The 72,089-nt window shown below is 34.3% G+C and overlaps 1 protein-coding gene across 1 annotated transcript; it reads left to right on the top strand.

Annotated features, from left to right (window-relative positions):
* Nucleotides 1-24,567: 24,567 nt before the first annotated feature.
* LOC149546091 (uncharacterized) lies at nucleotides 24,568-30,627 on the top strand. The gene is made up of 2 exons (XM_089790998.1): nucleotides 24,568-27,199; nucleotides 27,336-30,627. The coding sequence occupies exons 1-2, from the start codon at nucleotides 24,740-24,742 to the stop codon at nucleotides 30,159-30,161; spliced, it is 5,286 nt and encodes a 1,761-aa protein (XP_089647124.1). The 5' UTR covers nucleotides 24,568-24,739; the 3' UTR covers nucleotides 30,162-30,627.
* Nucleotides 30,628-72,089: the final 41,462 nt, after the last annotated feature.

Raw genomic sequence — 72,089 nt, forward strand, 5'->3', positions numbered from 1 at the left:
TTGGGCCTCCACCCCTCTCCTGCAAATCCAAAATAATCCATCCTTAATAATCTTAGCCCCTTTCTTAAGAGTATCCCAAATCATAGATCCCTTCCCCCTAAGTGGATACCTAGAAATATTGAGATGAGGGATCCCTGGGAGATACTTCTAAGAAAGAACCATCACCTAGCACTTATCCTTCTCATTACACCATCGCCAGTAAAGTTTAGCAGCCAATGCCTCCCCAGTCAAAGCTGACTGCCTCAAGCCTAGTCCCCCATATTGTTTCAAACTGCACACCACTTCCCATCAAACCAAACTCCATTTGGAGGTCTCCAAGCAATCAACTCATAAAAATTGGCACACCATAGAATCTAGATCCTTAAGAAAACTTGTAGGAGCAACCTGGAGCATGCATCTATAAATGGGCAAAGCCTGGACAATTGACTTAATCAACTGGACATGACCAGCAAAGGATAACCAATGATGATTCTAGTGATTAAATTTCACCCAAAATTTGTCCAAAATAATGTTCCAAGACTCCCTAGGAAGCCTACTTACCAAGATGGGAATGCCAAGATATGTCAATGGAAGATTCCCGATCTAAAATCTCAAAGTGTGAGCAATTCTTTGTTGAATAGGGCCAAGAGTATTGAAGAAGTAGATGGAAGATTTTCCCTCATTAATCTACTATCCTAAAGCAACTAGGTACACATCCAAGACCCTTTGAATATTAGATGCCTCCCTCATTATATCCATCCCCACCAAAGTAGTATCATCGATAAATTGCAAGTGAGTCTGCGAGGGTAAGGTTCCACCCCACCTCCAGCCTTGAATAAAACTAGACTCCACATTCTGTTTAATCCATCTCCCCAAGCCTTCAACTAAAAAAATAAACAAATAAGGGGAGAGAGGGTCTCCCTAAAAATCCTCCTTGAAGCACCAAAAATCTCAGAATGACTCCCATTAATAAGCACCGAGAAAGAAACTGAAGTAACACAACTCCAAACCCATTGAATCCATTCTTCTGCAAAGCCAAAAGTACTAAGAACCCTCCAAAGGAAGGACCACCTAGCTCTATCATAAGCCTTGGCCATGTCCAATTTGATAATCATCACTTTTTCTTTTGATCTAGCCATAGAATGGATGACCTCAGTTGAAATGACAATCCCATCTAGAATTTGCCTACTAGATACAAAACCATTTTGCTCCTTGGAGATCAAATCTACAAGCCCCTTCTTCAACCTATTTGCAATAAGTTTAGAAATAATTTTTTAGATAACATTTCTTAAAGAGATGGGCCAAAATTGGCTCAACCTATCAGCCCCCTCATTACTGGGGATAAGAGCAAGAAAAGTAGCATTTAGAGCCCTTAACTCTGTTTATTGTGTTGAGACTCATGAACCACAGCCAGGAGATCAAATTTGATGATATACCAAAAATCCCTTCCCTTTCTTCATATTAAAAGTAACCCCTTCAAGCTCCTCAAGCAAGATATCCCTCATGAGCTACAGATTCATATCTTCAATCATAAGAGAGGGGATACATGAGAGAATTTGCACTTCCTCAAGGGACCCCCCTTGCGAGTCCTCTCGAAAGAGAGATTCAAAGTATTGCACTACCTCCCTAAACATTTTTGGAAAGGAAGAAAGATGCTCTCCCCTATCATTCACCAACCCAGAGATAGACTTACCATGTCTCCTGGCTTTCACATAGTTGAAGAAAAAAGCTGTATTTTTGTCCCCTTCCTAAAGCCATTCAATTTGTGCCTTCTATTTCCAATACATTTCCTCTTGTAATTCCCATTCTTCTAGCAATTCCATAGCCTGATTCTCATCCTAAAGCAATTCATCTGTTGCCCCTCCTCCCTTATCCTTCTTGTGATATCATCCAGATCTGCCTAGGCCCCTTCCTTTTCATGGAAGACATTCCCATAGTGCAAATGATTCCATCATTTGAGCTCAAATTTAACATATTGAAGAAGCTTAGAAAAGATATACATTGAGGTGTCATAGCTTGGTCTACCTTTCTTCCACCAATCGGAGACCAAATCATACAAAGATGAGTCCCGAAGCCACATAAGTTGGAACCTAAAAGAAGGCTTCTAAAGCACCCAAGTTGACTCTATAGAAAGTTTAATAGGCTAATGGTCTGATCCTCTCCAATCCAAGATCTTAGAGCAAGATGACCACATCCCTTCAATCTAGTAACAAGAAACCAGAAACTGATCTAACCTTTCTGCAATACAAAACTCTCCACTCCGACGGTTGTTCCAAGTGAACTAACCATTGCTAGGTTTAATATCCACTAGATTCAAGGTATTGATATTGTCTTGAAGTAGTAGTGCAAAAGGCTCCAATCTTCTAGTACCACCCCGCTTCTCAACCAACTCACAAATAGAATTGAAATCTCTAGCCAAGATCCAAGGATGAAAAGGCAACATGCTACAAATCAACCTGATGTGGGACCATAAAGCTTGTTTACCTTGGAAATTAGTAGGAGCATAAATATTGAAAAATAATATGACATCCCCTATCTCTAGGCTAGTAGCAATCATGGACATAGAGGATTTAGAGGAAATCCACCAAAGAGGCTAGATTTTTTGAGGATTCCATAAACAAGCCAAACCCTCGGAAGCACCATGAGCCCTAATGCATTGGCACTACCCACTTCTCCCCAACCTAGGCTTTAGACCTTGCATACTCTCAATAGATAACTTAGTTTCTTGTAAAAAGACAACATCAAGACCTTTCCTTCTGACTAACTCATAAATCGCTTTTTGTCTAGGGCTATCGTTCAAGCCCCGTACATTCCATGAAAGAATAATCATTTCAAGGAGCATGAAAAAATAAAATCTAGAGGCTTAACTGTGCCCGACTCCACTAAATTTTCACTAGCTAATTTAATCTTTTCCACATCCTTTTTCTAGCCAGGTTTAATTGATTTCTCTGCCTCACCCTTATTGATATCTTTCTACAGAATGCCCAGTTTGGGAGGAGGCTTAATCTTCACTACCAAGCTTGAACCAATGTGTTGTCCAATAGACGAAGAATCCACACCTACTTTTCTAACAATGGCCAAGGGTTCCTACACCTTAGAAATCCCCCTTTGCTAATCTACATCCAATTATCAACACTCATCCCCTAGTGGATCCATAAAAGAATCAATAACATGATCCTCTTGAGCTAATCCCACAAGCCCATGATTTAAATTGATCAAACCCGAGTTCACCTCCTGTTGGATAAGCTCATCCAAAACCTCAAATCTATTAAAGGTATCATCATGCCTTTCTTTAAAAGGCCTCTTTTGACCCCTTTTCCAATTTTGAGCCCTGATCGGAGAAAAGCCATCAAAAGCACCTACCTCATCAAGAGAAATGTTCTTCCCTTTATTTGTCTCAGGAGGATTGCTCACATGCTATTAAGGTTGGGATTCCTTGGGCATCTACGCTGCAAATGACCATATTCTTGACAAAGATGACAACAAAAAGGAAGAGTTTCATAGTCCAATTGTTGCACCCAAGAATAAGAATCTACACAAATATTTATTGCATTTGGTAAAGCTCTACTTAGATCAATTTCAACACAAATGTGTGCAAAAGCCATTACCTTTTTACCTAAGGTCTACGATGAAGTCCCTACAAGTTTTCCAAGCACTAAGGCCAAAAGATGCAACACATCCTCTCAACAGCATTCCACCGAGAACCTTGATAAATGAACCCATATTGGGATGCAATTTGGTAACTCCTCTAAGGGGTTGAAGCCATCATGCCATGGCTTGATAAACAACCCAGCCTTATTTTGGAGATAAGGACCTCCCTCAAACACCCGATTGCGATCAACAATGTAATTAAAAGTAACCATGAAATAATTGTTTACCAGCAACATTATCTCCATTTCCCCCTCCAGCTCCCAAGTCCTCTAGGCCCAAACCTCCAAAAATTGTGAGGAAACCCTCATACCCAAAAACATACAATATAAGGAATCATGCGAATAATATTCAACATCATCCACAATCATCTCAACTAGAATAACCAGTTTTGGCCTCTCCTTGCACCTCTTGAGACATCCATTGGTCTTCATAATCCTTGAGCCATTAGATAACCCCAAATCAATAGTCTAAAAGTTTGGAGCAAACAGATTGTTGTCAAACATCTTCATCCCTTGATTTGAAAACTTACGGCCTAATGCTACCTAAAAATCCAAGCGAGGGCTCCTCACTGTTCTCTCACCCTTAGCATTAGCCATTTTCAAAAACCAAAGAATGGGAAAGGGAAACCTCCCCCCACCCTTAATCTAATCCCCTCCCAACTTCAAACCTACACCTTCGCTCCCCCCATCCTCCACAAAAGAGAGCAGACCAAGGTTGCAGGCTATAAAATCCACCAACAATAGTAGCCACTTCCCATGCTAAATGCAGATATACAGGATGCACGAATAGTTACCCGCGCATGGCACAAATTTTGTCCTCTAGATGCATGGTCCAGTCCACAACCTAGCAAGAAGAGCCCCCTAATCTGCAACCTTGCAACCACTGATCTCCCACTATTGTAGCGCTTAGAAAAACTAGACAAAGCTAAGGCATGAGTGCCCTAGCTCGAGAAGGAGAAGATGATGGAGCAGGAGCATATGTAAAGGTGCACTTCACCAACATGAACTTTCAAGTATAATATGTTATGTACTAATCAAATTTGATGTATATGACCATCTGCTAGATAATTATTTTATATTTTATTAAAACTCATACAATTTTCTTTCCTATGCAGATGCAAAGATAGAGAAAGCAAATCATGTTGTTGAATGGTGCAAATCTCATTTTTCTCCTCATGATACAACATATAATAAACACTTTTTGGGGAAGTGAAAGGTAACCTTTCCATTTTTCTTTGATATGATTACTTTAATATTTTGATTATTGACATAGATACTTGCCAATTTAATGTGTTGCAGATATTGATTGATCAAATCCTTACAATTGTCAACCCTTTGTTAGAATTAGAAGATTGCATCAACTAATGACTACCGTAATACACAAACCTCTAGTAATTCAAGTAAGAGAAAAATCATATTTTTGTGATGTCTACATTCAAAATAATGCAATGGGTCAATGGGAGAATATTGTGAATGGGTATGTCTCTGAATGGACATGGACAAACATAATCAAAAGTACCCCTTATGAAGGAGATGAAAATGACATAGACATTCATAATCCTATGTATTTAGCTGATTGTGAATGTGTTTCTACTTTAGTTGTTCCAAGTGAGTTTCTACAAACATGTTTCATTTTTATATTTAATTGTCTTCATATTTATTTATTTACAAGTTTCATTATTTTTGTACATTTGTAGGTGACATCTTCATTGTGTATGTGGATCCTCAAAATATGGAAGGTGTAGATTATTATTTACTTAGATGCACACAAGTGAAAATCAAGTTGATTGAACCCTATAGAGATGATGATAACTAGTCATATCTAACTAGTTCAATTGTTGTAGAAGGTATAGATTATCCCCATATGAGATCTATACAAGTAATTAGATAGTGAGAGATTAATTGTAAAAAATTGTTTATTTTGTATATTATTAAGAATACTCAATGAAGTACAAATCTTATTTTGTAGGCACCTATTATCAGCAAAATAAAATTGACCACAATGGTGTTCAATTTGTTGAATACATGTCTGGCCAAAATGTTTTGCATTATAACCACTTGGTTTTAGCCACAAAGATTCAATTTGACATTGTGCCAAAAAGAGGACATAGCAAACCAAAGTGGAGGTTAGATATTGAAGAGCATGAAAATTTGTTGGAGATTATTAAAGATAGAGAGGATCTTGACCATATGTATCAGCAATTTTCTGATTGATAGAGAGGTTTAATGATTCAGAAAAATATTTCAAATTTATATATACATGAATTGTTTTTTTGTTTACATTTCTTTAAGTATTTTTTCAATATTTATACTTGTTTTTTTTTTTACATTGCTTTAAGTGTCTAAATAAAAATAATGCAATTATTTCTATTTACGTTTACATTTACATTTTTTATACACTTTTACAGCACACCTGGAAAATTATGTAAGACGTATTTTCATTAATTTATAGAACATGTAAATTTCTTAAGTATTAACAATTATCTAAAAAATAATGTATAGAGATTTCAAAAACATGTTTCCACATTTACGTAAAAGATATTCTATAAATGTAGATATCAAATATATCAACTACCTATACACATGGTCACATAACTCGTGAAAATATCATATATGTCAACTATAAATGTAAATGGTCATATAACTCATGAAAATATCAAATATGTCAACTATAAATGTAAATCATCACATAACTCATGACAATAGCATATATGTCTACTATAAATGCAAATGGTTAGATAATTCATACAAATATGAAATATATCAAATATGAGTGTGGTGTAAATGTAAAATGTCCCATAGCTATAAATCTAAATGATATCATCATAAATCAATATCAAACATCTAAAATATATGAGCTAAACTCATGTATATGACATATATGAATATCAAACATGATCATGTCACACTCCACGATGTGATCAACTCACTCAAGATCTCAAACTCTATGTCCAATATAAGAACAAATTTATCATGACCATGTGCATAAATTAAATAAATAATAACATATGTACAATTAAATTTACCCGTGACTCAGGATGACTAGGATTGATAGCTATCTCTCCATGTCCACCCTCAAGAGCTGCAGATGCAATCTATATGTAATAGAAGAAACAAATATATCACAAGTTACACTTTACTAAATTAAATTTAATATTATATTTAAAATAAATAGAATATCTATAGACAATTAAATAGACATGTTTGTAAAGTTTTACCTATATCTCCTACTGCACAAGATGTGTAGGTGTCTGCGAGTCCCCTTATGACATTGTCATCACAAACATATGTCTACCAATCTCACTAAGGTTTGTATCATTAAAGGCCATATCTCTGATGTCAAGCATAGGATCCATGAGCATATCTATGAATAATGAACATCATTGTGGGTAAGAACCTACCTCAGTAGGGGGGTTGCATCCTCCTCAATTGTAGTCTATTGTGGAGCTATAGTTGTAACATGTATGTCCTCCTACCCCTGACCACCTTGTGCCTCTGATGTACCTCTAATGATACCACTCACATATGATGGCACTGCACTAAGTGTTTGTCTGATTGACAACTAAATAACTCGATAGGCTAAAAGTAGATTAGTAGAAAAACATGTACTGATTTCCCTCAAATGGTCTACTGAACACTCCACGGAGATGTCTACTAGAGATGGGATGTCAACCTCATGATACATATCATCAACTAAAGATGATGCAATGGTGTGACCACCTGCAGATGTAGATCTTGAGTGTGTCATGTATCTATGGACTCGATCAGAAGAAATCTCATGCACCTAGGTAGCAATAGTGGCAATCCTCTTGTACACATCTCTACGTGTATCATCTATCACTCTATTTCAAACTGCAACTAACTCCAAATGTTTTGGCATCACAAAAAGGTTTGGACCAATCAATGTCCATTTATTAACTGGCACAAGAGCATCTAGGTGTTTGAATTTATCTAAGAACCTACCTTGACCCTGCCCAACATGCCTAGGGATATCAGAGTAATAAAAATCTCAATGTAGATAAAATTCTGCAAACATTTGTTTGTAGAAATATAAGGGGGACTCATCCTTTTGGGGCCACATGTGATGTGTAGCTAACCAACAAGGATATATGAAAGGTGTCACCAATGGATCACTACACCTCATATCACAATACCCTCTAACCTTTTTGAAAGGCTGATAATATGGGAACATGCTCTTCACACTCTCTACTAACACCATCTCATCTATCTCCCTCCACCTCAAACCACCACTGGCACTATGGGATAGAGCACTATAAAATGTGTCCAGACTGACACTATCATAAGGGCTAAAACCGTCGATAGTGTGCATCATATTGATTGACTCATCACTAATCCCAGTCAGCTTATCCCTATGTTGTAGGGTAGGTGAAGCATGTAAGCTCTTATTAATAGCATCAAGTGCACTCTATAAGTGTTGAATACTCTCAGTGAACAATATATGCCTATCATGGGTACTAGTAGTGGATTTGCATGATGAACTAGTGTGAGGATGGCCATGTACACTAGCCTCTCTAGAATCACAAACCCAAGATGCCATAATGATGGAATATATAAACAAACAAAACAAGATAGCTGATAATAGAGGGAGAGGTTTAGGGATTATGGGGTTAGAGAGCAGTTTAGGGTTTAGAGAGATGGGGTTTAGGAGTTAGACAGAGATAGAGGGTTAAAATTTTGATATCTAGAGAGAGAGGTTTAGGGATTATGGGGTTAGAGAGCAGTTTAGGGTTTAGAGAGATGGGTTTTGGGAGTTAGAGAGACATAGGGTTAAAATTTTGAGATCTAGAGAGAGAGAGAGAGGGGGGGGGTTAGGGTTGGTAGAGATGAAGTTATGAGCGTGAGTGAGTGTGTGTGTGTGTGTGTGTGTGTGTGTGTGTGTGTGTGTGTGTGTGTGTGTGTGTGTGTGTGTGTGTGTGTGTGTGTGTGTGTGAGAGAGAGAGAGAGGGGGGGGGGAGGGTTTAGGGTTTATGGGGTTAGAGAGTGGTTTAGAGTTTAGAGAGATGGGGTTTAGGAGTTAGACAGAGACATAGGGTTAAAAGTTTGAGATCTAGAGAGAGAGTTGAGGTTAGGGTTGGGAGAGATGAAGTCATGAGAGAGAGAGAGAGATTATGGGGTTAGAGAGTAGTTTAGGGTTTAGAGAGATGGGGTTTAGGAGTTAGAGAGATAGAGGTTTAAAAGTTTGAGATCTAGAGAGAGAGGAGGTTACAGTTGAGAGAGATAAAGTTATGTAAGTTAGAGAGAGAGAGAGAGAGAGAGAGAGAGAGAGATTATAGAAGTTTAGGGATTATGGGGTTAGAGTTAAAGAGTGATTTCTAAGTTATTTAGGAGTTAGAGAGAGATAGAGGGTTAAAGTTAGAGATCTAGAGAGACAAATGAGATTAGGATTGGGAGAGATGAAGTTTTTCAAGTTAGAGAAAGAGTGAGAGAGAAACAAGTTTAGGGATTATGGGGTTAGAGAGAGGTTTAGGGTTTAGAGAGATGGGGTTTAGGAGTTGGAGAGAGACAACTACGGTTAAACATTTAGGGTTTAGGTCAGCATATTTGGAATTAAGGTTCAATATAGGAGTTAGAGTCTAATTTGGTTCAATGTGAGAGTTTTAGTTAGAGTCTGATTAGGTTTAATGTTGTGGTTTGATTACATTCAATGTTAAGCTCTGCTTCTACCTATAATTTATAAAGCTTAGTGTTAAGGTTTTAATTAGAATTTAATTGGGTTCATGGTAAGAGGTAGAGTCTGATTTAGTTCAATCTAATGGTTTTAGTTACCAATTTCATTTGCTTCAATGATAAAGTTTTACTTATACTAGAAAAACACTTGTACTATTTTCTAAAAAATTTAATTTTTATCAAACATTTCAAACAATAGTTTCTAAACTTTTACCTTTAGAATAATTTATAATGATTTCTAATAAAAACAAAATAAAAATATTTAGATTCTCTAATATTATACCTAACTAATTTTCTATATTTAATAAAAAAATTCTATTTTTTTGTAAAGTTTCAAAAGTTTGTAACTGTTCTAATATTTGTATCACCTAATCTAGTAGTGTAATATTGAATACTAACTATTATTGAAAGTATTAACAATACTAAATAAGTTAACACTTAAGATAGGATGAGGTTATCACCAAAAGGAAGGCAAACCAAGAATGCTAAGCTCCCTAGGTGTAACCTATGATGACGTAGATATGTCCCTGATGGATAGGGGATGTATGCTCACTCTATGCTCAAGCTTCCAATGGGTAGGTGTTTTATCAAGTATGACGGTGGATGGAAGATTCAAAATGGAGGTAAGGATGAATTTTAGTATGGTTATGGTGTGAAATTACTGTGATATAGTGGTGAGTGGAGCATTATAAGTTTTCATAAAAATGGATCGTATTTGTGAGAGGGAAGGGCTTTATTTATAGGCCAAGGGGTAGAGAGATGGATGGTCAAGATGTGAGGATGGAGAAAGGATGAGGGAGGGCTAGGATGCTTTGAAAGGGGAGCACATGGATTATGCTTGTTTGGAACCAATCAGGGAGTGACACTTGTCACAAGGAGGATGAGTGTGAGGGGATGGGAAGGAAGAGTGTGGAAGAGGGATGTAAGAGGCATTTAATGGCATGTAAGAGCCATAAATGCTCTTGGATAAGGATAGAAGAGGATAAGGGAGACTTTTTGACTTTGGCTTGGGTTAACAAATCTTAACCCTTGCTTAAAGTTGTGCACATGTTTAGGAGGGGGATTAGACTTGGTTTAGAAAGGGGGTTAGGGGGCAAGTGGCTTAGCTTTGATGGGGTGGGTTAATTAGGTGGCTAAGTGATGTTAGTATGGGTGAATGGGTTGGATTAGGGGTAAAGGTTAGGTTTAGGGATGTTTTTAGAGGTTATGAATGATTTATTAAATGATTTATTTAAATAAAATGGGGGATATGGGATTAAATTAAATAGATTTGAGGATTTATTTAATTTAATAGAGGAATAGGGTTTTAATTGATAATTTGATTTTGGGTTATCATTTGATTTTATCAATTGGACTATAGTTAATTTAATTAATTAATTAAACTAGGGGATGACGATTAATTAATTAAGTAATAAATATTTAATCACTAATGCCCTAGGAGATGACTAAATAAGATTACCTAGTGATGTAATCAGATTTAGGTGTCTACATTTTTCCCCTCTTTGACATAGTGTTAGGGCAACACTATTTCAAAGAAGTTTGAATATAAATAATGCGAAGAAGATTTTGAAAGCAACATAGTTGTTTGAGTCTTGAATAAAAGAGGAGAGAATGGATTGCATGATGCCCCCTCAAGAAGGTGGTGGGCAGAGAAGGTGAGGCCCGACAGTTCCTTGAAAAGTACAAGAATTTGGGGCGGGTAGGAGGACTGAGAGTGAATAAGAGAGGGGGTTTAAGAAAGCACGTACTCTCACAATAGGAGAATGATATGTTAAAAACACTAGTTATAAGAGGGAGGGGTGATTGGTTTTTTACATTGGACCCAGGGAAGTAATTTGGAAGATGGGAGGTTTGGGGAGATTATGATTCTAGGATTTATGATTGGTGATGACTAAGATTATGATTGATGTAGGAGTTATGATTATCGTTGATGCAAGAGCTATGATTATGATTGATATAGGATTGGATACTATGAGATTGATGCAAGAGATATTATTATGATATGGATAAAACTAGTGGATCATGATTGTAGGACTGATTGGATGTGATGCTTGGATAGGATGGGATGTTTGGATAGGATGGGATGCTTGGATAGGATGGAATGTTTGGATAGGATGGAAGTGTGAAGTAATCTATTGAAGCTTAAGCATGGGGGTGTCTCAAAGGGGAGCACCACCATATAGTTGAGCACTTATTTGGATATAGGAATATTGGAGATATGCCAAGGTTACTATGAACATCAAGGCCTTTGCACCAATATTACATAGGACTGACGTGAAACAAACATGCGAGGATTGCCCCAGCATCACACATGAATCCCAGAAGAATCAAAGTGGAAATGATACTGGGTAACCCACGAGAAAATGACATTTTCCAAGTGCACCATGTAACCACAAGTGATCACATGTTTTTAATATGCAAGGGTCATATCTAACTAACTCACAAGTAGAAAAAGAAGATGAAAGAGACTTGATCATAACCTTGCCCTCGAATTTTCCCATTCATAGCACACCATGATATTAAAGATTATGGCGACTTTAAGGAGGGAACAACCCAAATCACTTGAAAGAGATGCTTTAAGAACCAAGCATAAAATCCTATAAAGAAAATAAATTGAAAGGAAATGTAAGTCCATAAAAAAGTTAACCTTTTTCCAAAGAGATTGATAGGATTGGATATTGATAGACCAAGATTAGATGAGAGGAAGGATGCATCCTACAAGTATCTATCGATAATATCGAGGACTGGGATGAGTGAAGTATTCAAAACTTTTTAGGACAACATTTTGATGACAAGGGATCTCATACGAGGATTCACTAAAGCACCTAACCAAGATAATTGCAATTTGTGATCAAACATGAATTGACATGAAGATATGAGAGATATACACCGGTACCAAGCTAAGGACTCGTGCACAAGGAATATACAGTCGACAGACCAAAGTATTTACAAGGGATTATTATACAAAAGCTTAGCATGATAGGGTAGTGGCAGGAAAGATGAAGATGAGAAGATAGTGGATGAAAGATTTGGGATGAGAAGATTAGCAAATAAAAAGCTCGGGATGAGGAGATAGTAGATAAAAAAATCTTGGGATGAGGAGATAAAGGAAAACCTTGGAATGAGTAGATAAAGGGTATGAAAAGCTTAGGATGGGAAGATAGCAGATGAAAAAGTTTTAAGATGAGGTGATAGTGGATGAAAGCTCAGGATAAGGAGATAGTGGGTGTAAAAATCTCAAGATGAGGAGATAGTGAATGAAAAGCTTGGGATGAGGAGATAGCAGATGAAAAGCTTGGGATGAGGAGATAGTGGATGAAAAGCTCAAGATGAGGAGATAGTGGATGAAAAGCTCTGGCTGAGGAGATAGTGAATGTAAAAAGCTTAGGATGAGGAGATAGCGGGAGTAAAAAGCTCAGGATGAGGAGATAGCAGGGGTAAAAAGCTCAGGATGAGGAGATAGTGGGTGTTGAGGGTGGACAAGGTGATGTGGATAGGGGAATGATGTACCTAAAGACAAGGAGTGGAAAGGATGCATCCCAATGATGATGATTGGGGTGAGACCAAAGATTGCAACAAGGTTGGGCAAAAGATTAAGAATATGATTGGATGAGTCAAAAGATGTGCAATGGGATGATAGATTTCGAGGAGTAATAGGATATGAATGGATGACATTGGGGGATATGGGGATAGCCTAGAGTTAGATACCAATGATAAGCGATGTACGAGGTGATGGAAAGATGGAGAGATGGTGATAAGTGCAAGGATAGAAGAAAAGGGGACGACTAGTTTTGGGGATGACAAGATGAAAATAGGGCTAGAATGGGGGGGATGGAAAGATGGACACGACACAATCTCCAAGGAATATAGTGCCCCTTGTTATCATATGTAATTCAAGAGGAGGTTTTATAAGGGGAGAAAGGGATGTGGCATTAAATTAAATAGATTTGAGGATTTATTTAATTTAATAAAGGAATAGGGTTTTAATTGATAATTTAATTTTGGGTTATCATTTGATTTTATCAATTGGACTATAGTTAATTTAATTAATTAATTAAACTAGGGGATGATGATTAATTAATTAAGTAATAAATATTTAATCAATAATGTCTTAGGAGATGACTAAATAAGATTACCTAGTGATGTAATCAAATTTAGGTGTCTATAATATTTTCTAATATTTTTAATATAATTTTCTACTATTTTCTATAAATAACATTTTACAATTAATCTAATTTTTCTAATAATGTCTAAACTTTACTAAATTTCAATACTTTTTCTAAACTTTATCTAATATTACATTACTTAAAAACATAAACATATAATAATAATAATTGAACCCAAGGAAACATTAAACATTAAAAATACACATTAAAAACCATATTTTTACCTAAGGAAACATAAAATAAAACTTGAAACATATTAAAAATTTGGAAAATTTTGTTGACATGCCTGATCTGGCTGAATGACTCATGTAGCCCTTCCCGCTCTACAACTCCAACAAGCTCGTTTCATGCAAATGAGTGGCACATTTGATATTTTGCATATTATATAATTTTTTTGGTTCCGATCGAATCCTGTCAAATCCCTACAAAGGTCTACATGCCATGTGGCGTCTACTTAGTGCTACGTGGGTTCGGCCAAATTCAATCTTGCTGAAAGCTGGCTGGCTAGATGTGGTCCCACCAAATCAATAAAGTTAGCCTCAAAGGTGACACATATCCATGCTTTGACACTCAAATGTTAGAAACATGAGAAATTTTTTTAATACATAGCTACGAAAGTATGACTAATATGAGAAATGTTAAAATTAAACGTTAGTCTCCTCTTTATAAGGTAGGGACTGGTAAAATGATTTTGAAGCAAATAAAATTATTGCAATTGATATCTTGCAATTTCTTGAGATTGATGTACTTTATGGATAATTACACTAATAATTTAGTCCATAGTTTATTTATGGAAATGTTGATAAATAAAAAAGTATTTTTGTACTTGAAAATTTTCAACATTCCACTCTACATATATTTTTTTGTTTTATGATCATACTTTTAGATTAAATACTTTGTTCTCATCTACTTAATTTTTCCTTTCTTTTTGGTCATTATCTCCATCTCTCATTTATTTTTCCTTATTTAAAACTTATTTAATTTATAATTTTTATACTTTCTTATATTATTTATTATTTTAAAGATTTGAAAGATGATTGATTTATTTTTTATTTTGGAAATTCAAAATTATTACTTTGTCCATTAGATTAGATAGTTTCTCCGATATTTTATTATTATTATTATTTTATCAATAAACAGTTGAAGCCTTATATTATATTAGATAATAATAATAAAAATTACAAGGTTCTTTGTTCTAATAGGCATTGGTAGGAAAGAATGGAGAAAGAAAACCTCTAGTCTAGCCTGGGACCAAAGTCCTTTATTATACATATAATAAAAGGGGCATACCCTAGTGAGAAAAAAGATCAAAATCTCCTCATAATGAGGAAAATGTCCAAGAGTGTTTGAATATACCTTCTCAGGAGGGTTTTGAGACCTGCTAAGAAGTGAAGAATAGTAACAAAGACTAATCGCCAAAAAGGGTTAAGTGTTAATCATATAAATAATAAAAAGGAAAGCATGGACTTGATTAAGATCATCTTAAACAAGAAGAAAAACTACCAATTCTTAGTCTAAATTAGATCCATTATCAGTGTGTTAGAGCAGTAACAGAATATATGTTTGAAGTCCTCTGACATAAATTAAGATTTTCCTATTCACAATTTGTTTATATTATGCCCAAATTGTTACTTTACATATTTTGAGTTTTATTCTTATTAATGATTTTATTGTTTAATAGTGATTTGATATGATAATTATAGAGATTCCATATAGCCTTAATAACTTTTAAACATTTTGAATTAATTTCTAATATGGGTTATTAATGACAAGGCACCGAAATCTCCATGGTCATTAACAATTTCAACGTGCCTAGTGTGATTATACTACTGTGTTAAGATCAATAAGATCTGTTATAATATAGATAAAGAGAGGGCATGATTAAACTTTTTGAAGATACAAAAATGGAAACCAAATGAAGGCATGAAAATGACAAATCCAATAGAGGACCAATCCCATACCAATCGAATTTCAAAACTAGATTATAAACGATGAGGATTTCATATTAATATTAATAGGAATTTACAAAATAAAGCCTGCCAATTTTTATCAAGTTCTTAAGGACCCTAGACTATCTATAAACTATTAGCTGTCCTATTATATACAACAAGATGAAACCTACTAAAGCCCTAAAGTAAAATTTCTATTAGATGCCTAGGAAAAATGCAGCAGATAAACGAAACCAAACAAGCCTAAGTTATAAAATGAGGGGACCATCCCATAACTAAAAAAAGAAAGGGAAAAACACCAAAGTAGAGAAAACAAGTCACAAGCCCAAGATCCTGGCAATACAACTAGATTTTCTTTTTGAAGACCATAATGATCTCTGAGGCTTCCTAGATGTTTAATGCCTTGGAACTAGGAGGGAATTTGAAGGTATTTCATTCTCTACTTGATTTATCAAAGTTGGGGAGATAGAACTCAACTACTTCTAGGTTAGAGAAATCCACATTCGGGTGAATGTATGCATCAAAAGCCTGTAGATAATTTGTGAGCCACTCTTTTGTTGGGTCCTCCTTTAAGCCTTTCCATCATAACAAGAATTGCACACTAGCCTCCATCCTTGGGCATTCACAGTAGAAAAGAATGTTATCTCTAACTACCAGGTAGTGGCGTTTAGGGCCTTAGCAAGTCGAGGGCTTCCCAATTGATGCTCCATGTAAGCTTCATTTAGTAGGATTTTGAGCTTTTCATCAATGTTAAAACCACTTCTTCTAAACCTACTAGCCAACATGGGTCGAAAAGATTGTAGCTTAGTCTAATGTCCCATTTTTCTACTCTAGCCCTAGCTAGGCATCCAATCCATAACCCTAGGATATCATTGTTAGTGTGCCAAGAATAGTTGTAGTTGAAAACCCCTTCCCCTAAAACCCTACTAACTGCAACCCTACTCATATCATCTACAGGATGGAGGAGACTATTCCATCTTTTGGGTTTGACAAAGCCACAGAAAGCCATGGTTCTATTTTTGTATGCCTAATACAAGCTAATGTTGGTATCCATTTGTGGGGAGCAACAGAGAGCTAAATTCTGACGAGGTGGGGTGAAATGAATAACTATGAATTGACCTAAATTAAAATAATAATAGAAGGGAAAGATTTAGAACATCGGGAGGTGACATCATCTACATGCGTATAAATGATTATCCTCCTTTTGAGATCATAATTAATGTGATGCTTATTATTCATGATATCCCTAGGGTGTAGATTTAAGTATGTGGAAATACATGAAGCAAGATTCACACCTAATGGAAATAATCATTAATCCAAGTGTCGAAGGGGGTGACAATCGGGTGAACATACTTAGTATGATCATCCTTAACTAGCTTTAATTAAATGTTGATATATTTTCTCCATCTGTACCATTTTTTGCTAAACTATCTGCTTTAGTATTGCCTTCTCTAAATATATGATAGAATCTAATTTCTTCAAAACCTTCTAGTAGTTTAATGGTTTCTTCTAGTAATGAGCTTAATATCCAATTTAGAGTTTTCCCTTTCCTGAGTGCATTAAGGACTATTTGTTAGTCGCCTTCTATTATAATTTTCTTGATTTTCAGATTGATACAAATTTTTAGACCTTCTTCTACTACTTTTAGTTATGCCATGTTATTACAGGTCACTCCCAGAGGCTTTGCTCTTTTTGCTAACTGGTTTCTAGTTTCTTCTTTAACTATACACCCTATTCCTTCCTTTCTAGGATTGCCTCTAGAGGTTCCATTGAAATTCAATTTCTTCCAGCCTTTTAGTGGTGGTTCCCATTTCTATTCTTTTATGGTTGCTCTGTTATCCCTTTTATATGTTAGGGGTGGTTTGATTAGATGTTTCTAGTTTTTTTTTAACTTCAAGATCCCACTCTATGAATGATCCTTCTTCTTTTGATTTTTTCCTTAGATTTCAATTTATAACTTCCACTATGTTGGCCTCAATTTTGTTACAGAGAGATGGTATGCTGAGCTCTACATTTTGAAAGATTCACTTGTTTCTTTCTTTCCATATTTCTCAAGCTAAAATAGCTGGAGTAATGCTCCAGAAGTTTCCGTAAATTTTATTATCTACTTTTTTTGGCCACCCTATCAAATGATCTTGCCATTTTTCTAGTAGAGGGGCAGTCCAATTTAGTTTTGATTTGAGCCATATCTAGCATTCCTTTGTGAATTTGTATTGATATAGAAGATGCTCTATTGTTTCTGATTCTTCTTTACAGAGAATATGTCTTGATGGGCCTTCAAATCCCATTCTTATAATTATGTCTGCTATTAGGATTCTTTTTTGGATAGTTGCCCATAGGAAGATTCTTGCTTTGGAGAGCCCTACTGGATCCCAACAGAAGTTTATCGAGATGTTTATTGCTTCCCATCTTTGTGAATCTATTATTTGACTATATCCTTCTTTCACTTTATAGCTTTTGTCTTTGGATGCTGCCCAGATAATTTTATCCTCCCTATTATTGACTTTGTTTGGACAATCTTTAAGGATATTCTCTAAGATTTCTTGGTCTACTTGATTGAGACCACAATTGACTAAGGATTTCCATTCTCAGGAAGTTTCTCCATTGGATTGGATCAATTGAATATAATCTTTTACTTTAGTTCCCCATATTTTTTGCAGGTGATTTTTAGCATTACAAATTACATTAGAGAGATTGGGGGGGGTTCCCATTCCAAGAATCTTCCTAGTATAATGCTTTATCACCTTTGCTGATGTCCCATGTTGCATATTTGGTTATGAGAGGACAACACTTTATTAGAAAGTTCCATGCTGCAAACCCTCTAGGGGGGTTCCTGGTTCTAAATAGTGAAGTGCTATCATATGCATTAAGATATTTATTATATAGAATTCTGGCCCATTTGCTATTTCTTTCTTGATACATTCTCCAAGCTTGTTTTGCTTCTAGAGCTTTGTTCTGCCAATCTAGGTTTTTAATTCCTAGTCCTCCTGCTTCTTTAGGCCTACATATTTTTTCCCATATGATCAATGCTACCTTCTTTTTTTCTTCTAAGCCATTCCAAAAGAAATCTCTTAGTTTCTTTTTAATTTTTTGATTAATATTCTTAGGTAGTTGTAAACACAAGAGTTGATAAGTATAGCCAATAGCATGGCCTTTATTTTTGTTGCTCTCCTAGCCTTAGTCAGTCACTTGCCTTTCCATGCCTCTATTTGATTATCTATTTTTCCCAATATTTGTTCTCATCCTTGGTTATCTTTATTTCCTTTTTCCAAATATATTCCTAGGTATTTAAATGGGAAGATGCCCTTCTTAAATCCTAGTTTATTGCATATATATTCTTCTCTATCCGCCATTGTATTTAAAAAGAAGATTTCTAATATTTTTGTGTTGATTATTTGACTAGAGGCTTTCGTGTACTTGTCCAGAATTGTTTTGAAATAGTCTGTCTCTTTCTTAGTACTTTCTCTGGCTAATATTGTATCATCGAAAAATTGTTGGTGTGTAGTGTTTTCCACATTTTTAGTGACCTTTACCCCTTTAATTTTGTTTTGGATTTGTGTTGTTCTAATTGCTCTTCTAAAGGATTTTTCCATGATAATGAAAAGAAAGGGGGATATGGGATCACCTTGTTGGAGCCCCCTAGATATACTAAAGAAATATTCTGGTGTTCCATTTACAAGGACAGATATTTTTGGGGTGGATATACACTGAAATATGATGTTAATCCATTGTTTCAAGAATCTAAAGGCTTCAAGTGTTTTGCATAGGAATCTTCTATCTACTTTATCATAAGCTTTTTGTATATCTAATTTTAATAACATGCATGCTTTGTTATTTTTGTTTATTGAATGGATTGTTTCTTGAATGATAGAAATACCATCTAGAATGGATCTCCTAGGTACAAAACCTGTTTGTTCTTCTAATATTATTTTAGGGAGATATTTTTTGAGATGGTTGGCTAAAGCTTTAGAGAGAATTTTATAGATAGTATTGCATAATGCAATGGGTCTAAAGTCTCCTGGTTCTTCAAACTTGTTTTTCTTGGGTATTAAAGTTAAAAAGCTCTGATTAATTTCTATTAAGAGGGTTCCTCTATTCCTCGATGCTTATATTGCCTTCCACAAGTCAATAGCTATTATTTCCAATCATTTCTGGAAGAAGAATTCTTGAAATCCATCAAGCCCTAGCGATTTATCTAGGTTGATGTTAAAGAGAGCCATTTTGATTTCTTGCAATGTGAATGGTTTATTGAGGGTTTTATTACCGTCAACTGAGATCACCTTAGGTATTATTTTCAAAATTTCTTCCTATTCTATCTTATTAGAAGTGTCATAATTATTAAGAATATCTTTGAAGTACTCCACAAAAATATTTTCTATTTCATTTGGATTGTCTATTGATTTACCTTGCTTATTTTTTATTTTTGTTATGTTGTTGTGGGCTCTGTGGTGTAGTGTGCTATTGTGAAATTTTTTTGTATTCTGATCACCTTCTACCAACCATTTTTCTTTGGATTTTTGATTCCAATACACCTCTTCTTTGGCTAGAATTTCTTCTTGTTTTAGTAAATATTCTTTTTCTAGTTGATAAGTTTCATTATTCATTCCTTTTCTAATAAATTCTTTGTTTGAATTTTCCAATTTGTCTTCTATATCTAATTTTTCTTTAAATATGTTTTTAAATTATGTTTTATTCCATTTCAAAATCTTTTTTTTTTATGATTTTTAGTTTGGATACAAAGCAGAACATATTTGAGCCTTGGACTTGTTCTTCTTGCCACCGACTTTTTATATTGTTCATAAAGTTGTTATCGACAAACCACATTTTTTCACATTTAAATGGGTTTCTGCTAGGCTTGGTTTGTTCCTTAATTTCCAATTTAACCGGGAAGTCATCTTATCCTATCATTGGTAGAATTTCTATTTGATTTCTCTATCCAAATTACTTAATTCTCCCTTAAAGAAGAATCTATCTAGTCTTCCTGCTATATAATTGAAGTCTTTCTTTCTATTATTCCATGTGTATATTCCATTTTTTTTTAGAATATCTATAAGAGAGTTAATTTCTGTGCAATCTCTAAAATCTTTCGTGGCTCTAGATATTGTCTAGATCCCGCAGTATTTTTCATCTCTTTTTAATATAGCATTGAAATCTCCTCACAAAATAATGTTCTCATTCTGTAATGTGTCGAGAAATATGTTGATCTCATTCCATACTACTAGTTTGTCTATTGTTTGTGTAGGTTCATATACATTTATTACTATCATCAGAAGGTTAGTTTTTGTGCTAGAGACTTTGCTTCTCATCCAATTAGAGTTAGAGGTTATGCATTCTAGATCAACTTTTTAGTTATTCCATATTATTCCTAGTCCTCCTGAGGCTCCCTGTGATGACTTAAATTTTGATTTCCAAGCTCTTTGTTTTTGTCGTAACTTTAAACCTTCTTCTTTGTTTAATTTAGTTTCTTGAATTAAGAGGATTTCTGTGTCAAATAATGTTAGATTATGCTTTAATAAGTGTTTCTTGCTAGGGGCATTTAGGCCCCTAGCATTCCATGTAGTGATTCTCATTGATCCTTGGGAAGGTTCTTCCCCTTCCCACCTTGTAGAATTTCTATAATCTTAGTTTGTTCATTTGCCTGTCCTCCTGCCTTTTTGAGTTCTTTTAATGATTTTTGACCTCATTTCTATTTTAGTTTTCCACAATTCGGTATTTTTAATTCTTCTTGATTTATAGAAATACCTAATTTTTCCAAATTTAGCTTTTTTTTACTCTTTCTACAATTTTTTAATCTTCTATTTCCTAGTCTTCCTCTCCTAAGATTTCTTTTATTATCTAGTTGTTCATTTGATGATCTTCTACTTCTAGAATTTTACTTTTTTCCTCCATTCTTTCTTTCTCTGTTACTTCTTACTAGTTCGAGCTTTCCATCATGGTACCAAAGTCTTCCAATATTAAGTATTCTTCTTTTTGATTTTCCTATTCTTCTCCTAACATACATGTTTGTTTACTAATCTACTCTTTTTCTAAGGATATTTTTGCAATGTCTACTAATGTGAGTGTTTCTATCTCTCCTCTAGTTCCTACCCTTCTTGTTTCTTCATTGCTCTAGTCAAACATGTCATTTCCATTACTCAGTGTTTGCCAAAATTTGTAGCTCTTCTTTTTTTCTTTTTTCCTAATGGTAACATTGCTCCATTGTGTTGATTCTATTGGTGGGATTTTGGGACTTTGATCATTCTTTCCCAAAAATTGGTTTTGTTCTTAATTCACTTCTTCTTCTAATTCCATTCCTCTGTAGATCCCTGTTTTTGGCTGGTTTTTGTATTTTATTCCTTCTTGTTCCAATTTTGTCTCTTCTTCTAATGATTTGATTTCTATATTACCTATTTTTTCTATTTCCTTCTCTAAGTCTATTTCTAGAACAACCTTACCTTTATGTTCTGTATGGTTGGCCTTTGCTATAATATATTGGTCTTGCAGGTCATTTTGTAGGAGTAGTATTTCATGGGAAAGCATGTTTAATTTTTTAACATTGATCTCTATCTCTTTGATTGATTGCCTCTCTATTTCTACAATCTTTGCATTTTTATGTATTTTTCTAAAGAATATTGATAATCTGTACTTGTTATCCTTTTATATTCTGCCTCTTCTTCTCTCTCCCTAGCTTTTGCTTTTGAGCTTCTTGACCTATCTTTGTTTTCTCCTCATCTTGGTTTCTCTTTTTATCCGATGTTTTTTCCTTCCCTTAGCCTGCTTACCCTTTGTACTTTCTTTAAGTTATTCTTGATGTTTATACTATTAAAGTCTAGTCCTACGATTTTTTTTATTTCTCCTCTGTATATAGTAGAAAGTAGTTTGTATATTGATATGTTTGTTATAATCTTCCTGTTGATTGATTCATTTTGTTCTGCTTTGACTAAAAATCTTATTCTACTATTTTTAGATTTATTAACTTCAAATCCTATTAGAGTTCCTAAAGAGTTTCCTATTCTTCTTATTATGTGGATGTCATTTAGTTCTGTTGGTATGTTTGCACATTCCAACCATTTAATTACTTATTTTTGTTTGTTTTAATTTTCATTAAAATTAGGCTGTCATGCTAAGAAATTTATGTGATGCCCTTTATCAAAGCAATTTGATAATTCTAATAGTTCTTTTCTAAACTTAGTGTCTTGACATTGCAGAAACCAATATTGATTAGCATAAGAAGTTATGTTACATACCTTTGCCCCATAGATTTTCGCCAAATATCGCTCCAGTCAGCTTCTGTATTTTGATGGTCCATTCCAATATACATGAATGCCTTTCTTAGAACAGTCTTGCCATTTTGTTTTGTCGTGTTTGTTGCTAATGATAATTGTGTTGATGTAGTCTTGGTTGGCTGGGTTGTTTTGGTTAGGATTAAAGCCTTTTCTTTGATTGTTTAGTGCATGTTGCTTCTTCCGATGTGGAGGAATGTATAATGTTGATGAGGATGTCTTTGTTCTTCCTGCGTTTGTTTTCTTGCTTGATTTTTTAGTATATTTGCATATGATTTATGCCTATCTGTTGAGACTTATGACCGAACCAGTGAGAGACCTAAAGGTATATTATTAGGTTTGGAGATCTAGACAGATTAAAAAGTTTGATTTTTGTTTATTCTTTGCATGGTTGAAGGTTTTCTGTTTTCTTTGCTAGTGTATTTAGTTTTTCTGAAAAAAGTTTCTTAGTTCTTCAATCATTGATCTTGACCTTCATTCCTGGTGGGTGGTTTTGAAGTTTTCTTTTTGTCAGTTTACTTTTTCTTCTTTCTATTTTGGACGGTCTTCCATCTATTTTCATCACTGCAATTATGTTTTCTGTGTATGATGGCGTTTCGTTCTGCATGAAGCCTGATTAGGGTTTCAAAGCTTGTTGATTTTTCTAATTTTTTGCAAGATTGCTGCTCTTCCTAGATTATGGATAGTGCTTTGAATCATTTTTTGATTTGCAGATTGCTTCCCCCCATTGTCTGATGTTGATTCTTATTAAGGTTTGCATGAGGTGTGCGTTTAGAAGCGTTCAAATATCCTGCTTTTTTTGGGTTCTTTAATATGTTCGTCATTTTTGCAAAGCAAAGCATTATTTTATTTTATGGGACTCTCCAATATTTATTTTAAATATACTAGATTCTTTAGTATTAATGAAATTGGTTTAAGGTATTTTTTATTTATAATTTTAATTATTTGAAGATATTATCATTGTTGATATATTAAATTTGGTGTTCACATTATTATCAATAAATATTGGTACACACCATACACTCTTTTTGATTCTCCATTATCCAATTTATTCTTCATGTGACTGATAATATTAATGTAAGCATTATAATATGATGTATATGTACATATGATTATTATATTAAATAGTAAAATTACTTTAATTTTGTTATGCATTCTTACATGAACTTTGTTTTAAAGAGGTAGAACTATAGAAATTTGTTTTGCTCACTTCATTGTGTGAGGTAATCTTGTAACATGTTTGAGTGCCTCTAAAAAATCTACCATTCATTTCTCTTTTTGAAAATTAAAAATATGTATCCTCATTTATTCTTTTAAAATATAGATATATTAATCTACATTTCAAGTTTTTAAATATCTCTTCTAATTTCTTTTTTATCCCAATAATCCATCTCTCCCAAGAATTAATAGAACATTTAACACTTCCATCCACATAATGTCCATAAAATAATAACAATTTACAAAATCTCATCACTAAAAAGAATTGCAATACAAACTTAAAAAGTACTACAACAATAATATTTATTATTATAATAATATATTCACTAAGTATCTTAATCTTGAATTAAAATCTAAAAAATACTAATGATGTTTGGCAGATCAAGGTCTGCTAAAATAAGCCACCTCCATATTCTCCTCTATATCAACGCTTCAATTATAAAATTTTCTAAGAAACCATCGGCTCTAGGAAATTTCTTGATGGCTATTCTTCTAGCCGAAGTAACTGCCGCCAACAGCCAAGACGGAGTTGCAAAGTTCATATCCGCTGAAATAATGAAAAGTAACTGCTGAACTCCAACCTTTTCACTGTCCATTGCCTCCGTAACTGCTCACTTTTCATTAAAACGATCCCAAAGTTTGACAGATCAATATGGATAATACTTTGCCGCCGGAACCTCTGCTATAAAGCCTTCTTCTTTTGCGTTTGTATCATCTCCTTTCAAGAGCGAAAGTAGAAAATTTCCCCTTCCTGTTGAAGCACTGCTCTGTATCTCGCTGAGTCTGTTTGGATCGTGTCACTTCCAGTCGAGAATAGTAAAGCAAGAATGGCAGGCCTTTCGCCCAATCTGTTCAGGGTGATGCGCATTGTCCCTGACATGCAAGACTACAGCTTTGTTGAAAAGGTTCAACTCCCAGAACATGAAATTTTAAGGCTCTGCAATAAGCTCCTGCCCGCTTCTGCTTCCGCTTGCTTAGGAAACCCGCCTGGAATTCGGATCGATTTCGACGGATTAAATAAGCGGTCCTTCTCTGCCGTGGGAATGTATGGTGAGAAGAAGATGATGATACGCATTTTCCGAATGGAAGGTCTGCTGGAGGAGTCTGTTGTGGCTCAATTGGAGGGCGGGAAATTTGAGGCGGGACTTTATATAATTGTTCCGCAAGAATCAGGTCGCCCTGTGGTTGCTTTCTACTGGCACGAAGGCGAGCACTTCAAGGAGGCCTCTAGGAAGGACGTTTCCTGCAATTTCATCAGGTATTTGGTTGAACTTTGTGATTGTGTGTATATTTGTGTGGAAGGAAGCTACGATTTTCATACTCTGGCTGCTTCCATGGCGAGCTCGCGCTCCAAAGCTTCCCGTACACGAAGGGTTCATGTAACCAGTGTGAAAAATTCCGACAATGATGCTGATTTGTTGCCTGGTTTTAATGTTAGAATTGATGGATGGGGTTTATTAAGTAACAAAACCTCATCAGCACACGGTGGAAATAAGGATGGTGTGGTTGATTATAACAGTGTTCTGGTGTTCTGTGAAGGGTTTCAAAGGTGTAGTTTCATGACAGCGGAGGTTAAGGAGAAGGAGAAGCTTGTATGGAAAGCCTGCGAGTTGTCCCCAATGAAGAAAGACTTGAAGGTATTGACCAGCAATTCTGGACCTGCAATTGTACCGGCATGCGGTGAGCCTGTGGAATTAGTAACCCTGAATCCTGATTGTGAAAGTTTGTTTAAAGTTTTTCATCTCAGCTCTGGAGAATTGTTGGTTTTTATCCATAATTTCAAAGATTCTTGCCTGCATTTGTATCGCTCACCCAAGATTGGGTCCAACATAAATAACATGAGTCCGATTCATACTTTCAAACGGGGTTTTGATTTGTTGTCTGTGGATGAAGGTACACGATCAATGGCTCTGTATGATAAAAGTAGATCCAAGATTGGGATATATAAGTTTGATGAGTCATTTAGGAAGGTTTATGGGACTGGTGTAGAGGTTCATCTGGAAACATATAAAGGCAGTAAGGTCATTACATGGATGCATTTGATTCCACGCAAGATGGAGTTGCTTTTGGTTGACGATTCAAACACTGTGAGGGTGTTGGAAATCCATGAAAAGCCAATGATGAAGTCAAAGCAAATTTCCCTCCCTTTGCAGCAGCCTTTCTCAAAAGCATGTATCTCTGCTGATGGGTTCTTCTTCATTGTGTTTAGGCAATCTCAATCTTCAAGCTGCCTTGATGTGTTGCGTGCAGGGGTTGAGATAATGTTGGAAATCTATGTTTTGGGCGATCTGATGAACCATCTGAAGACCATTAAATTCATTGCAGATGAAAACAGGACACCCGATTTGGGTCATCTGCAAGTGAAAATTAATTGCTTTGGACCACAAAGTCATCTTGTACTGCATAGTCCTGATGATGCTCCTGGCTTTCTGTCTTCCCATGTTCTGAAGACCGTCTCGGCTAAAGAGGTAGTGCAACAAGAAGTCCAAAACAAAGTTCCTGATGGGGATCAGGGTGAAACAGAAATAGGTGGTCCGTGCCCTCCTCTGGGTTACATATACCATATTTTTGACAAATTTGCAACCACTCCAGCATTGTTTCCAACAGATAAGAAAGACATCACCTTCAACATAGTACTAGAAGACAGCACGGACCCCTGCAGCGGAGAGGGATGCATCAAATATCTGGAAGCTCTTATTCGGAAACTAAGGATAGCAAAGGACAAAGATTTTTCAAACATAAAGGTTTGTTTTCAAGCTGAAAATATAGAGAAATTGGCAGAAAAAATTGAGTGCTTGTTCTCAGATGCAGAAGATTACAATACAAAATTGAAAGTTGGAATGTGGATCCGGAAGCTTCTTTGCCTTGTGCCCATTCAAATTGCTCGGGCAGAAAACAACGGAATGGTTGCTTTAAAGGATGGACTTCAAATCCCTTCTCATGTTAACTTTGTGGATTGCGTATCACTTGCCAAATTGATGCGCTTCGGGTTCTATGATGCTGTTCTCAACAGCTGGAGGGGTAAAATTAGGGTAATATCTTCCATGGGAAAGCAGAGCAGTGGGAAGTCGTATTTGCTGAACCATTTGTCAGGTTCTCTTCTGGATGTTTCAGGCGGAAGATGCACTGATGGTGTGTGGATGACCATCACTACAGGAGGAGACGGCTGTCTCTATGTGCTCTTGGACTTTGAGGGGCTTGGAAGTTTTGAGCGAAGCGAACAAGAGGATATGCTTCTCTCCGTTCTCAACGCTGCCCTCAGCAACCTTACAATATTCAACAAAAAGGTATGTCTGCCTGCGCACTCTGAAACTCTAATTTGCTTTTAGGAAAATGAATTAGCTGACCCCCATTGTTAAAAAACGATGTTGTTACAATCTATGCTTCAGTAGTTCAAAACGTAATTCAATCCTGGTATAACAGGATTTTCATCTTGACAAGGATACAGAGTCTGCTTTCAGCCGCTTCCAGAGTGGCATAAATCTACTGGAGCAGGACAAGAAACTATTCAAGGGCTTATTTTACATTGCAATAAAGGATGTTGATGAATCTGATGTAGATGACCTAATCCAAGAATTCCATGAGAAGATATCGCAAATATGCAGCAGGTCTCAGGAAAACTTCATATTAAAAATGTATGATGGGAAGTTCGAAATTGCTGCTATGGCTCCTTATAACCGGGCAGAGTATTATCATGAGAGCTTGATGGAATTGGCAGAGACGGTGTACGAAACAGATTCTTGCTATGATAATGGCTCTATTTTCTTGAAAGACCTTAAGCTTATAATTGCTCAGATTGCAGTCAAGGATTGGTCTTCTGTTGACAGTAAACGTGTGGCTATCATAGTTGACATTTTAAGGAGAAATCTCATGTGTGCCATCAATGTGGGTTGTCTTTCTCTTCCTCCCACTAATTCAGACGAAGAAGTGCAGGAGCTCGTGAACTTTGATACACAGGAAGTTGTTCCTGACAAGCCTCTTGTTTTTGGCGAGTCGGTCCTCATCAACATTCAAGATTCAGGGTTGAGTTTAGCACCTTGCAAGGAATCATCAACATCTAGTTCTATTACTATTAGAGATTTGTTAGCTCAACTCAGGCTAAAACTAGAGGCCGTTGTACCTAGGAAAGGAAGCAATATTGATTCCTGGCATTCCATGTTGGAGAGGTTCCTTAGTGCAGTGGCAGAGAGAAGGCGTGATAGAGTTCAACGGTGGATAAGCTCAAACACAATGGATTTCTGCGATAATGATGAGGTGGAAAGGTTAGTGTTGGAGGCAGATATAATTCTTGGAAAAATAAAACAAGGTTTGCTTGTCTGTGGATGCAAATGTTCTCGATGTTTTTGGAGATGCGTGCTCGAGAAAGGCCATGATTATGATCACTCTTGCATGAGTAGTCACTCCTGTACTGAGCCCTGCAGTTATTGTGTTCATGAACGGGGAGAGCAAGAAGAAGCTGAGACCTTATGCCTGTGCAGGGATCTGGCTGGGCATGAAGGTGGTCACAACTGCAGAGAGAAAAATCATACATGTGGACAGACATGTCACTTATTTGAAAAGTCATCGAATTGTAACAAGTTTTGTTCTCTTGAGCCTGAACACCTTGGCAGCCAACACAAATGCAACTCCCCACAACATAAATGCAAGATGCCATGTTCTCTTGAAAGCTGCAACAATCCATGCGCTGTGGTAGTGGAGCTTGACCACGAGCAGCATCAGTGCCATGAAACATATTGCCCATGCCCATGCGTTATAAATGGATGTAGCAGGACATGTGGAGTGAAGGATCATTTTCATGGTGTGGAAGATCCCAATGTAGAACATTTATGTGGAAGTGAACATGCATGTGCAGAGAAATGTGAAGAGCCTGGGATCTGTGAAATCCTTACAGAGCTTGTGAGACAAACCAGGGTTTTCGAGGGACAGAGGGGATGTTTTCAGTATGAACATGTCTCAGAGCAAAATGGCGTACGCAAAGGATGTTGCATTCCCATACCTCCTTTTGAGAAGAAGCATCGAGGGCCACATGTTCACACCAAGAATGAACTCTCTGTGCACTACTGTGACACCAGATGCCAAGCTTGTGGTTACTTCTGTCGGCGTCCAATGGGTCACCTTGGCTTGCATGAAACAACTCATGGGAATATGAGGAATGTAAGATTCATTTCAGAGGAGGAAGACATTGACATTAAGGATCGAAAGTATAAATGGGGAGAGAAAGGAGAGGCTGAGATGTGCAATATGTATTGCAAGAAACAGGGGCGGGGTCATCTACATTTGGTTCCCTGTAAAGGCTCTGAGAAGTGCACTAGCAATCTCTATGATGGTGCCAGGCACGAGACTGTGAAATACGGACCTGATTTTAATGTTCCCAAAGATGAGATGACTCATGAGACTTACTGGGAATATGTTAGATTTGCTGATCCTTGCACAAAAGAAGAGGGCACTGAGTTTGGCCTGTGCAATCACTATTGCAAATCGGAGGAGCACAACTTACAGGACAAGGGTTCTAAAAAATCCTATTGCATTGAGAAATTGTGGCACGAACCCATCTCAAAAACTGGGCAGCGAATGAACTCTGCAGGCTATGTGACTGATGACGGACATCATTTTGGCTGCGATCATTCTAAGAGTATACCTTATCATGTCATTTTTGTGATTGACAAATCAGGTTCAATGAGCTGCTCTGATATTGGCCCTACAATGGCCAAATTTAGCAATCATGACTGTAGGCTGGGATGTGTATATGAGGCCATTTTGAGGTTTATTCAAGCTCGGTTAAGAACAGTATGTGAAGATTCAATATCAGTGGTCTTATTTGACGAATCTGCAAGGGTTGCTATAGAAATTCAAGATATGGAGGAAGCTGCTGTCGATTCACTTATTCAATACCGCGCAGCTGGAGGAACCAAGTATTCATCTGGATTGGATGCTGCACATAAATTAATGATCAAAGCAACCGGAAGCCAAAAAGAGGACACGAGAAAACCGGTTGTTATATTCTTGAGTGATGGGGAGAACTGTGGTGGAGAGGATCCTGTTTCTTTCGTGAACAGAATGAAAAGGCAGGAGCCTAAGATGACACTTCATACAATAATGTATGGGAACAATCCTGCAATGAGTATCTTAGAGGAAATGGCCAAGGAAGGAAATGGACAGTTCCAATTAACTCTGGATGGACTTCAGCTGGCTCAGAGTTTTGAGATCCTCGCAAATAGCCTCAAGCCTCGAGTTGCGGCCTTAATGTAAGGTCACAGGTTCCTTCCCAGCTGCTTCTTTGTTCTGGTTTTCATTCTTTGAAGTATCAATCCACTTGGTAATAGTATATAGTTCGGATTTAGGTGTTTTTATTTGCTCAACAGTCATAAATACAGTCCAGATCGACCTGCTAACATTTTGAAAAGTAAATATAGGTTATTCCTTTTTCTAGATTTGTTGTCTGTCATGGGATCTTGTTGTGGCCTGTTTAATATTTATATATAGATGTTGTATAGTGGATTTCCTCTTTCAGTATGTGAGTGTCTTTTGCATCAAATTTGCTCCCGTGCCTATTTCGGAGCATTGGTATGGTAGTTTTGTGAAGTGATAATACCCATCCTGTGCGTTGAAGTATATTTGAAGCATTTTTCTTTAGTTTTGTAAAGATCTGAAGTATCCCTGATAGTTGTTGTTTGTTAATTAATTAAGATCAATATTAAATTATCGATTTTAGAAATGAGTTTGTGGAAGGTTTTGGTCATGAGCAAATTTGGCTGTAACTGAGCATTTCGATGGTTCTGTTGATAGAGCATTTTGAATATTAAAATTAGAGTCGTTTCTCAGATTCAAGATGAGAAATAGAAATTCTTATTTTCATTTCATTATGCCATGTTATCCACTCTTGCAGGCCATATTGTTTAGGGATGCAGCTCTTAATAAGTCTGCAACCTCAACGCGTATGTATATATATATATATGAATGAGGATATTAAATTTATTATCAAAAGAGCAAATAATAGCTGGAAGTAAGACTCTAAAAACTATTCTAAATCCCAAATATACAATGATAGTTGGTCAATGTTCACATAGATTCCTTGGACAATCTATTTGCTGTTTAGATTGATATATGAACTTGTCAAATTGCTGGTAAAATTTATTGAACAATCAAAATAACAATAAAATCAGAGCAAATTGAAAATACTTAATAAATATATTATTTGCAGAGTGAAAAAAAACAGAGCAGCTTAACAACACTTGAAATTGCAGATATATGCAGCAGTTTGCAGTTATGTTCTTATACTCGAAATGGAAGGGAGGATACAGTATTTGTTTAATTTATTTAGATCTATAGAAAATTCTTGATTAGTTTACAAAAGTTATGGTGAAAAGAAATCTAAAAAGTAAAATTTCTTGTGCTGGTTGAAGAATTTTGAAACATATTTATAACAAGAGCTCTCTAAGAACTAGAGTTTCTACCTTTTGTTAAAATGAAGGTTAGGCTTTTTCTATAGTTTTAAGCATAGAGATAAAATAGAGTAATTTAACCTTGCAACAAGCTTTACTATTAAATGTGCTTGAGTTGGAACAATATTGAGGTGGTAGACCTTGATAAAGACAAAATAATTCATAATATTCTATTCATTATCATTAGCAATTGGTACTTGTCTCATTAGAGATTGCTACTTGTGACCCAGCACTCATGAATGGTAATTTATATTTTCAAAGAGTCAATTTTATTAAAAAAAAAGAATATCTTGTAACTATATGTTAATTCTAACTATCCAAATATTTAAAATCATTTTTATCAATGACAATATATTACAAAATAAAATAAAACTATTATAGTAATAGAAGCTATGTAAATAAAATGGTTTATAAATCTTAACTATAGTACAAGGTGGGCTAAATAATAGTAATTTAATATTTAAAAAATTAATTAAATGATTATAAAAGTGAAAAAGTATAAGCTCCATACATCTTCATTCTAGTATTAACAAGTGACATATAATGGCTTAGTACTTGCCCTTAGTTTTAGTATAAATTTAATTTTTTTTAAAAATAATTTGTAAAATATAATATTAAAAATACAATATTAAAATTTTAAAAAGTGTCATGTTTTACAATCTAAATTAAAATGATAAAAATCACACTATTAAAAAATATAACTCTTGAAAACTATTATGTTTTACAATGCATCAAATTTGGTCCATATAAGAGTTGAAATGATTCAACCAATCAAATCACTCAAAAAGCACAATTGCAAAAACTATCACAATAGTATATTTAGCTTACTGTATTGGAAAATATAAAACCCATCAGCCTTGGCACCAACGGCCACCCCCAATTCCCAAAAGCAAAATGCTAGGCAACAGATTTCTTTATTCCTATTGTTATGAAATAGGCTCACTCAACTGGTAATTGAATTTTTAAAATAATTTAATGCTACATTTGAAATATTTAAATATAATTTTTACATTCTATATTTTTTGAATTATAATTATAGTTTAATATAAATATAATATTTTGACTTAATATTTCTCTTAAACTATGCCTTTTTCACTTGGCTTACTAAAGACTGATATAAATTTAGATAGATTAATGTTTTTTTTTTAAATGTATTGATTTTACAATTTACATGAAAACACTTTACTCTATATTTCAAATTCTAGATTTTTCTATTATTTGATTTCCTTTTAGTAATTGGCAGCATTGTACCATGATTGTAACATTTTAAAAATATTTTTGAGAAGGTTCTATAGTGTCTATTGAGACTAATTGAATGATATTAAATAGGACAAGTGACACACAATTAATGTCCAGATGCACGTCTTTAATGGTACCTGCAATGCCTCATTCCTTAAATATTCATCCATTTTTGCAAGCGTTAAACACCGTCACTAGGTGTCATTAGTAGAATCGGGGAGATGCAGTGTAGAGTTGTGATTTGCAAAATTTTGAGTGCAGACGGGCTAGAAACAGTTTAACAACCAGCTCAAAAGCCCTTTCCGTTCAAACAGGGCACCGTAAAAAACCCTCTGATTGCTGCAAAAATCTAAATGCCTCCATTTTTTTTAAGAACACATGGGCATTTGAAATGTCAATTAGAATGCCTAAAAGAAACAACCATTAAAAAACTAGGCGTATGGACTTGTAACAAAATTCCTTAATGGAAGGGCACTTTCTAGATTTCAATAATAGTAGGAATTGACAAACAAAATTGGTAGTCATAAAGCCAAATTCCATATCCTATTCTAACAATGACACAACCTAAACAAAATGGGTGTTTTAATATAGAACATGACTCCTACACTCGGTGTCTCCGTTAACACCACTCTTGCTTTGCAAATGTATGTCGCCTATATTTTGGGATGATATTAGAAGACAAATATATTATGAGGTGTACAAGTCATTTTACATTTGCAACTAGAAGGTGTGACGACAGTCGACTCTTCTTTTTTTGAATAGTAGAAGGGACAGGTTCAACCGTGTTAGCATGAATACTGATGCTATGGGGGAGCATTGCAGAACATTGTTATGATGTATTTATAACTGTGTTTTTCATTGATGACAACATACTAATAAGTTTGTAAAAGACTGACAAAGCAATAGGCTATGATTTCGGTATTGAGGACATTATATTACTTATTTGCTTATGTGCAGTTACCAGCACATGCTACATTGTGTTTTTGCTACATGGGCAAGTGCACAGAACCTTAATTGACAATGTACAAAAGATATAATTGATTTATAGAGAACCATATAGAAACAGAGTATTAGGAAAGTAGTTCCTATTGCATGATTGCTAAAGCTTGTTACAATTGCAGTAAAGGGTTGTGCAATGAAATGGAGATAGCTTACTAATCGTGGATGACGTCAAAGAGTGTGCATGTATGAAAGTCACACGTGAAAGTTTGTGTACAACTATGAGTCGACATCATTAATTAAATGTGTATTTCATTTAATTAACATATGATAATGAAGTATGAGGTTGACTCAAGGATTTATTAATTAAGTGTGGTATAAAGGAAAGATGTTTTTTGTATTTTAAACAAGGAAGAAAAGAAGACTTGTGAATTACTAAGCAATATAGCAGAGTGACATACTAATGTGTGTAAGTGACCTTAAGGGTTACTGTTACTAATCATAAAGTTCCAGATCTGATTTCATGATCTGAAGATGAAGAAGTCCAACATACTAGACAGAGGAAGAAGTAAAAGCCTGTTACACATCTATTATTCTAAAAGGAATAGTACCGAGGTCAATTAGATAGTGGGTTCATTGATCTGATCTTGAAGCTATTTGTACAGTGGGTTCAACTGTCTTCACAACTCCTAACAGGGTTGGTACAACTCCTAATAGAGTTGGAATCTCCTAATAGGGATTCAAAGTCTCCTAACAGGGACTTTTTGTACTAAATGTTGTAATAGACTCCTAATAGGGTCCATCCTCTAATAAACAATTTTCATATTAGTACATCATTTTGTGGGCATCATTCCCACTAGGGTTTTCCCTTTGACCAAGGGTTTTCCTAATCAACATATCTGACATAATTGTGTATGAGCATCTCTTTACGGTTGATTGATTGTTTAAAGAATAATTGTTTTAATTGTCACATAACTAATTCACCCTCACCCCCCCCCCCCCCCCCCCCCCCCCTCCTCTCAGTTATATTGGTGGACTATTGTTTCTAACAATTGGTTGTTGGAAATGATTGAAAAAGATCATGAATGAAGAATAATGGAACTGGTAAAGAATGTTTCAATCATTGTTTTTTCATTGATGTCAAACTTGCTACTTGCAAGAATGACAATTGCTTTAGTGATCCAAATACTATAAATTGGTTGATTGACAAGGAGGTGGCAATCAATAAGATGTAACTAGAGTACCTAGAGAAAGGTTGAAGTTATGGTGTTGTAATGAAGTATAAGGATCAGATAAGGCATTGATGGAATAGTGTATTGATGACATACTCTAAGACACAGAGGATGGACATACTAAGATACATCAAAGATGTAAGGATTAACTAAGTTCATTGGAGAGAGCCAAGCTAGCTAGTTAGCGCTAAATAGATTCTTAGTTGAAGCTGAGAAAGTTCAACTTAGTGTGTGCCAAGTGATCTTCAGGTGCCGAGCATCCTTTAGGTGTCGAGTGATCTTCAGGTACCAAGGAGCTTTCAAGTGCTGAGTGAATATCAGGTGTTGAGTTACAGAGAATTTCTTCAGGTGCCAAGTGCCAATAAATAATAATATAAGCCGAGTAACACAGAAGGAGCCGAGCATCAGTAAACCAATGATGTCGAGTTACTGCATTATTTGTTAAAGTCAAAGATTTGCCAGATCAGCAGTGATAAGGTTGTTACATTGAATTTTGTGAATTAGTTGGATGATAGGGATGATGAGTAGATGTCATAGAATTCTATGTAATCCATGCAAACCATTTTCAAGGTGAATACTAATGGATTTATCATGATGTTTCTAGAAGAAACAATTTGGAGAGAAAACAATATCATTTTCTCAAGAGCAAATTAAGATTTGAGCGGGAAATCGAGAACATAACTTCTTTATAAGGAGTTACAGGTCAGAGATCAAATGTGCATGCATGAGAGGGAGTTGGTCATAAAGTATGGTCATGCAAAGAAGTCAAGAGGAGTAAGAACAGAGCATCATGACTCTAAGTTGATCAAGCAACCATAGAGTTCATTGGCATAACGAGTGGAAGAACTCAAGGTTGAAGGGTGAACAAGCTATCAACACTGCAAGGGAGGAAAGCCAAGCAAAGAAAATGACTGAAGAGTGATCTGAAATCTGCAAGGTTGAAGTTGCAATCTGTATCAGGTCAAAACCCTTCTAATACTTTCTTACCATTGTATTAGACATTGAAACCCTACATTGCTAGGTTAGCTTAACAGCTAGGTGGATAAGCCTTAGGAAAAGGACAAAGAGATCCTCAGGAGAAGGACAAAGAGATCCTTAGGAGAAGGATAAGAGATCCTTAAGAGGAGGATAGGAGATCCTTAGAGAGGGATGAAAGATTCTTTTGAGAAGGTGACTGAAAATCCCATGGACTTGGGTGAGCCTAATAGCTCTATGTAAATCCTTTAACAAGGTGACATTCTAAGTTGAATGTTCTTAAATCCTTTAATAGGGTCACATCTTACAATGTGTAAAGCCTTTAATAGGGCAGACCTTTAACAGGGTAGACCATTAGAAGTGGTTGAAATCAATTGTGCAGTTATTTTGTGGGTATCACCCCCACCCCAGTTTTACCTTCTTATTCTTGGAGGGTTTCTGGGTCATCAAAATCCTCAGTGTTATGGTGTGATGCATGTTGACTTTTCATGGTTGTTTAATGTTCAATTGCATGCATGATAATTTAAGTTATGTGCCATTAAAGATTTGTGGAAAAAGTTGTATTGCACATCATTGGACCTTGGATAACTGATTCACCCACCCCTCCCCCCACCCTCTCAGTTATTCTAAATAATTCTAACATTGGTATCAGAGCCTCAAGTCCTTGAAGAAAAAAGTATAATAACTTTGGGAGATCCATGGCAAACATGTTTAGAAAAGAAAGTATGAGATTTGATGGCACAAATTATGAGAACTGGAAGGATAAAATGAAGACTCGTCTTTTGTGCATAGGTCCAGGATATTGGCTTGTAACCAAGGCATCTAAAAACATTGTAGAAGAAGACAATCTTGAAAGTTGTACCGAGGAACAGAGAGAAGTATTCATGTGCAACATAAGGGCAAGAGAAGCAATATTGTCAGCTCTACCTGAAAGAGAGTATAGCCAGGTAAAATAACTCAAAACATCTCATGAAATTTGGAAAACCTTAGAAGCTAATTATGAGGGCGATACTCATGCAAAAAGAGTTAGATTACAAAATGTGTATTTCGCATTCCAAGATGCTAAAATGATGGAAGATGAATCTATAAGAAGTTATATTGGCAGAATATCAGAGATTGTTGTAGGAATCACATCTCTTGGTGGAAAGAAATCTGATGATGGAGTAATATGGAAGATCTTGGAAAGCTTGACACCACCTTTCAAGACAATAACATAGATGATTCGGGTAATGTTACCTTGAACCACTAGTTTCATCAAAAAAACATTGCTTGGTAAATTGGAAGCTAAAGAATTTGATCTGAAATAATCTGGAGAGTTAACAAAAGTTGAGACAACATTTAGTGCATTTAACATTAAGCTTGATCTAGCAAGGAACACAAAAGCGCAAGGAGACATTGCTAGCAACAACAAGTCTATTGAGGAAAAGATCCAGGAAGGAGTGACTCTTCTTCTGGAAAGAGAAAAAGATGGTAAGAATATATTTAAATGTTGGATATGTAATCAATATGGTCATTATGCATCTAAGTGTCCAAAAGAGAAAGAAAGTATAAGGGAAGATTCAAATCTAGAAAACCTAGAAGTTGTTTATATAATAATGAAGAAGAAGAGGAAGAAGAATCAAATCAAAATAAAAAGTGAAGATGAATTAGGATTCGTAGCTATAAAGGAAGATGATCTTGACAGAGAAATCAGAGAAGAAAGCATGCTAATCTCACAAGTTGAAAGGAAAGATTGGATCATTGATATTGGTTGTTCACATCACATGACTAGTGATATGAGAAAATTTGTCAAATTCAGAAACCATGATGGAGGAATTGTCAGGGTAGGGAACAATTTAGCCTGTCACATTATAGGAATTGGATCTATCACACTAGATTGTTAAAAAAAATTGATGATGGACTGAAACATAACTTGTTAAGTGTTGGATAGCTTATGGACAAAGGTTACCAATTGCAGTTTGGTAATGACACATGCATTATCAAGAACAAGGAAGGAAAAGCACTTGGTACTGGCACAAGAACCAGAGGTAATGTATTTCAGTTAAACTCCACTGAAACAACATGTTTGGTAGCTAAGTTGACAACTGTTGGCTATGGCACAACATATTTTGTCATATTAACTTTGATAACATTGTGAAAGCCAGTACTACACTTGTTGCGAGAGATTTACCTAAGATCACTAAGCACACTGACATTATTTGTAAGGAATGTATCTTGGCTAAGCAAAAGAAAGTCTCATTTCCTAGAAAACGGTTTGGTACTACACAAAAGCTGGAATTGGTTCATACAAATCTGAGTGGTCCTACAAGAACAAGAGGATTCTATGGAGAAAGGTATTTTATGATTTTTGTTGATGATTTTATGAGAATGATGTGGGTAGCTTTTCTTAAGGAAAAATCAAAAGCATTTGAGAAATTCAAGATATTCAAGAACAAAGTAGAGAATGAATTTGGAATTAAAATCAAAAGCTTAAGATCATATAGAGGAGGAGAATTCACTTCTAGAGAATTCAATATCTACTATGAAGAGCATGGTATCAGAAGACAGCTATCCTCACCCCCATACACCTGAGTAGAATGAGATTGCTGAAAGAAGAAACAGATCAATTGCTGAAGCAACAAGAGCTATGTTACCAAAAAAAATTTGGAGAGAGGCAACCAATACAACAGTATATATACTAAAAAAAGTACAAATTATAAAAGGTATGGAGAAAACACCTTATGAGTTATGGTTTGGTCACTTACCATCAGTCAAATATTTCAGGATATTTGAAAGCAAATGCTACATCAAAAGAGATGATGATATTGGTAAGTTTGATTCAAGGAGAGATGAAGGTATGTTTCTTGGCTATTCATTAAAAAGTAAAGCTTATAGATGTTTCAACTATAGAACAAAAACTATAGTAAAGTGTGCAAATGTAAAAATAGATGAAAAGTTTGGCACTAAGGAAAAGATGATGGATTATAACTCTCATGGAGATGATTATTCTGGGATGACCAACAAATGCAATGAACTATTTCTCAAGACTAACAATGACTTGCAGAATAATGTGCAAATAGAAGAAGTAAGAGAAGAACAGGGCACAATCCCTGAAATAAGAGTTGAAGCAACAACTCCTACCCCAAATAAGAATGTAACGAGAAATCATCCTACTAATCAAATAATAGGAAGTAAAGAAAAAAGAGTAATGAAAAGAAGCAGAATCAATGAAGAGTTATGCCTAATATGTCAAGTAGAACCAAAAAGTGCAAATGAAGCAATCAAGGATGATCATTGGGTGAAAGCAATGGAAGAAGAACTTCAACAAATAATAAAAAATGACACATGGGAATTGGTTCCTAGACCCAAGTACAAAAATGTGATTGGTACAAAATGGATATTTAGAAATAAAATGAATGAACAAAGAAAAGTAATAAGAAACAAAGCAAGACTAGTATGCAAAGGTTACTCTCAACAAGAAGGAATTGACTATGAGGAAACATATGCACCTGAAGCAAGAATGGAAGCAATTAGAATGTTCCTGGCATATGCAACAAATAAAAATTTCGAAGTATATCAGATGGATGTTAAGTCTGCATTCTTGAATGGAGAACTTGAAGAAGAAGTCTATATTGAGCAGCCCAAAGGATTTCCTTTGACAAAAGAGAAGGACATGGTTTGCAAATTAAAGAAAGCCTTGTATGGATTAAAGAAAGCACCTAGAACCTGGTATGCAAGGTTAGATTAATACTTAGCAAAGCTTAGATTTTCTAAAGGAACAATAGATAATAACTTGTACTTGAAAGAAATAGAAGATGGTTTGCTGATAATTATTGTATTTGTTGATGATATCATTTTTGGAGGAAATGATGAAGCTAGTAACAAATTCTCTGAAGATATGAAGAATGAGTTTGAGATGAGCATGATACGGGAAATGAAATTTTTCTTAGGATTTCAAATTGTTTAAAGCAAAGAAGGAATCTTTATTTCTCAAACAAAGTATTTGAAAGATTTGGTCTAGAAAACTGTAAACCTATTGGAACCCCTATGGTAACTGGTCACAAGTTATCAAGCAAGGATGAAACACCTACTGTTGAACAAAAGAAGTAAAAGTCTATGATTGGAGGATTGCAGTATCTAACTCATAGTAGACCTGATATAGCAAATGCAGTTGGAATTGTGGCAAAATTCCAGGCTGATCCTAAGGAATATCACTACGCAACAGTAAAAAGGATATTCAGATATCTGAAAGGGACATTTGATTACAACATTTGGTATGACAGAAGTAATGATGTTACTCTTTGCACTTATACTAATGTTGATTGGGTTGGAGATAGGGATGATATAAAAAGTACTAATGGAGGAGCATTCTTTCTTGGTGGAAGATTGGTTTCTTGGCTCAACAAGAAGCAAGATTGCACCTCACAAAGCACTATAGAGGCAGAATATGTTGCAATAGTAAACAACTATAATCAAGTAATATGGATGAAGTAGACGATGAAGGATATTAGAATTACATTCAAAGAACTTGTTATCATTTACTGTGATAATACAAGCATAGTTAACGTGTCTAAGAATCCTATTTTGCATTTTAAGACTAAGCACATCTCCATAAAGTATCATGCGTTGAAAGAAAAATTTGTAGAGAAAGAAATCAGACTGGAGTACATTAACACTAAGGAACAGATTGTAGACATTTTCACAAAGGCCTTATCAAAGGATACATTTCAGTACCTAAGAGTTAAGCTTGGGGTTATGCCCCTACCTATTTCAGAATAAAAGATGCAAAAGTGCATCAGTCTAGGGTACATAGCATCATTATTAGACTAGACTGAATACTGATACTTCCTCTATGGGGGAGTGTTTGTAGTGAATAGAGTCAACAAATGACTTTTGGTAATTGGTAACTAATATACAACAGTGTCTTTAGACACTTGAGTTGTTTATGGATTTATATACAAAATTGTAAAGCAATAGACTAGCTTGTGGTTGTGGTGATTAGATGTTCAAGAAAATCGAACCATTTGTGTACTACCTTTGAAACTGATGTCAATGGGGGAGAAGTATGACATGAAAAACATTATACTATGGGGGAGAAGTATTGCAATAAAGGATTTGCATGAAGCAAGATTTGATTGAAGAAGAGACTTGTTGGTATTCTTGGAACTAGATGTTTTTCATCTATGTTGCCATCAATGCCAAAGGGGGAGATTGTTAGCATGAATACTGATGCTATGAGGGAGCATTGTAGAACATTTTTATGATGTATTTATAACTATGTTTTTCATTGATGACAACATAGTAATAAGTTTGTTAAAGATTGACAGAGCAATAGACTGTAATTTCTATATTGAGGATATTATATTACTTATCTGCTTATGTACAATTACCAGCACATACTACATTGTGTATTTGCTACATGGGCAAGTGCGGAGAACCAAAATCGACAATGTATGAAAGATATGATTGATTTACAAAGAACCATATAGAAATAGAGTATTAGGAAAGCAGTTCCTATTTCATGATTGCTATAGCTCATTACAATTGCAGTAAAGGGTTGTGCAATGAAATGGAGATAACTTACTGATCATGGATGATGTCAAAGAGTGTGCATGTATGAAAGTCACAAGTGTGAAAGTTTGTGTATAACTATGAGCCGACAACATTAATTAAATGTGTATTTCATTTAATTGACGTATGATAATGAAGTATGAGGCTGACTCAAGGATTTATTAATTAAGTGTGGTATAAAGGAAAGATGTTTTTCGTATTTTAAACAAGGAAGAAAAGAAGACTTGTTGTAAGAATTTGCCTTAGGGGAAAATTCACCCAAGAACTAAGAATGCAAACACAAGCACAACTATAAACCAAAAAGAGAGTATGATCAGAATGATGATATATTCATTCAATATGCATTGAGAGTACACTAAAAGTGCCTATATATAAAGGCCTTTGAGATACATCTAGAATGCCTTGGAATCAACTACATGATAAGTCATACAACCAAGCACATGTCCACCAGATATGGGTTATCCTCCATTAAGCACAAAAGTATGTGTGATGATGAGAGGATAAGCCTACAAGGATGTTACTTGCAAATCAGTGTTGTAGACAACATGTGCTAAAAAAGGAGTGCGAATAACTGGGTTGTCTACATGACAACTCAGTGAATGATGCAAACTCTACTGTTGTAGACACCATGTGCTGAAATAGAGTTGCGTACTTCTGTGTTGTCAACATGACAACTCAAAAAGGTGCGCAAACTCCTAAGTGTCTCATAAAATAAAATAATAAAATAATACAAAATAATGTATTAACTTAAGTAAACTTAAGTAAGTGTAAATAGTAAATATGTATTTACACTAACACCCCCCTTAAGTGCAATAAAAGGGAATGCTCTTAAGCTTACGAAAATTAGGATGAAATGTAGGATGGGTCTCGACTACTAGGCCATGTTAGGTACCCATGTACATAATGAAATGCAATCTCTCATAAAGCGGAGAAAGAGGGAAAACCTCATCGAAAAAACCCTCCCCCAAAAAGAGAGATGAATAGGGATGCATGGATGGATGGAGTAATCAAGACCCTCCAATTACGACATACATCCAGTATATACAATAGTGAAGAAGGAGAAGAACAAGACCTCATAAGAGGAAAAAGTCCCCACCCCCCCATAAGAAAGAAGAGGAAGAGAGACATGATAAGCTCCCCCCCCTCCCACCAAAGAAGAATGCCTACTAGTGACTGCTCTGATGAAGAAGCTGATCCAAGACTGCATAATGGTGTTCCTCACCTTAGGAAGAAACAAAGCCAAGGGTACAAAGAAGATGCTTCTGCTGTGCATGGAAAGAATCCCATAGATAAATGATGTCTCTCAAACCTACTCAACTAGCTGAAGAACCTATCTCAAAGAACTATCTATCTCCTTAGCTGATGAAGAACCCCTCTGCAACTGTTGATCATAAGTATCCATAATAACTTCAACCTGTAATGGTCAATCATGTAGAGAATGAACAAGAGGGTTAGATGGATCCCTTGTGACAACTGAAGAAAGTGTTGCTGCATCAAGAAGAAGAGGCAGATCATCAATATTGTCCCCCAAATCTGTCACTAATACTAGACTTGGAAGACTGGATGTACCCTGTTGTGTTGGATCTATCACTGTGGCAATGTAAGCATGTGGACTATATTGATGATGTGACCTCTCACTACAACTGTCAATAGAACCCTACATGTCTAAATCTATTGAAGAACTATTGCTAGTGTCACTATCAGTTTCCACACAATATGATGTGCCGAGAGGATTAGAGGACAAGCTGGGTGAACTTTCCTCAAAGTGTACATCTTTCTCCACAAAGATCTGATGAGTCTCTAGATCCAATAGTCTATATGACTTCACACCATCTTCATAACCAATGAAAGTACAAGGCCAAGGTGACTATGCCTTGCATCCCCTGGAAGATGTGTTTGCCCATGTAAGACAATCGAAGACTCTGAAGTGTGTCACAATAGGTTTTCTACTGCACCATGCCTCAAAATGAGTCTTGCCATCTAAGGCTGGATGAGGAGACCTGTTAAGAATGTGAGTGACACTCCTAATTGCTTGAACTTCAAGTGATGGATCTAGAGACTTGGCTTGTATAATGCAACTTGCCATGGACTTAAGAGTTCTAATCCTCAGTGCTACAACATCTGTCTTATGCGGACTGAATGCTAGTGGATTCTGAAGATCAATTCCCTCAAGTTTGCAAAATTCTTTAAGTCTTTTGTTCACATATCTACTTCCATTGTCCATCCTTAGAACTTTGATGGCTTTCCTCAATTTTTGTTCAACATGAGTCTTGAAGGCTAGAAACTTGTCCAACACTTCATTCTATGATGAAGAAAGTAGACCCGAGTATATCTTGAAAAGTCATCAACTGAAAGGAGATTGGAGCTAAGATTTGGAACATAGAGAACATCTTTGAATTCCCCATTTCCCATTTCCACATGTCCTTTTCCTTCAACTTCTATTTTAGTATCATCTCCCATGAAGATGTGTGGTACCTTTGACTGCTTCAATGAAGAAAAGTCTCCCTTTGAAGAACCCATGTGATAGGAGGCACCTGAGTCAAGTATCCATTCTGAAGAAGAACTTGTTTTTGCCATAAGTGCTTGCCCTTTACCCTTTGAAGAGGTTGGAGTTGAATCCTTGGAAGTACCTGACACTTGAATCTTGTTCTTCCTGAGTAGGTTTTCCAACTCATTGATTCTTTTAGTTTTGTAATGATGCTTGTCATGATTTGGATTTTTGTAATACGCATAAAAAAGTTTATCCTTCTTTTCATTACTTCCCTTCTTGTTGGAAGAAGAATTGCCTTGGTGTGAGAAGGATTGTTGTGTCTTAGATTGTGATTTCTACTTCCACTGCTTCTTCTTCTTGTTGCTAGAACTTTTCCCTCCTTGACTTGATTGGTGCTCATCACTAGCCACCAAGGCTTTGGTCTTGGATGTCATGAGAAGTCTTAAATCCACCAAGTGAGATTGTTCAACAATCAACATTTCTACAAATGCATCAAATGTAGGCTTCTGGTAAGTAGTTCCCATGGTCAACTTGTGAGTATTAAAACTTGAAACAAAGTAAGCATACTTTGAAGGTTGCCTCTTCAAGATGTGATGAATCAACTTGTCATCTTTCATGGGATTACCAAAATCTTTAAGTAGTGCCCTATACTCATTGGCTTTGTTGATGTAATCCTAAATTGTGTCAAAGTTCTTTGGATCCAAGAGAAGTAGATTGTCCTCAATCTAAAATCCCTTTTCTTCATCCACCTTACCTTACAATAATTCAAGTTTATCCCAAGCTAGTTTGGATTATGTAAAACTGGCAATGTGAAAGAAGAGATCTCTATGTACACAACTCCTGATAATTCCTAAAGCCTTTTGGTCTTGTTTTTTCCATTCAATGAGTTCTTTAGCATCAATAGGTTTGGTAATTTTACCATCAACATAAAGACTATAACCTTTTTACATTAATCTACTCCATGCAATATTTTCCATGTAGAATAATTGCATGAATTTAGAGGTACACATTTAAATGAACCCATGATGCAAAAAATGAAAAGAGCACAAAAGAGAGACACAAGAACATAGTACAAACCCCCCCCTTTTCACTCAATCAACCCCCCCCCCCCCCCCCCCCCCCTCCAAAAAAAAGAAGAAGAAGAAAAAAGATGCTTTTGGCACTTTATAAGTAGTGCGTCTACAATGGGCCACTTGTCAAAATGAACAAAGTGGACTTTCTGATTTTTCTTTTACAATTTCCTTTTGAGGCCCAAATCTATCACTAAGCACTGTAGCTCAGATGTACAACAATTCTGAAAAGTAATCAAAGCTTTACAATGTAGAAAATGTCCTAATTTTGAAAGTGAGAATTTTGTCAAGACAACCACAGAATTTGGTTGTAGATCTGGAAAGTAGACAAAAAATAATGCACTTTCAAAAAAAATGGAACCTAAAAAGGTGAATAGATGTGCCCGTATGGAGCATTTGAAGTTGCAAAATGTAGGATTATGTAAGTACAGTCACCAAAAAATGCAATTTCTGAAAAATCCTTGCACCAAAACTAGAAAAGAACACCACCACTAGAAATTTTAGGAAATTCTACCCTGTTTCAAAAAAAAAAGCACCTGAATTGGAGTCCAGATGACCAAGTTATGGGCTCGCAAAGTCAGGGTGCCAAATCAAAAATCAATCTGGAGAGGGGTCTGGAAGAAAAGCTACTACCTTAAATTTGATGGTCAAATGACAATCATAGCAATTCAAAATTTCATAGGAATGACAATTAGATAGTCGTCAAATATTTTCCCATGAAATGCTCATGTCAGCAAAAAATCAGCGCCCAGGGTGACATGGCAGCTAGTTGGACCATTCGTACAGTACGAACTGATGATGTGTCATGTGGTACAGTCGTACAGATTGTGTAAAACTATACAAAAGTGTTGACATGTTGAGGACATGTCTAGATTCCACATGGAAAACGTGGTAGTTCTGGGCTGATGTGTCAATAGGTACTCGTGTCACTGTTAACTGGGTGCGGTGTAGGTAGGTCTAGGTGATTAAAATATGTCGCGTGTCAATATGATGTGGGGAACACTACCCACGTGGCAAGTTTTTGAAGGTCTGCATGGAGTGGTCGCAGATGTAGCAGGCGTCGAATTTGATAGTCACCGTCAGGGCCTTTGAAAAGCGTGGTCAGAGATATTTTGTGCTACCAAAACTTGCAGAGATGAGCTAGAAAATTATTGCCATGAACAGGTTTGTGGGGGTTGGATGTATTTCACCATGCGTCGAAAGGGAGGTCGGATCGCCGCTACTGGAAGAATCCAGTGTGCTGGAGTTTACTTCGCGATGGCTAGAAAAATGTTGTGCAAGTTACTGCAGTGTGGGTATTTAATCCCACATTGCATGGGGAATAAACCACACTAGTGTATAAAACAACAAGCGGGCAATATGAAAATAAAAACTGCCGGTGTATGTGGACTGCTTGGTCGGTCGTTATGTTGGTCGGTCCAGTGATGGATCTTGCAAAAAATATTTGGTGCAGCTCGTTGCAATAAAAAAATATTCTCCCCTCCAAATTAATAACAAAGGAATCTTCCTTTGCGTAGGGCCGGGATCTGATAGCTCGGTACCTACAAAAAAAATTATTTGCTACCTGCTCGGAGGGAATTTTTTTTTTGAAAAAATACAGTCAAAAATATTACAGAGAATTAAAAAAGCAGATCCGAATTAAAAAATTGCAGATCTAAAGATCATACCCATGTTGCAAATTGGGGCCTCCAGGTGTCGATTTGTAAAAAAAATTTGCCTCACTGTCAACTTTGGCCTAAGGTAGTTGAATTTATAGTCGATCTTAATTGAATCAACATTTTGGATGTAATGGCGAGGTTAGATCTGGCTTTAGACGCTCTCAATTTATGCAGTACTCTAGATTCGAGTTGAGGTATTGAAGCAACAATGGTCTCGAATGGCTATGTGATGAGAAAATCTCTGAGCTCTAATACCATGTAAGAATTTTCCTTACGGTGAAATTCACCCAAGAACTAAGAACTCAAACACAAGCACAACTATAGACCAGAAAGAGAGAGTATGATCAAAATGATGATATATTCATTTAATATGCATCGAGAGTACACTAGGAGTGCCTGTATATAAAGGCCTCTAAGATACATCTAGAATGCCTCAAAATTAGCTACATGATAAGTCATACAACTAGGCACATGTCCACCAGATATGGGTTATCCTCCATTAAGCACAAAAGTATGTGCGATGATGAGAGGATAAGCCTACAATGTAACGCGCAAATCAGTGTTGTAGAAAACATGTGCTAAAAAGGGAGTGCGAATAACTGTGTTGTCTACATGGTAACTCAGTGAATGATGCAAACTCTAGTGTTGTAGACACCATGTACTGAAATAGAGTTGCATACTTCTGTATTGTCAACATGATAACTCAAAAAGGTGTGCAAACTCCTAAGTGTCTCACAAAATAAGATAATAAAATAATGCAAAATAATGCATTAACTTAAGTAAACTTAAGTAAGTGTAAATAGTAAATATGTATTTACACAAACACTTGCAAATTACTAAGTAGCAGAGCAGAGTGACATACTAATGTGTGTAAGTGACCTTAAGGGTTACTGTTACTAATCACAGAGTTCTAAATCTGATTGCATGATCTAAAGGTGAAGAAGTTAGACATACTAGATAGAGGAAGAAGTAAAAGCCTATTACACATCTATTATTCTGAAAGGAATAGTACCGAGGTTAATTGGACAATGGGTTCATTGATCTGATCTTGAAGCTGTTTGGACAATGGGTTCAACTGCCTTCCACAACTCCTAACAGAGTTTGAATCTTCTAATAGGGATTCAAAGTCTCCTAACAAGGACTCTTTGTACTAAATGTTGTAATAGACTCCTAATAGGATCCATACTCTAACAAGGAATTTTCATATTAGTACATCATTTTGTGGGCATCATTCCCACTGGGGTTCTCCCTCTAATCAAGGGTTTCCCTAGTCAACATATCTGGTGTAATTGTGTATGAGAATCTCTTTATGGTTGATTGATCAAGATCGTTTAAAGAATAATTGTTTTAATTGTCACATAATTGATTCACCCCCCACCCACCCCCCCCCCCCTTCATTATATTGGTGGACTATTGTTTCTAACAAACTGAAGTTCTTAGTCCCATTTTAGGTTTTTGTCGAAGAATTCAAGAACTTTCTCGATTTTTATTTTTGATATTTTTTAGATTGAAAAAATACTTATATCCTCAAGAAAATTAAGATTAGCCAATGAGAAAAGAGTAATAAATAATTAAAAAATATTTTAAAAATAATTATATTTTCAACTTCACAAATTGAACATCTTTGGCTATAAAAATTAATTAGAAGAGGCAACCGAAAACATTAGTTCCCTGCCTATAAATAGGTAGGGACTAATAAATGTTCACGCATGGTAGTGTAGCTTCTATAAAAATTATTCCATTTGCTAACTTCCTTGCCTCCATAATGTTTATTTAGAGTGGATAGGAACTTCCTTGAATTATATGTCTAAGTTCAACAAATTTGACAATAGGTTGTACTTTGTTAAATATGTTAGCAATTTGATCTCCTTTCTATAAAATTGTAGTTCTATCAACTGTCTTTCAATCAAGTTACGAACAAAGTGATAATGACCTATATGCTTAAATTTGGTATGATGTATATTATTTTTTTGCTAGCTTGATAGTTCTTTGATTATGACAAGATATAAGAGTGGGAGAACTTTGTGGATGGTGTTTTTTCAAGTAGTCTTTTAAACTACAATGCTTTTCAAGATGTTTTTGATGAACCAATATATTTAGCTTTTGTTGTGACATCCTTGATTGTTGTTTGCTGCTTTAAGGAATTAGACCTAATCCAAGATGAAAGGTGTATTCTAAAATTGATTTTATATTATCAAAGTTACTTGTATAATTAGAATTTGTGTATCCAACTAGAGTAGACTTGTCCATATTTGAATCCAATGCCAAGTTGATAAGTACCTGTAATGTATTTTAACATTCTTTTAGGTATTTTTTAAATGTTCAATGCATGGATTCGTCATGTACTTAGATATAATACCAATTTCATATGCAATAGTTAGACTAGTTATAGTGGGATATAAAAGACTGAGAAAAAGTTGTCTATACATTTTTCCATCAATCTTTTGAGTAGAGTTAGCACTCAATTTTAATTCTACTTTTCACAATTACTCATATTAAATTTCTTTAATACATCAAGAGTATATTTTGCTTGAGAAAACAACGATTTTTCCTTTCTCTTAACAAATTAGCATGCCTAAGAAATAGTGCATTAATTGTAGATCAATTATTTCAAAAGATTGTTTGAGGTGATCCATGGTACTTTCAATACACTTTGTGTGATCTCTCGTAGTGATCAAATCATCTACATATATAATACAATAACAACAATTTGACCATCATTATGCTTTACAAACACATCTAGATAAGCTTTGCTTCGTTTAAATCTTGCTTCTATGAAGTAGTCATTTATGTTGGAGTATCATGCCCTTAAACTTGTTTAAGATCATATACTAATTTTTAAAAAAATTTCACAATAAATTTTCTTCACCTACTTTAACAAATCCTAGTGATTATTGCTGATAAATTCCTTCTTTTAAATTACCATGTAGAAATGTAGTTTTTACATCCACTTGAAAATTATTTCAACCAAAGTTTGCAGCCAAAACAACTATTGTACAAATGGAGTTCATTTTAGCAATTAGAGAAAAGGTTTCAATATACTCAACACCTTCTACTCGTGAGAAACATCTAGTCAACATCCTTTCTTTATGTTTTTTATTGGCTCCATTTGATGTGAAGCTTGTTTTCTAGGTCCATTTGCACCAAAAATATTTTTTCCTTTTGGAAGTGTTATCAATTCCCATGTTCCATTTTTTATATTCCATGGATATGGAGCAATGGGTTCTTTATATTAGACAAAACTTAGCTAATACCCAGGATTGATAGAATTATGTAGATGGCCATAGGTTAGATAATCACTTTTCAATGGGTGACCATGTTTTTTTGCAAGTTTTGTTTTAAAAGAGCCCCATTTTAGGCTCTAAGTTAGCATAAGATTTTGCTGGGCCTTTCAAGATCTTTGAGAGGATTGGCCATATTTCCTATTACTTGTCATTGCCACTTAGCCTATTGTGCATCCATGATGTGTTTCATGTTTTTGTGTTGAGATAGTTTATTCTTGAGGTGTCCCATGTTTTTAATTGAGGTGCTTTACCTGTAGAGGATGAACAACTTTATTTGAAGCCCATTTGTGTTCTTTAGGATCAAAGGTCGACCTATAGAGCTTGAGACACCAAGTAGGTAAGGGTCCAATGGGACCCATATGATGAGACTTTAGTTACTTGGGAGTATGTTTCATGATTGAAGAAATTGAACACCTATCTTTTTATAGCTTCCTAGGAGTAAGCCTATGCCTAGGGATGGAGGATGTAGTGTCTTGCATGTGGTTGCATTTTGTTTTGTCTTATTTTGATTTGAGCTAGACACATTTATATATGTCATGACTATTTGTAATGTGATTTTGTATTGACATTATGAGATGCTTCTAGTTATAATATATATTATTATGTCTTTTACTAATATCATTGTTCACATAGATGATAGCTTATAATAGTGTTTACCAAATTTGATCTTATTTTCATGATGTTCCTGTAGAACCAGAATCAGTATGCAAAGAACATTAACAAATGAAGTAAACATTCACAAACCAAAAACTAAATTCACATATATGCTTAGACTAAGAAAGAAAATAAGAAGTGCAAACCTCACAAGAGAAAACACTCCATGCTTTCTTGATTCTGTAGATGTGTCTTTTTGCTGTGGATGTATGCTCAAGATGCTCAAAAGCTGCTTCAATGGAGATGGGTAATGGCAAATTGGTAGCTTTGTGAGCTCTCAATTTGGCATTATAAGGGTATGGTTGATGGCTTTGGTTCTCAAAATAGCATGGTAACTTTAGCTCAAAGATTGTTGATGAAATGGCTTGGGATGGGATTCAATTTATAGGCTAAGGGGTAGAGGGATGGAGGGCTTAGATGCAAGGATGGATGAAGGCTTAAGGAGGGCTAAGATGCACTCAAAGGGGAGCACATGGATTGTGCTTGTTTAGCACCAATGGGAAGGTGACACTTGTCACAAGGAGGATGAGTGTGAGAGGGTAGGGTTAAGGGTTGGTTAAGGGCATGATGAGTGGGGTTGAGTATGTAAGAGGGATGTACGAGGAATGAGTGTGGAAGAGGGAAGAGTGTGGAAGATGGGTGTAAGAGTCATGAGTGGGCTTGTAAGAGTCTTTATGTTTTGTAAGAGCACTCATGACTTAGTGGTTGGGTTTTTTGAGGGGAGACTTTGTTTTGGATTAGGAAAGTCTTAAACTTGTTTAAGGAATGTGACAACATTAGGGGGTGGATTAGGCTTGGGTTTAGGATTAGATTAGGGATGTTAGAGATGTGCAAGTGGATGGCATTAATGAGGGTGGGTGAGTTAGTGGCTAAGCTTGGTTAGTATGGGTGGATGGGGTGGATTAGGCTAAATGGAGGATTAGAGATAGGTTAGGGGTTTTTGAATTTGAGGATTTCATTTATCAAATAGATTTATTTAATAAATGGGGATTTTTGGAATTAGATAGAAGAATAGGATTCAATTGATAAATAATAGATTATTTGATTTATCAATTAGGACTATAGATGATTAATTAAATTAATCAACTAGGGGATGACAAAGGATTAATTAAATAGAAATTTAATTAATAATGCCTTTTTAGATAACTAAATAGGATTACTAAAGCGATGTAATCAAATTTAGGTGTCTACAGTTCCAACTGTGATGTGCCATTGTGTTTTATGATGATATCAGGTTTATTTTCTATCAATGAATATTTTGTTATGCTATCTTGATGTTGTTACGGATTAATTGTTTATTTTCTTTGTTATGCTTTGTTCAAGGTTTTAATAGATATATGCTCTAATGTTGTACATGATATTTATTGTTTTAATTTAAATAAATTATATGTATTGATGTTTATTGAGAATTAAATATGAAAGGAATGGTCTTGTAACATTCAAATAATTATGAATGTTTACACTACTAAAACATCTTTTCACTAGTTGCATTTTGGATTATTATGCATATGTGTTTCAAATATTCACACTCTCAGTGGCCACACTTAATGTGTGCATATTTTTGTCAATAGATACTAAATATCAAATCTATCTGGTTCCACAAATATGAGCACGTCTTATCCCCGACAATGGTTCAAGAGATAGTTACATTGACTGATTTTAATCAACATCATCCTTGTATGGATGATTTATCCTTAGTTGATATATAACACCTTCGGTTATCATGTGGGTAAAATCTAGACTTTATTGCATTACTTTGTTAGACTACTATGTGTCCATACATCACAAAGTACCCAATTGCTAGAATGAGTTAGGATTTAAATGCTTATTTTTAATTACTGAGAACAATTTTTCAACAATCCTTAAGATTATCTATAAGTTGTTTTTGCATTCAATTGTGTGAATATTTCTAGATCACACTTCATGATTTGAAATGTCGTTGTAAAAATATTCATGCAATCAAATTGATAGATCATAACGTATGATTCAAAACGTTGATGCAAAAATATTTACAACAATTTATTATTGAAAGATATCAAGATTTTGATCCATTGAATAAAAATTTACAACAATATATAAATGATGATATAGTCAAATAATAGTGTATGTGAAAATGGACTCACCATAGATCTTCCAACTCAAATTCTTATAATATTTAGATCACCAAAATGTAGAAACGATTAGAAGAATGTAAAAAGATTAATGCCAAATACTTTAAATATTTCTTTGTTTAAGTATCACACATCACAATGTTTCAAGAGGCGAGTTTGCATCTTGATAAATCATAAAGAGCTACACAACCTAATAAGTGGAAAAAATTAGAGCTACACTACTTTGTCACCATCCTAGATCATTTGCATAGAAATCATGTCTAAAATGGAAGATTAGTTGATAGTTGTCGACCTCTATAGCTTGATCGAATACATATTTTTATTGTGATATTGCTATCAAGATTTAACTGTGTGATTTTTCAATCAAACTCATTGACCGTGATAGCAATATCACAATTTGACTTGCTGTGGAAATTATCTCCTACTTATCACATATTTTTATGTTTAAATCAAGAATATTTTTCAGTTAGTGAAGTTTAGAAATTGCATCACTTAAAGATTGCAAAAAATTATAGGATTCAACAATATTGTAAGCTATGCCATCTTTTGAGATGAAGTTAAGGGGGATAAAAATGTAATAAATCATTAGATAGGTGTTGGATAGGGGTAACCAAAGCGCCTTTGTGGAGCAAGACTATATATTAGATGTGTTCTACTTGGATCAAATAGGAAGTTTTTGATGGAGATAATTTATTTTATCTTATTTGTATCAACGGAATTTAATTATATGTTTCAACTTTTTTAGAAAAAAAACTTATAAAATTAAGAAATTATAATATTAGCAAATTATATTCACTTATTCATCATATTTATCCATTCATATTACTTTAAACACAATTTATTTATTTTAGCTAGACCTCTATCATATCCCAAGATTAATTTATGATCTAAAATATTTATCATATACAAATTAAATTGACACAAATATTTAAATTTAAAACAAAACTAAGATAAATTATTCGTAAATTAATTTTTGCACAAGTATATTATTCTTAAAATGCATTAAAATAACTAGACCCTCATTAAAAAATTACAGTTCTGTTATAAGTAATATAATATTTTATTTAGTATGTATACATTATTTAATAATAATAATAATATATTGTTCAATGTCCGATTGTAAGGGTTGACATGAGGTTGATTATACAATGTCGGATAAAATTGAATTGAAAGGTAATGTTTACTTTGGAAATAGATGTAACATAAGATTTCCGACAAATTAAGGGTGAGATTAACAGAGATATAAAATGTAGTAATTTTTGATTCATTCATGCATCCGAGACATTCAATGAAGTTGTCTGTCGATTCTTTTGTACGTGAAATTCTCATCTTTTCCAACGAAGGAAAACAAAATATGGTACGAGGTTTCGCACTACTTAAATGCAAGAAAAGTAATAATAAGTAATAATAACAAAAGATCTGCTTTGTAGATATTTTTGGTAAACACCATTCTATGTTTCAGCATTATCAATCTATCTTTATCGATGTTTTTTATTCAATGAGCACAACAATCAATATGGAATTTGATGGTCGGCAACGGTTATGGTGCAACATATTTCTATCGGTCGGGCCCCTCCATCCCGTGGTCAGTAGGTGTAGGTGCAGGTACATCCATACATAGCGTATGTCTCTGTCATTTCATTTTCTCCTTACCGTATGTCAGCAAGTTATTAGACACTTTTTGCTTTGCTTTAAGGTTTTATTTTTTAAAAAATATATTTTTTAGATTGTTGTAAAAGTGTATATGATATTTATATTGTAAAGATTATATGATATCAATTATGTTTACATTGTTGTACAATTTTAAAATTTTCATATATAATAATATAATAAATATTAGTTATTTTAGATAAGTAAATAGAATTTGATATATTTTTATTATAATAATTATATTGTTAAGTTTTTATTTTAAATATATAGTAATATAGAAATAAAATAAATGTTGTTTATTTTATAGAAGTAATAAGTTTTTAAGAAAAAAATTAGTTGTTTGAGAGATAAGATTAAATCAATTGATTATTATATTCATTATATTATGAAATTCAAATAATAATTTTGCACATTAATAAATAAAATAATATTTTTACATAATTATAATTAACATATCTAAGATTTCCAACTGATTTTGAAAAAGAATATAATTTTAAAAATTGAAATGAAATAGTTTTAAATTAATAATTATAATAAATAAATAAATATAGTTTAAAAATATTTTATTTCTTTTATAAATACAACATACAAATACAAGTGTTTTCAAATTTGTTTGTTTTTTTAACATGATGTTTATGTGTTGTCTCCATTATCATGTAACATTTGATAGTTCCAAATTTATTTATCAAACTTATTTAATGACAACAAACTAAGCAAGTATCAATTTGTAATATCCTGTCAAGATTTAAGTGTGTGATTTTGAGTCAAACTCATTGACCCATATTTCATGAGTAGTGATTCAACATGAATCCATCTCTTATGAGTATAAATGGAACACTTAGCACTCATTGGATCTAGGTGATGCTCGCAAGGGTGAAGCACCAAGACTTCCCAAGAGGTCACTCATCCTAGTACTACTCCAGCCTGAGCGCACTTAACTACGGAGTTTCCTCCATGGAAATGATCTCCTACTTGTCAAGTATCAATTTTTCGTACAAAACAATTCATAAGATAACCATGTTGAATATAATTTCTTAGACATTTAACCTACTTAATCATTTCATTTTATATATTCTATATCTTGTCATCTTATTTTCTTCTAAGTAAGAATGAGAAAAATTACGTGATTCTTAACCATATAAAATGTTACAAAAAAAGCTTAATTTGACCATGTTATTCATAACCATACACATATATGTTATTTCAACATTTGTGTTATTGTAATATTTGTTGGTTTGAATTTTCGCATGATAAAATTCCTTTGTCCAGGTATAAAAATTCAGATTGTATCCATTAATGGTGAATAGGGTTTATGGTCTTTGGTCATCCAGATTTGTTAACTTTTGAAAAATTCGTTAAAACCCTTTGTCTAATTCCTTTTGTAATTTTTGGGCGCGAAAACCTTTTTTAAAAATAGGGCGAATATTCTATTTTCTTTTAAACATTTTCCCACGCCCTCAAGTAACCTTTCCTCTCAGGTGCCTCACCGTCCGATTTGAATAGATCTACCATTGTCACTACCTCGCTATCGAAAAAAATTGACATCTCGTGGTTAGCGAAGTAGCGAAGCACCGTGAAAAGAACAGATGGTGGGACCTCAAGCAATGTGGAAGGGTGACTAGGATTAAAAGTAAGGTCTTGTTGGGTGCCAGTAGCGCACAAATTTCCTACGTCATCAGTGCCCTGGACCCATGCCCCATTCATAAAGCATACAGGGGATTCCGATCGTGAGATCAGCTTAAATCGACGATCCCCGCCATCTCGCTATGAAAAGTTGTGCGATGTTTAGTCCATGCGACATAGCGAGTATGGGACCCACCACTTCTTCAAGGTACTTTGTTCAGTTTCTTTACCCTTTGATTTGATCTCAAATCGACGATACTCACTAACTCACTAACTCCAAATTGAAGACATTCTCAGTGAGACAGATGTCATTTCTAGATTATATTTCCTGAATATCTTCTCTCCTATATATCTTCATTTTCTGCTTATTGTAAGGGTTCCAATTTTTTGGAGATTTTAGGAGGATTGTGAGACCAGTCTGGTTCCAATTTCTTCAGATTTTCTCATAGTTGTGATATCAATTTTCTCAGTGTTATTTTGTTATGACCAATATATTGTATTTCTTTTGAAGCATTTGTTATATTACACAGTCATTCTTTGTGTATTTTCTGAGTTTTGATATGCAGATGATGTATTGTTTTTAATGAAATTAATGCAAGAACTTCACCTTTCTTAGTTTTATTTTGATTCTCATCTCCTTCTTCTATTATCTATAATGTTTTGTGTCTAAGAACAAAGAGCTTGGACTCAATTGCAACCCCTTAAGGTTGTATATTAGGATGAATTTGCTATTGAAACAAAGAGCCAAGTAAATGCTTGTTTATACTGATATGGTTACAGGTTACACCAAAAGGATATTATCATAAGTATGAGAGTTATTATGAAGATTGATGTCTATTTAAAAGTCAAATAGATAGATCATATGCCTGAATATATGAGTATATTTAGGTATCCATCTACATATTAAGGTTTAGTTGATGCCCAATGGATAAGGGACTGGTCAGCTTGAAGGATACATGTTTTTTGTTGTTGCATACCTGGATGATGTTGAGATACAAATCTTAATCGAATATCTTTCTTTTGTGTTTAAGAGTTAAAAGAGTTTTCCCTCACTTGGTTGATCAGGTTCATGTGCTCTGTTATTAGCTATTTCATCCATGAATTCTTGCATAAATATAGAAGATTAAGGGATTTTATCCGTTTTCCAGATTCAATTGTATGCCTTTACACTAGTATCATAAAAAGAGTCTGAGGTCCACCCGCCTAGGTCTAACGTAGCCTAAAGAAGAAGAAGGATTTATCCTTATAGTTGGCCCAAGACTATAGTCAAGTGCATCCATCATAAGAATTTGCTAATCTTAGATGTATTGGTCTGGTTTCTTGGTTATTTCCAAAACTTTTAAATCAGGAGCCAAAAAAATGGTGACTCTGCTGGGGACTACACTTTATGTTGTTATAAACTAGTATATCATTTAAGATTTGTGTTTACCTTGGGTAGAGTTTGAAGTAAGCGTTTCATGCTAAAGTTTCCCATGGTTTTGGAAAGATATTTGTACTTTGCCTAGATTACCAGTAAAGTGGTTGTGATCTATCTAGAAATTATTCCCATTTTGGTAGGGTGGGTGGCGACTCAAACTGTTAACTAGTGTCAATTTCTTGAAAATTATTGTATCAAAATATGGAAAAGAAAAATACACGGGAAAATGTGAGGAAAAACCCAAGAATCAAGTTACAAACTAATCTCCCTCCTAGAGGAAGACATAACTAGGCTGTGAAGGAAAATCATATGCAGAAAGGAAGTTATTCACAAGAGCAAATCGTAGGGAAAGATAACATTAACCATTTTGTTGTTGAAGGAATGCCTTCCTCCAAAGGTTCGAGATCTCATCCAGTTTTGTCTGATGATGATTTCTATAATACCCCTGAAATGATATCTCAGGAAAAGGTTGTGCAACGACATACATTTGGTCTTTAGGATAGGACTAGTAACAATCTTTTTCAGTGTAGTACAAAGCCTTTCATGTCAGATTATTCCCCTAAAGAGGTCAAAACTAGACACTTAGAACCTAAAAGTTTTAATGATGAGAAAACATCTATGTCTGAATTCACTATCCCTGATCTTGAGAAGATTGAAATTTTGAAAGCACAGCTTGCTGAGCAAGAAGCTATAAATAGGAGATTTCAAAAGGAAAGGGAAGAAAAGATCATGAAGGATTGTGAAGAAAAGCAAGAATTACTTAGGCAAATTGCTGCTCTAAAGAAGAAAAATGAGATAGCAGCTAGTGCCTGGCAGCCTGAGATTGTGGGATAGGTTGAATAGCTTATGAGGCAAGAGCAGAATTTGTTGGAAACTCAGAAAATGAATCTAGAGGGACCTGTAATACAGCAAATTAGGAACTATACTGCTCTAGAAGTTGATAACAATAGAGTAAAAAATATGGAACCTGTTATAGGTGCTAAGGACAAAGGAAAACAAAAGGAGATTGATATAAGATCAATGAGCCAGTGAAGACAGTTCAGATCCATGATTCTATGTCACTTTCTGATATTGAATTGGAAAAGAGAAGAAATGAAAGGGATGCTTTAGCCAAGAGATTGGAGATTGTAGAAAGTGAGGCTGGTATAGTTGAGATGAACAATAAGATCAAATTCCTAAAAATTACCAAGAAGCAATTTGTAGCTATGCCTAAAGATGATGATAGATCTAATGATGCGAATCAAAATACTACTAAGGTACCTATTTCTTTCTTGTCTTCATCTTCACAGAAAGTAGATCTTAACAAATCTGTGGGTGATGCTAGCACTAGTAATACTGTGAGTAATATTAAGAAAAATAGTGCTAATCACCCCAAGATTGATTTACAAAGAAGACCTATTCAATTAGAAGGCTATAGGAAAATATGCTTTGATGGAATCCCTAGTTTTCCAAATCCTATCCCACATGAAATGAGGAAAAGATTGCCTAAATTTGATAGAAATAGTGTTGTTTCTTGTGAGAACCATTTGAGGAGTTTTCTTGATATGATGAGTGATTATGAGGTTGAAGTTGAAGATGTCATTATGAAGTTGTTTGTTCAGTCATTAACAGAAGATGCTAGAGAATGGTTCAAGAAACTTCTTGAATTGTCTATTGTTGATTGGAAATATATAGAGTATTGTTTCAAAGAACAATATGGTGACAAGAAAAAATAGAGCTATATCTTGAGTGAATTTAATAATATTAAGAGGTTGCCTAATGAATCTGTTACTGAATTTAACACTAGATTTTAGAAAAGGATGTACAAGCTAATTCAAGTCATGCAAATTGATGACAGGGTATGTCTGATCACTTATCTGAATGCTTTTGATGGTAAAATGGCATACCAACTTGGGATAAAGAGCCTAGGACCTTAAGAGATGCTTTCAAGATTGCTATTAATATAGAAAATAATTTAAAGATTTTAGGAAGATTAGAAAGCAAAAGAGATGATGCTAGGTTATTTGGAAATAAGGGAAATAGAAAGGAAGGAAATAAGGTCATAGGAGGAAAAAAGCAAGAGCCTAGTGAAATGGGTCAGATTCTAAATGCTATAAAAGGTCTAAATATTCCTCAAGTAAAGAATGATAGGAACCCCACTGATACTAGGGTCCCTTATCAATCAAATTTCAATAGACAACCTAGAATGCAAAATTACCCTTACACTACCCAGTGGAAAGATGGTAAGGCAGTTCCTAACCAGACACAAAATGTGAAGGATAAGGGTACCCTAGACCCCCTACAAAGGAACAGTGTAAATATGAATGATGATGTCCCATGGTGCATTGTATGTCAATCACCTCATTCTTCTGATTATTGTGTTGTTGCTCAATCATTTGCCTCGGATCAAGGTGTGCACCTTGAAGAAGAAAATGAAGAGAAAAGCCATGATGATATAAGTTGCAATATGGTAAGCATGTGTGATGATTTTATAGATTCTGATTCTGAGGAACCTAAAAATGATATTACCAGTCAGAGAATTGCTTATCATTTACATCATCAGCAAGTACTTTCAGATGATGAAGGTTATGATGAAGATAAGGTATGTGTTACATCTTCTGATGTAGGTCACATAAGCTTAAGAATGCCCTCCAAAGAGGAGATTGACAGAATCACAGTAGAAATGATTTCCCAAGCTCATAGTAACTACAATTTGAGAAATAGAACAATAAACGATGATGCAGGAAAGCCATCCAGTGTATTCATCAAAGATATTACCCATAAAATGAATGATGAAGATAAGAAGGTCAATATAGATGAGCCTAAGATCAAAGACAACAAGGTCAAGAAGTGGGAACAAAAAAAGGAGGTTCAATTTCAAACAAATGAAACAACAAAAGCAGTTGTGCAAGCAAAGAAATGAGGACCTGATACTATCAAGCAAACAATGGTGCCTGCTGTTCAAAAGACTTCAACTCCAAGTATTCTTGTAAAACCCACTATTGTTGAACCTGTTGATATGATATCCATGTTGTCCCAAATAACTGTAAAAGTACCTTTTTCTGAACTTCTTAGAATTTAAGAGCATAAAAGCAAGGCTTTATCATGGTTGGGAGGGATAGGAAACAACAACATTGTTGTAGAACAAAGTGTTATCCAACAAACCCCATTAGTAGTAGAGGATAGTGATATCATATCTTAGATTCCCCAAATATTTTTAGATGATTCCTCAATGGCATATATAGAAGATATTGACCCATTTTTCCTTAGTCTGATCATAAATGGAAAGACCCTAAAAAATTGCATGATAGATTCAGGAGCCTCTAATACCATCATGCCCTTCACGATAATAGAAGCACTAGGTTTGAAAGTAGACACTAAGCAAGGAAAATGTAGAGATATGGATGCTAGGGAAGTTCCAGTCATAGGGACTATCATTGCTATACCATTTAGACTAGCTACATACCCTGAGGTGGAACTGACTATGTCAGTTCTTGTAGTTGATATCCCTCCACATTATGGAATGTTTCTCTCTAGAAAATGGAGTTCTGCTATGGGGGGAAGCCTACAATGTGATTTGACTTATGAAACTTTTCATATAGGAGATAAGGCTGTCAAAGTGGATAGAGAGCCAAGGGTCAATCATCTTTTAGGGGAGGAAATTGACAGAGACTCAACTTGTTTCTTGGACACTGGTGTCAATGCATTCAGAGTAGAATTGATTATACAAGAAGTTGAGAAATTGCCTGCTGTAATTGAACATGAAATTGAGTGTTGTATGGACTCACTGGTATTGTGGACAATGTTTTTTGATGGGTCCAGTTCAAAAGAAGGTTCAGGGGCAGGGGTAGTTTTTGTTTCTCTTGAGAAAAATACTTTCAGATACTCGTTGACTTTAAAGTTTTCTTGCACAAATAACATAGCAGAGTATGAGGCCTTTTTGCTAGGACTAAAAGTTTCTACACATCATGGAATTAAGAAATTGCATGTCATAGGGGATTCTGAACTAGTTATCTCCCAGATAAAATAAACCTATGCATCCAAGAATAGGAGATTAAAGCAGTATAGAAATGTTGTTTGGGACCAGATATAATCTTTTGATGCATTTGGTATCTCATGGAGAGATAGGACTCATAATAAGATGGATGATTTATTAGCAAATGTAGCAATCAAACCTAAGGAGATATCATTTGCAAGAATTTCTCAAATTGAAGTACAGAGCAAACCTTCGATACCTGATAATATTGAAAATTGGCAAGTCTTTGAAGATGATAAAGACATTATAAATTTTTTGTTAAATGAAGACAAATACCATGGTCAAGAAATGGATTGCAGTGATTGAATTGAAACTATAGATGGTAAGGAAACCATTTTTGGCCAGGAGATTATGTAGTTGAAAACCAACAAGGTGCCAAAGGGATTAGTGGTTTTGAAAAGTATTCTTGATAATTAGGATAGAGTCAAACTAGGAGTTAAGGACCCTAAGCCTCAAGAATTAGAAGAGATAAACCTTGGTACTAATGAAGCTCCCAAGGAAGTTTATATTGGCCAAAATCTACCTGCTGAAATAAGAAAACCATTGATTGACTTGCTTAGGAAGTATAGACATGTTTTTGCATGGTCATACAATGACCTTAAGGCTTATAGGGAATATTTGTTCCAACATGTCATACCACTAAAGGATAATGTAAAACCTTTCAGATAGAAACAAAGACTAGTAAACCCTACCCTAGCTCCCAAAATACAAGAAGAATTGATGAAATTAATGGATGGGGGGATAAGGTTTCAAATTTGGTACCTATCAGAAAGAAAAATGGAGACATAAGATTATGTGTGGATTTTAGGAATTTGAACATTGCATCCTTGAAGGATAATTATGGATTACCAAATATGGAAGCCATGTTGCAATAAGTAACTGGTTCTGAGCTAATGTCCATGATGGATGATTTCTCAGGGTACAATCAAGTCCTAGTAAAGGAAAATGAACAATTTAAGACAACCTTCACAACCCCATGGGGAACCTATGTATATGTAAGGATGCCATTTGGCTTGATTAATGCAGGAGCTACTTTTCAAAGAGCCATGGATGTGGCATTTCATGATTATATCAACAAATTTATGGTTGTATACCAAGATGATCTTACAGCTTATTCTAAGAAGGTTGAGGATCACTGTAGACATTTGGAGATTTTTTTTATCAAAGCTTTGGAATATGGAGTATCATTGAACCCAAAGAAATGTACATTTGGGGTAATAGAAGGTAGATTATTAGGACATTTAGTGTCTAAGGATGGTGTGAAGATAGACGCTGAAAGAGTGGCAGCCATTGATAAGGTTCCTAAGCCCAAAAATGTGAAAGGAATACAATCTTTCTTTGGGAAAGTTAATTTTCTGAGGAGGTTTGTTACAAACTTTAATTTTCTGAGGAGGTTTGTTACAAACTTTGCTGAAATTAGTAGACCTATTTCTGAAATGCTCAAAAAATGAGCTACTATTGACTGGAATGGAGAACCTTCACAGTCATTTCAAGATATTAAGACTACCATAAAAAATGCCCCAGTCCTCAGAACCCCAAATTATACAAAGCCCATGCACATTTTTTTCTTTTGCATCCTTTCACACTGTAGTTGCAGTCTTGTTGTAGAAAAATGAAGAAGGATATGAACAACCCATTGTGTTTTTTAGTAAGACACTGCAACCTGCTGAATTGAAATATGACATATATGAAAAACAAGCATATGCTTTAGTAAAGGTTGTTAAGGCTTTCAGATGCTACTTGATAGGTGCTATTTTCATTGCATTTGTGCTTAGTGCTGCTATTAAAGACATATTTTCTCAGCAAGAAGTGTCAGGAAGAAGGTGTAGATGGATCAACAGGATCCAAGAATTCAATATTGAAAATATAAATAACTAAGTTGGTAAGAGGTCAAGGTTTGGCTAAACTCATGGTTGAATCTAATTTGGATGCTAATCAGATAAATGTGGTAGTTGATGACCTCAGATCTGACTTATGTGACATGGATCATTGTGATTGGTATGTAAATGTTACCTATTATCTTCAACACATGGAAGTTCCTTCCCATTTGGAAAAAAATGAAAAAAGGAATACTAAATTGCAAGCCATCAGATACATAATTGTCAAAGGGAGTCTATGGTGGAGAAATTTTGAGGAAGTGTTACTGAAATGTATTGATCAAGAAAAGGCAAAAGAAGTTTTAAATAAAATGCATGCTGGAGTTTGTGGAGGACATTATATGGCCAAGACCACTGCACATAAGGTGATGAGAGCTGGATTTTGGTGGCCCTCTCTTTTCAAGGATGCTCAAATCATGATTAGAAAATGTGATGCCTATCAAAGATTTGCTACAAAACTAAAATTCTCAGGTAATACTCCACTAAAGCCTGTTGAGGTCCAAGCACCTTTTCAACAATGGGGTATGGATTTCATAGGTGAAATTTCTCCCAAATCTAGCACTGGCTATTCCTAGATCTTAATTGCTACTAACTATTTTACAAAGTGGGTAGAGGCTATCCCCACAAGGAATGCAACAAGTAAAGTTATCAACAATTTCTTGCTGAATAACATTATTTCCAGATTTGGTTGTCCTCGAAAGATTGTAACAGATAATGCAATGTGCTTTAGGTATGAAGAATTCAAGAAATTCTATGACAAATATGGAATCACTAGATCAACATCTTCCCCATATCATCCACAAGGAAATGGACAAGCTAAGCCCACAAATAAGAGTTTGTTGAAAATTATAAAAAGGACATTGGATGATAATAAGAAAGCATCGGATTCTAAATTGCAATTAGGTATATGGGCTGATAGGGTGACTATTAAAAAGGCTATTGGTGTGGCACCATTTGATCTGGTATATGGAATTCAGGTCAGGATGCCTCAGAACAACTTGGTAGGACTCTACAATTAGATTTAGTTATATGATGAAGATATTACTGATGACATGCAAATGTGACATGTTGAAATTAGATTTTTGGAGCCTTAGTACAGATTGTGATGATTTCTTGATATTCCTTCATGAGATATTTGCATATTTTAAGTGGGGATATATCAAATATTTTGGCATCATTTATGGTTTTCAAAGTGTAGGTAGATGAGGAAGTTCAGTTTCAACAACTACAGATTGAAGACATTCTCAGTGGGACAGATGTCATTTCTAGATTATATTTACTGAATATCTTCTCTCCTATATATCTTTCTTTTATGCTTATTGTAAGGGTTCCAATTTTTTGGAGATTTTAGGAGGATTGTGAGACCAGTCTGGTTCCAATTTCCTAAGATTTTCTCATAGTTGTGATACCAATTTTCTCAGTGTTATTCTATTATTAATAGTATGTTGTATTTCTTTTGAAGCATTTGTTATATTACACAGTCATTCTTTGTGTATTTTCTGAGTTTTGATATGCAGATGATGTATTGTTTTTAATGAAATTAATGCAAGAACTTCACCTTTCTTAGTTTCATTCTGATTCTCATCTCCTTCTTCTGTTATTTGTAATGTTTTGTGTCTAAGAAAAAAGAGCTTGGACTCAGTTGCAACCCCATAAAGTTGTATATCAGGATGAATTTGCTATTGGAACAAAGAGCCAAGTAAATGCTTATTTATACTGATAGGGTTACAGGTTACACCAGAAGGATATTATCATAAGTATGAGAGTTGTTATGAAGATTGATGTCTGTTTGCAAGTCAAGTAGATAGATCATATGCCTGAATATATGACTATATTTAGGTATCCATCTGCATATTAAAGGTTAGTTGATGCCCAATGGATAAGGGACTGGTCAGTTGAAAGGATACATGTTTTCTGTTGTTGCATACCTAGATGACGTTGAGATACAAATCTTAATCAAATATCTTTCTTTTGTGTTTAAGAGTTAAAAGAGTTTTCCCTCACTTAGTTTATCAGGTTCATGTGCTCTATTATTAGCTATTTCATCCATGAATTCTTGCATAAATATAGAAGATTAAGGGATTTTATCTATTTTCCAGATTCAGTTGTATGCCTTTACATTGGTCTCATATAAAGAGTTTGAGGTCCACTCGCCTAGGTCTAACAGAGCCTAAAGAAGAAGAAGGATTTATCCTTATAGTTGGCCCAAGACTACAGTCAAGTGCATCCATCATAGGAATTTGCTAACCTTATATGTATTGGTCTGGTTTCTTGGTTATTTCCAAAACTGTTAAATCAAGAGCCAACAATACTAAAGTTGGATCAAACGTTACATGCTAACTTTAATCAAATTCCACTTGGAAAGTTCAAGACAACATAAATATGTGAAGATGATGAACAACTATAGTGCCAAAAATATATCTCAAAGCATCATAATGATTTCACTATGAGACAAAATCAAATCCCTTGTAAAAGCACAAAATCAAGGATGTAATATTTGGATGATAAAATAATACAATATGTTTTGAAAATCCTTCATAGTGAAGCTCTTAGTTTTGACTTATATTAAACTCTCTTCTAATTGGAACCAATTTTATCACTTTGATAAATTTACAAAAAACTGTTGATCACCATCCTCCATATAAACATCATCAACACCTACAAATGTATTGCATTAATAATAAAATTCATTTTCAAACTAAAGAGACAATTGATTGAAGTTCATTTCGTATTTTCCTTACCATCTCTACTTTGCATTTTGTTCATTTTTGCTGTTGTTTGATTAAGATCAATAAAATATGGTTGCACTTTTTTTGAATTTTTTGTTGATCATCTAATTCAACAAAAGCATTAACATTTAATATATATCATCAATAAATTTAAAATATAGTTGTAAATTTAATACTCATAATTATGTTTATTTCATAACTTCATTACCATATCTAGCTTCCATTGCATCATTTTTTGTTGATGCTTGATTAGATTCAATGGAATTTGGTTGCATGTATTCTTGATTTTTCTGTTCATCATCTAATCCTACAATAATATGAACATTTAGTGTGTAAACTTTGGCAAAATAAAATTACAAACTAAAGACTATAATCCATTGATTTATATAATGTCATTACCATATTGAGTATATATTACATCCATTGTTGTTAATGTTTGGTTAAGATCAATAGAGAAGGGCAACATAAGTTGTTGAGCTTCTTGTTGATCATCCAAATCTACAAAAAAAACTTTTATTTAACATTTTAACTTAGATAAAATGTTCAAGTATAAAATTAATTTATGTAAATAATCTAAACAATATTAAAATTACTATCTACCTACAATAGCTTGTTGAAAGGTATGGACAAGGATAGTATTGATCATTGATGGTTGATCTCTAATAATTGTATCTTGTACATACAAAAGTGGTTAGAACTACAAACCAAGTATTTTTTATAAAAGTAATAAAGACACTTAATAGCTAAAAGCTTACCATTTGGAAACTGCACTTCATCAATTGTTTTATGGTTTAGATCAATGGAGAAAGGTAATTGAAATCGTGGAATACTTTCTTGATCACCCAAACCTACAATGACATATGATTAATACATGAAATGAAAATAAGAATTATTGCTATGTAATTACTAAAATATATTTCTTAAAAATACACTTACCTTGTTGCCTGATAATATCTCTTTCTTCTTGAATAGCTATACTCGAGCAATTTGTGACCTTTTTCTTTCTACATCCTATAGAGGGGAACTAGAAATTTTCATTCTCCTCAACTCTACTATTTAAGTTTCTAGAGAGGGATTTACACTTTTGGTGAATGGAATGACTTTTTTTCATTTTTCTTGGACTAAACCATAATGCTATTCATCTCATAGATATGTTATCTGAGCTAGGGATTGGTTTAAATTTGGAAGATGAACCAAGAGATGCATGAATTTCTCTAAATTTGTCAACATATTGACTAAAGATGTCTTTGTCATAATGACTAGTTGGTAAATTTTTGAGCAATGAATTTAAATAATCAATAGATTTTTGAAACTTATCATTGATAATAGTAGATGAATTCCAACTATCTGCAATACAAATTTAACAATGGCAAAGTCAAAATTACTGATAAATATTGAAATTTCATTAAAAATAATAGTTTTGAAATTTATCGATTTTGTCACTTTTGTCACCTTCAACAATGTTAACCTCAAGCACATCTTGATTTCCAAAAAGTATATAACCATCTACAATTGAAATATTATGTAATTAGTGTTGAGAATCATAAAATCATTTAATATTTAACTATACAAATCATATTTATCATTACCAATGACATTAATGTCATGACTTGATCTTCCTATGACTTCCTCATCATCAAAGACCAATGGAGTAGAAGCTTCTTTAAATTTTAATGAGACTAATATAGTCAACATAGATTTTTTTAAATAAAATGTAAATAAATTAATCCTAAATTTTAAATGATACTTACCAACAACTTCATCATGTGTGTTCCTCTTTAGAATATATAAGATCTTCAACACGTGCTTGCATGTGTTTCCTCTTTTTTCCCATTCACAATCACACACATGCCAATTTGGTCCAAAATTCCTTACAAAATACCATTTTGCTGGAATAGTTTGACTTCTAACTTTATATGTGTTTGGTAGCTGATCATCTAGATAACAATCAATATCTGGTATTAATTTTGATCTTTCTAAGGTAGTTATGTAATATCTTTCTTTTTTGAAGTTGCTTAAAAATCCAGATTGTTACAAATATCTTTTATTTTTATAGAATAGCTCTACCATATGAAGAAGTGTATAGATGAGCCAATCCATTCTTCTTGTGCATTTCCTAGAATGATCACTTAGATGTTGACTGTTGATGTGGGAGTGATATGACTCTATCGAAGCATTAGTCTCTTGATTTGCATGAGGGAAGCTTCAAAAGCTTTTTGCCCACATCACTAGAAAAATAAACATGACATCTTAGCATATAGAATAATTAATTTAAATTATATAAATATATAAAAAATTATAAAAGATAATCTTGATGGTCATACCAATGCAACTCTCATCATGGCAACAATAATTCTGAAAGTAATTAATGAATTCCTTCTCTTCTTTGAATTCCTCTATGAACTTCATTATCAAATCAATAATGGCATCTTCATTTTTATGCATTGCATACATTATCTCACCCAATCTATCCAATATTCTTGTTCCAACATCATTATTTTTAACAAATCTGGATTATATAGCACAATATAGAGTTATGATTTTATGTATGTGATTTTTGATATATTCTAATAAAATATTAATGTTGGGTGATGCAACGCGCTCCCCTGTCCACAGGTGGTTAATTATGTGGTGTTCCATGTTCACTAACAGTCATGGCTTTTGGTGCAACGGAAAATGGGCCCTACAATTGGTATCAGAGCCTGGTTTTGGCTTGGTCATGGGTTCAAATCTCCCCGGTGCCTTCCCGACCCGCGTAAGCACCTGGTATGCGCGTCGAGGGGGAGATTGTTGGGTGATGCGACGCGCTCCCCTGCCCACAGGTGGTTAATTATGTGGTGTTCCATGTTCACTAACAGTCATGGCTTTTGGTGCAACGGCAAATGGGCCCTACAATTAACTTACTTGTACACATTCTTCAACCATGCCCTACACACATGCCAAATGCATAACAACACTCGATATTTAAAGGATAATTTATAGGACAATTAATTATCAAAGTTCATAAGTAGTATTCTAATAAAATAATTCTTAAATTGAAACTTGTTTATGCTAAAAATTGGAAAAAATATATCTGTATAAACTAAATATTAAGAAATTGCATTCTTCTAACTATAAACTAAGGTTGGAGAAAATCTTATTGATTCAATCTCGGTGCTAGCATCATCTGTCATAAATGGATTGATATGCTAATCTTCTCTATATTGTTTTTGTCTCTTATAAATCTATGTTAGCCATTCATTTATATTCTCAACTTTATTTCTTGAGGATATGGCCCATGCAACTGGTACATCGGCTTCTTGTTCATCAAATACAAGCAAAGTATAAAGTTGATACTACACATGAAAAAAAAATGATATATTAATTTTTTAGACAAATAAAACTAGTGGCTAAATTAAAATCCATAAATAAAATTAACATTGTCCTACTCACACAATATTTGTTTGTGGAGAAGTGGAGTCCATCACAATAATTGAATCATGTGAATGTTTCACCATCATCTCTTGCATCCATGGTGTTTGGATGCCTATTATAAATGGAATATTTTCTTTATTTTTTGGTGTTTTATAAAAAAAGAAGTTATCTTTCTCCTCTATATGCCACAAACATACACTTTTTGTATCATCCTCATTTTTCTCTGAACGTAGGGAATGTACTCTTTTCCATGCATTTAACACATCCTTTCTTAGCAAACAAGTATCCCTCTTATTCATCAACTTTGTTAGACTAGAATCTAGGTAATTTCGTTCACATATTGTGTCAATTCCCACACCCATCAATAGTATGGATTCAATATATGATTTACATTCATTTGACAACCTTGGTGCAAAACTACTCCTTGGATCACCAGAAGGGTCATTTTTTCCATGACAAAATTCACCATTGGCATCTTGATGACTAAATTCATTATATGTAATTAATGCAATATCCGGTCTACCATACATAACCGTAACATTAAAGTGAGTTTGACAACCCTTTTTTGAGTAAAGTTGTGACTTCTTTCCTTGCTTTTTGGTGCATTTCTTTTATCTAGTGGCCCAAAAGAACAATGATAACTATTTATACATGTGAAAAACATAAATTAATGGATATAAAAAAAAAGTGAAATGCTTAATCAATTTATTAAAGCTAGACAAACCTTGAATACATCTTTGTGGCATGATTAGTAGGTTCTATCAAATTACTCTCTAAAATCCTTTTACGTATAAATGTTGTTTCAGTACTATCCAATAAACCTTCCCCTTTGACAAAGTGAGGGAGCCTCTCAAGAGGGATAATAGCACACCAATCTATCTTTTGTTTACTATCATCTCCAATAGGTTTCCATTCAAGTTCACAACTCGAGAAATGACTTCCTTCATTTGGGATGTCTTGTACATCTAACTTGATAAGTGATTCCCACTTATTCTTTCTACCCATCCTAAAAAATGTTAATATTGTTAGTGACCCTTAATATTGTTTAAATATGCAGAAAAGGTTTCATAGTGGTACCATTAAATCTATATTATAATATCCCTAACATTATTTTTTACTTTAATCAAAATTATTTAAACAACATCCTATCAACAAAAAAATAGAATGACATATCACATGATTGAAATGTTTTTTCATTGTTATTGCAAGAGGTATATGAAGATGTTATGATGGCATAAGTGATTCTATAATACATGATATAAATATTTTTTTAGATGCCATATGAGTATGGATACTATACGTGATGGTACCCAAGAGATTTAAATGTTTATAAAAGCGTGTTAACATAGATTGTAGACAAAAGAATAATTTTCTTAGTATAAGTGTGGACTAAAAAGAGAGATTACACAAGCCCCTCTACGCAAAGCTAATACCTTTTTCAAGTATAAGTTAAAATAAATAACTACTTATTGTATTTTTCACAAAATTTTGAACTTATTAAAATTAAAACATAAAAATTTTGAAGTATGCAAAAGTAAATGTAATTTGAAGAAAAATAATAATACTAAGATTCTAAATAAAAGAAAAACTTTATGCAAACATAGGTGCTCAATTCCATTTCTTTACTTCAAGGAAGTACAAATTTATGAAAGTAGAATGGACGTAAAATTTATATACATCTTAAGTATCTTAGTAATTCTATATAGATGTAAATGTACCATATCTGTCAAAATGAGATAGTTAAAAAAGCCTTTGGAATAAACTTTGTATATATTTTCATTTGTCATGTTTTATTAGGCTCTAATTATTTAAACAAATTGAAATGAAGTTCAAAACTAATATAATACAAATAGGAATAGTTTGATTTTAGATGTGCATAACATAATCACACAAATTAATTAGATAAAAAATAAAAAATAGTCAACTTAAAGTTAGTGATCCTATAAACATAGAATATAGTATAAGAGATATAAGAAATGATGTAACTATTATCATCTTAAGAATATTATTGGAATGCATAAATTTATCAAGTGATAGAATAAGTAAATGACCTCAAATTTCAAATAAAATTTAATGATATTCTTTAGTAGACATTTTAGATCACTATCTAATTGCTTAAAATTTTAATTAAGTCATATACTACATATAAGACTTTATAATGGAAAAATTAAAATTGAAAACAAATATAACTGTTTATATTTTATTCTACTTGAAATCAAAAGTTAAATATCATTTAAATTGAAATTGATCATCTTTGTAAAATAGATGGAAAAAATAATGTAAATGATAAAAATCTTAATTATCAAGTGACAAAATAACAAGATAAAAATATTCTATGAGATATTAATGTCTAAATACCTATGGTATATTTGTGACATAGATTAGATAGTCAATTGAAGTTTTTTATCTCTTAATGTGTGTGTGTTTGTGGGGTATGAATATGCTAAATTTAAGATGTGTATTCTTATTTATAACACTGTCACATATATTTATGTACAATTAGGTGGCATATATGTTTGGCATGCATAATTACATTTATATTAAGAATTTTTTCTTGATATCAACTCACTTTATCACAACTTCATCTTATAATCATTGTAAGTGATTTCTATCATAAATCAATTATTATGTAATATATAGAAAAATAATATACTAATAGTAAGTACAAACAACAACAAAAGATTTGTTTTTGCTAACCTAGTATAGAAATGGCATATAAAAGTAAAGAACGTAATGAAAATCTTAGGCTTATGGGAAAATGACATAGAAAATGACACGAATATGGAGAAGTGTAACAAGTTTTCTTG

Source organism: Cupressus sempervirens, chromosome 7, assembly GCF_028749045.1.
Source record: "Cupressus sempervirens isolate cs-2001-9-10 chromosome 7, ASM2874904v1, whole genome shotgun sequence".
Taxonomy (NCBI): domain Eukaryota; kingdom Viridiplantae; phylum Streptophyta; class Pinopsida; order Cupressales; family Cupressaceae; genus Cupressus; species Cupressus sempervirens.

Excerpts from the sequence above, each read along its gene's own strand:
- LOC149546091 (XM_089790998.1), top strand. The coding sequence starts at position 24,740 with ATGGCAGGCCTTTCGCCCAATCTGTTCAGGGTGATGCGCATTGTCCCT. Across the intron at positions 27,200-27,335 it reads TTACAATATTCAACAAAAAG|GATTTTCATCTTGACAAGGA; the intron begins GTATGTCTGCCT and ends CTGGTATAACAG.